General features: G+C 52.2%; 1 protein-coding gene across 3 annotated transcripts; it reads left to right on the forward strand.

Moving 5' to 3' along the window:
- The first annotated feature begins 11,471 nt into the window (after positions 1 to 11,471).
- On the forward strand, positions 11,472 to 47,987 carry KCNK5 (potassium two pore domain channel subfamily K member 5). 3 transcript variants are annotated; one of them, XM_032862294.1, is made up of 5 exons: positions 11,472 to 12,011; positions 42,588 to 42,699; positions 44,098 to 44,264; positions 44,588 to 44,756; positions 46,811 to 47,987. In XM_032862294.1, the coding sequence occupies exons 1-5, from the start codon at positions 11,826 to 11,828 to the stop codon at positions 47,674 to 47,676; spliced, it is 1,500 nt and encodes a 499-aa protein (XP_032718185.1). In that variant the 5' UTR covers positions 11,472 to 11,825; the 3' UTR covers positions 47,677 to 47,987. The 3 variants fall into 3 exon arrangements, with proteins under 3 accessions (XP_032718185.1, XP_032718188.1, XP_032718186.1); XM_032862297.1 differs by lacking the exon at positions 11,472 to 12,011 and adding an exon at positions 27,188 to 27,217; XM_032862295.1 differs by lacking the exon at positions 11,472 to 12,011 and adding an exon at positions 27,686 to 27,777.
- Positions 47,988 to 70,206: the final 22,219 nt, after the last annotated feature.

Here is a 70,206-nt window from a genome sequence, read left to right on the forward strand (position 1 = left end):
AAGATAGACAAGGGATGCCACTGAGAACAAGATAGACACAGCCATATCTCAAGGAGCTTGCAGTCAATAGGGTCTTTCTTTTTGTCTGGAAAGAATGCTTCTTTGCTGTTTCATTTAATATTTTCAATACACAAGGAACAGATGTTCATGGAGAAATAACTAGAAAATGAACTCAAGCATAACCAAGGGGGGGGAATCACTTTTTTATTGAGGTGTAATTGACATAAAACAGTGAATAAGTTTAAGGTGTACTACCTATCAACTTGATACATTTATGTATTGCAACGTGATTACCACTGTAGGGTAGGGAACACTTCTATCACATGACAAAGTTATTGTTTCTTTTTTGAAATGAGAACATTCAAGAGCTAGTCTCTTAGAAATTTTGTAAAAATTCTTAAACCTCTTAAACCTACCACTCTTTTGAACTTCTACTACCTACCTCCTCCAAATACATTGTTACCCTTTGGCTTTATTTCTTTCCAGACGTTTTTCTCTTTCCTATTCCAACTTTTTTTTAAAGAGTCTATCCACCCACCTGAGAGAGAGAGAATGAGTGATGAAGAGGGATAGAGGGAGAGAATGAGAGAAGCAGACTCCCCACGGAGCAGGGAGCTGGATGTGGGGCTTGATCCCAGTACCCTGAGATCCTTACCTGAGCCAAAGGCAGATGCTCAACCAACTGAAACACCCAGACTCCCCTATTCCAATGTTTTTAAACACAACTGATGTTTCTTTATACTTCGGATGCATTTCTTTATTCAGCAAATATTTATCATGAAATGCCACCATATGCCGGGCACTGTGTTAGGGGCCCGGGATACGGAGATGTACAATCTAGTGGAGAAGACAGACACGGAGCAAGGAATCACACAAGTTAATATATGATTCTCAACTGTGATGCTTCTCATGAAGCCAGGGTACAGGAAGCCTGAGTGCCTATGATGGGGGCCACTAGCTCTCCTGGGGACTTGGGGCAGTCAAGGAAGCCTTCTCCAAGGAAGAGTAGCTTGTCAGGATGAAGGGATAGAGAGGAGAGTGTTTGGGGAGGTAGAGACGGAGGATTCTGGAACAGGGCTGACTTACCCATTAGCTATAGCTGGGAGAGTGTCCCAGGCCCACCAGATTACAAAGAGCCCATGAAAACATTTTTATTTTAAAATCAGAAGAAAAAAGACAAACTTTTCAGTTGAAGAAAATGTTTTAAATATGATATTCATGTATTGGTCTTTATATTAATAACTTTGTAAGATATCACTTATAGAGAAAGGGACCCACGCAGGCTAAACCTCGCACGAAAGTCACAAGGTTATACTGGCACGGAGGGTGGCTGGGTCCCATGTGGGTAGGCTGGGAAGATGGTGGGAGATGTGACCAGAGAGGAAGGTGAAGACTGGATTTATTGAGGCCTCGGTAAGAACACGGGACTTCATCTCAAGCCTCAGGGAAACGGAGAAGCGACAAGATTCTTTCGGCATTTTAATCCTTAAAAAGAAAATGTTTCTTTTTAAGCCACAATATCCTATTACACCTAAAAAATGTTAACACCTGGTAACGAATAACAGTGATGGTTGCACGACATTGTGAATGTATTTAATGTCACTGAATTATACATTTAAAAACAGGTTAGGGGAGCCTGGGTGGCTCAGTCGGTCAAGCATCCACCTCTTGATTTCAACTTGGGTCATGATCTTAGTGTTGTGTGACCAAGCCCCGAGCCCCGTGTGGATGGACTCTGTGCTCATCGGGGAACATGCTTGAGATTCTCTCTCTCCCTCTACCTCGGCCCCTCTCCGCCACTCTCTCTCTCTCTCTCAAGTAAAGAGATCCTTAAAAAAAAATAAATAAATAAAAATGGTTAAAGCAATCAATTTTATATTATGTATATTTACCATAATAAAAAAAAATAGAGGTACCAGATGGCTATTGGGGTGGGGGAGGATGAGCAGATTAAGACCGCCCACCCCCCAGGTAAAAGCCTGGCTCTGGAGGGATTGGGACAGGTTCTGGAGGAGAGAAGCTCCCTCAGGCCCTGCCCTGTCTAAGAGCTCCAAGGCCTCTGCCAGCAGACCAGCCTGGGTTCCTATCCTGGCTTCCTCACACACCAGATCGGACAAGTCACTGTCCTCCTTGAGCCTCAGTTCCCTCACAGGTAAAATGGGGAGACTGGCCAGGCTCACCTTAGAGGGTCACTGTGAAGTACACACCGCCATGTGTATTGAGTGCTGAGAGCCGCGCCTGGCATATGGCTGGGGGCGGGGGGGGGGGCGTCCACAGGAAGGGTGACTTCCATCATGGCCTCACTTCTGACTAGTCCCCTCCTTGCCCTGAGAGTAAGATGGAGATAGGGCAGGGGCTAGACCTTTCACCCCAATATGGTCACCTGCAGGAAGGTCTGGGAGCAGGACCCCAATCAAGGGTTATTCCAGACCCGGTCAGTTTGGGTCCCTGACACAAGGTTAAGAGGATTGGGGTGGCTGGTTTGAGGAGGGGAGTGCTTTGTGACTGGGATTCCAGTCCCTCAGGATAGTCAATGAGTTGTAACTTCCGTGTGATGAGTTCTGTCACAAGGTATGGGGCTCCAAGCCCTTGGAGCCCGGAGCCCCAGAGCCCGGTGAGCCGTCACTCAGAAACACACGTCTCAGGGCTCTGAGACCAAAGTCCTATGTGTGCACAAGTTCTGTTTATTGCTCAGCTCACTCATGACACTAGCTCAGAAGGCAGAAATTTCAGGAATCCCAGTTCCTCCTGCCCCTTGGCATCCTCCTCATCCTCCCCTCCCCCACTCACCCCCCTCTCATCCAACCCTCAGGCCCCTCTTTCATCTGGTGGACAAGGAGCCAATTGTCTCTGGGGTCTTTACATCCCTTGGGAACGGCCACACTGGGGCCCGAAGGGGCTGTCATAGGCATTGAACAGTGGGTCTGAATGAGGCTTTCTGGGGTTGCTTGGAGCAGCCAACGGCTGAGGGAGGCTAGAGGAGGCAGGCTGGGGGAAAGGCTGTGTTCAGGCAATATGAGAGGGAAGGAAGATTATCATGGATGCTCCAGAATGTTTGCTCCGCAAACAGCAGCAGGAAGTAGGGGAGTTCCAAAAATATTGACAGGCCCCCAAATCACAAAGCTCCCAACGCCTTCACATCTCCTGAGTCCTCTCCGCCTCTCTCTGCCACTGTTCTTACCTTTCTTCTGGTCTCCACTGTCTCCCCTCCCAGGACTGCTGCTGTCCCCACCTTCGAAAGGACACAGCTGCCTGGGTGAACTCTTGAAAAGGCTGCAGTGATAAGCACCCCTGCCTGCTTAAAACCCTCCCAGGTGGAATGCTTAACCTTATTCTTGTTTCACACACCCCTCTGACTATCCCATGAAGCCTGTGGACTTCTTCCTAGTAAAATGTCTTTAAATGCATAAAATGCAACGTGCTGTATTACGAAGGCAACCAATAGTCCTTAAAGATAAAAATTGTGTATAGGAATATATATGCTTTTTCATTAAGGCATTGTAAGTTACAGCAATGGGGCTAAGAAGAACATAATTTTGAAAAAATGTTTTGAGATATCTACTGCCATTTCATGGGATATGAAAACGTGATGTTGGTGATTATCTGCTGTTGACCAAAAGTCTTAAGCGCTGCTAATGCTATGTTTATAGCCTGCAGTTGTTACTGAACGGGACAGTAAGTTTCAGATGGAGACAAGCGACTGGGTGGCTTTTGGTTAAGCGGCTGGTTTTTGATTGCAGCTCAGGTCATGATCGCAGGGTCCGGGGATCAAGCCCCTCCACAGGCTTCCCGCTCAGTGGGGAGTCTGTCTGAGGATTCTCTCTCTCCCTCTCCCTCTGCCCCTTCCCCTGCTCATTCTCTCTCTCTCTTTGTCTCTCTGTCTCTCTCTCAAATGAATAAATCTTTAAAAAAGAATTTCAGATGGAGATTAGTGCAAAATAAGTTGTAAAATGTTTCTACATCCAAGTTCACGGAGCCTCTCAATTTTATCCATGGACCTCATGACTACAGTTAGAACCCTTTGCCATAGCACCCCCTTCCCCTCCCCAGTGCTCCTGAGCATATGTGCGCATCCATGCACACACACACACACACACACACACACCCTCTCTTTGTAGTTCGGGGACTTGGTCTCCGGCTCCCCCTCCCCTGAGCACTAGGCTTGGTGAGTCTCTTGCAGCTGCTAGCCCACCTCCTTGCTTTCTGCCTTCACGACATTTCTCACTGATCCCCCCACCCAGTCCACCTGGTGAACTCTTACCTAGCTTCTAAAATGACTATCAAGATCAGCTCCTCTTTGAAGTTGCTCTTGACTCTATCCAGATGGAACTGATTCCCACCCCCACTTCTGTAATTCCTGGCTTCCCAACCCAAGGTGGACTTTTACTGCCCTTTTGTCTCCTGGTCATTCAAAGGCCCTTTGGGATAAAGACAGGGCCCCATTATGCTGAATCCATAGTGCTCCGTGCAGAGCCTGGCACATAGTATTTGCTCAAAAGCACATGGAAGAGGGACACCTGGGTGGCTCAGTCCCTTAAGCATCCGCCTTCGGCTCAGGTCATGATTCCGGGGTCCTGGGATCGAGTCCCGCATCAGGCTCCTGCTCAGTAAGGATTCTGCTTCTCCCTCTACCTGTTGCTCTTCCTGCTTGTGCTCTCTCTCTCTCTCTGACAAATAAATCAATATAATCTTTAGAAAAAAAAATGAAAGAATGGATGAATGAATAAATAAATGCATGAATATGAGACATTATAAACAGATGCCCAAAGACACTGGCAGGGTCAATACAGGAGTATCATCTCTACGTGCAGAGAACAATTGACCCCACTGACAATTTCTTCTTCTTTCCAAAGCTCCTCTCTGTGTTCAGGGTGACCAGCAAAGGGAGCAGGCTGTAAGAGATCAGCAGGGACAGCCCACAACATCCAAAAGAAATACTGCAGGCTATGTAGGAAGCTGCTCCCTGCAGGACAGAGAGACAAGAGAGGTAGCCCCAAAGGACCGGAAGGTGCACCCAGTCACTCCCTCAAGAAGCTGGGGAGGATACACAGACAGGATAGGCCAGCAGGGTGAAGATACACAGTACAGAAAGAACCCAGGAGGCTTCAGGGGGAGCCAGAGGTGGCCGTGGAGAGGTGGGTAGTGACAGCATGTGCTCGGGTCAATGGGGACCGGCAGCCATGGACTGCAGATTCAGGTCACCCTGTACAAGGTACCTAAAGCAAGTTACTCAACCTCTTTCAGCCTCAGGTTCCTCATATGTAAAATGGGCTAATAACCCCTTGTGGTGTTATTGCAACCATTAAATAAGATAGTAATAATAATAATAATATGCTTTATTTATCTGCATTACTTCATTTCGTGTTCATTAAATATCTAGCACATAGTGAACACACAAAAAGAGCCTTACTGGGGTGCCTGGGTGGCTCAGTGTGTTAAGCCTCTGCCTTCGGCTCAGGTAGTGGTCTTGGGGTCCTGGGATTGAGCCCCGCATCGGGCTCTCTTCGCAGCGGGGAGCCTGCTTCCCCCTCCCCCTCTGCCTGCTTCTCTGCCTACTTGTGATCTCTCTCTCTCTCTCTCTGTCAAATAAATAAAATCTTAAAAATAAAAGAGTCTTACTATTATTGTTATAGGTAAATTTGTAAAGATAGTCAAATTTTGGTGGCACCTAGATGGCCCAGTCGGTTATGTGGCTGCCTTCAGTTCGGGTCACGATCCTGGGGTCTTGGAATCGAGCCCCACATCAGGCACTCTGCTCAGCGGATGCCTGCTTCTCCCTCTCCCTCTGCCTGCTGCTTCCTCTACTTGTGCTCTCTCTCAAATAAGGAAATAAAATATTAAAATAAAAGAGATAGTCAAATTTGCCTGGTGCCCTGCCCCTCTTTCCACTTACCTTTTTCTTTCCCTTTCTTCTCTTTTTTTAAAAGATTGTATTTATTTATTTGTCAGAAAGAGAGAGCACAAGCAGGGAAAGCAGAGCAAGCTGAGGAAGAAGCAGACCCCTTGCTGAGCAGGGAGCCTGATGAGGGGCTCGATCCCAGGACTCTGGGATCAAGACCTGAGCCGAAGGCAGACGCTTCACCGACTGAGCCACCCAGGTGCACCTCCATTCACCTTTTCTTCTACTCTCCTCATCAAACAGCTCTGTTCAATCACCCCAAACCTCCTTGTCCAAGGAGTCGAAGGAGCTGGCTAGTCAGGGGCAGCCTTGGTGGGAGGTGAGGATGGGGTGTCCCTCCCAGAACTTGTGTAAACACTTTGGGGGTTTAGTGCATGGGCACATTTTTCAGAGGAAATCAGATACTCAAAGTCATGAAAACAAAACAATAAAAGGGAAAGATCCACAGAAGTAAAGTGTTAGAGTCTTAATGCCACACCCTTTTCATGGAATTAAAAAGAGGTCTTAGGGAGAAGATAACGTGTAACACAAAGGCATGAGTGTTGAATATGGGGTTTCAGACATCGATGCCAGTCAGATAGAAAGATTTGGGGGTAAATCCCAGAACTCATGCCCTGCTATGTCAACTCTAAAAATGATAAAGAACATTTCTGGGTGACCCCTGAACTGGCCAGACAGGGGCGGGGGGCTTCTTACCGAATTATTTTTCCTGACCACACAAGTTTCAGACATTGTCCAACAACAATGAAATTCTCATACTGCCCTGCTCCCTTTTTAAGGAAAAGACTTTGAAATGGCAACAGAGATATCTGAAATCTTCCCAGACCAAAAATCCGGCATTGGTGTTTGAGCTCTGTTCTTAACCTACGAGGTCATGTTTTTCCACAGCTTTACAAGCTCTCAGAATGAAGGACATGGAGCTTCAGTATTAAGAGTAACTGAAACCCTGCTGAAGGTTAATTACTGACTAATTCCCGGCCACTTAGGCACGTCTCTCTCCTCGACGGCTAATCCTTGTAACTTCAAATATCTCACCTTGAATTTCCAAGTTCGATTTTCACTGATTTTCATTGTGTGTGTCTGTGTTTACCTTAAATTTTACAGATAACATAAAATCTACCATCTTGACCATTTTCAAATGGAGAGCACAGTAGTGTTAATTACATGCACCTTGCTCTGCAGCAAATTCTCTAGAACTTTTTCATCTTATGAAACTGAAACTCTATATCCATTGAGCAGCTCTTCCTGTCCCTCCCCCACCCCCCACTCCCTGGCAACTTCTATTCTATTATCTGTTTCTAAGAGTTTGGCCACTTTCGATGCCTCAAATAAACGGAATCTTACAGTGTTTGTCTTCTTTGTGACTGGCTTATTTCCCTTAGCATTACGTCCTCATGGTCCATCCATGTTGAAGCATGTGTCAGCAGTTCCTTCTTCTTCTTTTTTTTTTTTTTTTTATAAAGAGAACTTTAGGTCACTTTTTTTTTTTTTTTAAGATTTTATTTGTTTGTCAGAGAGAGAGAAAGAGAGCACATGCACAAGCAGGGGTATCGACAGGCAGAGGGAGAAGCAGTCTCTTTGCTGAACAAGAAGCTGGATGTGAGACTCAATACCAGGACCCTGGGATTATGATATGAGCCAAAGGTAGATGCTTAACCGATTGAGCCAGGTGTCCCAGAAGTTCTTTCTTTTTAAAGGCTAGATAATATTCCACTGTATGTATACACCATTTTCATTACAACTTTATTGCTCTGTGATTTTATTTTGCTTTTCCTAGGATAAAATACAAATGTTGTCTTAATGGGTATATTGAATTTACCTTTCTAACTTTCTAATTTACCTTTCTCAGAACCTTTCTAACTGACGAACCGGAGGATTAGTAGACATGAAAATTTAATAGATATTTTCCCCAGATTTCTAAATGAGCCATTAGAAATAGAGCAAGTTTATAAAGTAATTGACAATCTTTCATAATACAAGCTATTTTATAAGACATTTAAAACTGTCTATCCTTCAAGCAATATGACAGGAACAAAAATGAAAGCAAACCTTTTGAACTTTTGAATTGACAGCTACCAAGCTTTTTCTAAGGAAACAAGGTTTTCAAGTGATTGTGATGTTGAACCACTTGATGTTCTTAATGGCTTTTTATATGTCTCCTTAGATCATATGTGCATTTCAGAGGGGAATTATTCCTCTTGAAATCCCAAAACAGAATATCAACAGAAATATTCCTAAACAGAAATAAAGTGGTAAGTGTTATGAAAGGGACGCCTGGATGGCTCAGTTGGTTAAGCTATCTGTCATCAGCTCAGGTCATGATCCAAGGTCCTGAGATGGAATCCTGCATCGGGCTCCCTGCTTGGTGGGAAACCTGTTTCTCCCACTGCCTGCCTCTCCCCCTGCTTGTGCTCTCTCTAACAAATAAATAAATAAAATCTTAAAAAAAAAAAAAAAAAGAAAGGATTATCAAACATTCATTCACCAAGAGGATAACCTCTTCCCCTAATTGAACCAAGGAAGAAACAAAAAATAAGCGTGGATCCTTTTGTGGCCAGAGCATGACTTGGGGGGAAAAAGCTGATCTGCTCTTCCAGAGGGCACTAGTGATCTATTGCTATCAATGTGAAATTCAACTCCATTCTCAAAGCTGATGAACTTTCAAAAGATGGCACTCTGAAATGATTATCAGCCATAAACATAGCCTCAGTGTAGGGGCCAAGGGCAGGCCACCCCAAGATGGGCCACTTGATGCCAACATAAAGATTATTTTGAGTTAAAAAGCAATCAAAACCCAGCAGATTCAGGAAAGGTTCTTTACCTTCGCCCTCAACCGCCTAAAAAGAATTCAGATAGAGGATCTGTTCCAGGAAGAGAGCTATCACCACAGATATCTACATTACACTATGAACTAGCTATGGTGGACAGAGGAATCTGGCAAGGCCTGTTTGATCAAAGTCCTCTATGTCTCATTGTTTTCTGAGTGACCTAGCAAACATTTGTTTACCAAACATTTACTCTTTTTCATCTTCCTGTGAATTGCAATCCTTCCCTTTGAAGTCCAAGACCCCTACCCCTGTCTTCTTAGTCCAAAATGACAGGTATACCTCATTTTGCCAGACTGTCTTTGGAATTTCCATGTCTGCGTGGATTCCCTGCACATATGAAATTAAATTGGATTTTCTCTTGTTCATCTGTCTCATGTCAATTTGATTTTCTTAGTCCAGCTAGAAGGACCCAGAAGGGAACAGGAAATTCTTGCTTCCCAACATCAGCTTGTGGAAGAAAATACCCCTCCCCTACCTTTTACCTACTTTTACTTTTCCATCCTCAAGGCTCAAGTAGTCTAAACATTCATTGGTTCCAGGACAGTTTATATATCCAAAAGCTCCCACTGGCTGCTTTTAGACAATGGCCATAGCTCCCGATCTCCATCAGAAATTGTTGACCCAAATGTATGGATGGGGTCTGGGAGGGTGGAGGAAGTGAGGGGAGAGGAGGAGAAGCACAATCACTCTGGAAGGAGCCCGGGGAAGGGGAGAGAGGCGCGTGAATGGAGAGCTAAGTCAAGAGGTTCAGGGAGACACAGAAAGGTAAGGAATGGGACCACAGAAGGAGAGATGAGGAGACAGTGAGCACCACACTGAGGGCAAGAGAAAAGTTGGGAAATGGAGAAATAGGTAAGGTGGAAAGATAGAGAAACTAGAAATTATAAAAACTTTGAATAAGAGAAACTAGAAATTTCAAAAACTTTGAATAAAACCTGATTCATTCCAAAGCATTCTGCAGTGTTTTTGTGAGACAGTGAAACCGAAATAAGAAGAGGCCCTTTATTTTCTTAGGAAAAGAACGCAGACTGGAGGTGGGAGAGGAACGGTGGAGAATTTTCCAAACACAGAGAGAGCCTGTGGCCTCCCAAACTGCCCCCACCCCCTCTGGATGAACGGTTCACACCATAGTCCCTGACTTTCTCTTGAGACACCGGGGATCCGGGACAGAAGACTGGGCGCTCTGTGGGCTGACGGCTGGACAGTGGGACTGCAGAGCTTGACTGTAGCCTCAGTAGGAGGCAGACAGGAATTACAGAACAGTGGTCTGCCTAGGGTAGGGCCCAGGCCTGGTTGGGGAGTGGCTGGGCTCCAGAGCAAGCAACTGAAAGGCCTTGTTGAGGGGACCTGACTCCCTAAATCCCAGAGATACCAAATCAGGAAACATGGGACTTCCTGCCCTGCCTCCTGGAGACACACACATGGTGCCATAAAGGAGGGATAGAAACATCCACTAAATCAGATCAACCCTTCACACCTGTTTCCCTAGACCTTCTGCTCCTGCCCAATTTGGACACGTCACAGATACCTCCCCTGCCCCCCAAGAAAAAAACGTCCTAACTCTCAACACCTAAAAAAAGTCCCTCACCTTACCCATGGGGGAAAAATGGCCTTGGCTAAAGGCAGTGCACCAATTTGGCTCACTGCCACACTTGCCCCCAAAGAGGCCACCAGAGGGTCAAGGCCAGCCTCTTGGTACCAAGTACTGGAATGTGCCATTCCAATTTCTGGCTGTTGTTGGTTGGAAATTTTTAATATACTAACCCAACACGACTTCAGTTTCCTCACTGCAAGGTTGGTATAATTAGAGGCCCGGATAGTGATGCATGCAAAGGATGTGGTACTCCCTGGAGTTTTTAGCCCCTAGATGAGTGAGAGATGTCCTCAGCGTCTGTTCTTGACAAATTCATTCACTCCTTCATTGCACAAATGCTTATTGAGTGTCTCCTACGTAACAGTCTGGGGACATGTCCTTGAACAATCCAGATTCCCTCCCCCAGCAGTCACTTTACTGTTATAGGGTGCATTAGAGTTATATCGTCTCTCAGAAGGAATTAGGAAGAAAATATCTCCCAACAGTGGGGATGAGTGCGCATGTGTGGGTGTCGATGAGGGTTGCAGAATAGGCACCTACAACAGTGAAGCCTCAACAGCGCCTTCTCAATGTGGGGGGGTCTCTCCAAGGCAGGTCAGAATGGGTCAGGAGGGGGGAGTCTCGCCTTTGTGGCTGGATGAGCTAGGGCTATCCTGATTCTCTACAGCCTCTCCAGTCCCTTTCTAGTCTTACCGCCCAGCCCCGGCCGCCGCCCGCCAACCCGGCTTACAGGGGGCTGTAAGAGAAAGAGACCGAGAGAATCAAACTTTCTTGGCAGAAACGTCAGAGGATGGAAACTGAATTACAATGAAAATAAGAATAGTACTAACTTCCTGATCCTAGTCATTAGGTACACACTCCTCTCAGTTAATACCATCAGCACAAAAAACCAACGCGAGTCCCGGAGACCCCAACCCCTGTGGCACCGCGGGCGCGCGGCTTCCCCTGGCGGCCGCACCGGGAGCGCACGAAGCACGGAATTGCTCAGCGCGCACCTCGTTGGGGGCCTGCGCAGGGCGGGGCCTGCGGGGGGGCGGTGCAGGCGAGGAGGCGGGGCCTGCGCGGGCCCCTCCCCCACGGGAATCAGGCGCGGTGCGCTGGTTAAAGAGGCGCGCGGAGGCGGGCGCGGCGCACACTGCTGTGGCTCGCGGAGGACGGCCCACGTGTCTCCCCAGAGTCTGGCCTTGATTCCACCCCCTCCCAGCTCCTTTTAGCCCCGCGAGGCAGGGCGCCTCCTTGCCCCCACCTTGGTGTCCGCCCGTCTCCCACACCCCCACGCTATCCCGCCTGCGGGAGGAAAGCTTCGTACAGTTACCCGCGCTCGGTGGGCCAATTTGACGGAGCAACTTTGTCCGGGGAGCGGCGCCGGGGGGGTGGAGGAATAGGGCACTGCGCATGCGGAGCTCCAAATTCAAACAGCTGTTTGCAGAGGCTGGAGGGCGCGTGGACCGGGAGCCGCTGGGGCTAGGGGAGGCTTTCTCCAGGAGGCAGCCGCTCAGGAGCCATGGTGGACCGGGGCCCATTGCTCACCTCGGCCATCATCTTCTATCTGGCCATCGGGGCAGCGATCTTCGAGGTGCTCGAGGAGCCGCACTGGAAAGAGGCCAAGAAAAACTACTATACACAGAAACTGCATCTGCTCAAGGAATTCCCGTGTCTGGGCCAGGAGGGCCTGGATAAGATCTTGCAGGTGAGCCGCCGTCCGTACCCCTACACACTTGAAGCCGGAGTCAGGAGTGCTGAAGGGCTGCCCTTCACAGCTTTGGATAACCCACAGTCCCCGTGGGTAGTCCTGGGGGTGGCAGGAAAGGATGTCTCGCATGGGTCTGGCTGCTGGGATCTGTCGTTCACCGGAAGACGCCGGAGTGACCCATGCGCCGAGATTCTTTGGGAACCCGGTTTGTCCCGAGAGAAGTTGAAGTTCACCCCCTAGTGAACCAGGCTTCGTGGTGGCCCGGTGTGAGTGTGCGGGTACCTCGCTGCTTGGAAGGGGACTGGAGGGCGGATAAAGGGCATTTATCTTCACTTGGAGACGCTCCCGGAGTTCGGGAGGCGAGCCGGGTGCCACTCCTTCGCATCTCCACCTCCCAGCTCCAGGCCGGTGCCGCGCCCGCGCGGTTTTTCTTCGCGAATGCGAGCACCGCGGGGTCGGTGGAGGGTCCGCCCCAGCCCCAGCCTGAGCAAAGCCTACCCCCTCAGGAAGTGGGTAGGGGGCTCTGTCCTGCCGGAGCACCCTGGATGGGGGGTGGGGGGCGATGGCTGGAATGCTGGAGACGCGCTCACGCTTCCGGCAGGGCTTATCTCTCGGAGACAGTCCCCCTCCTCCCCATAGGCTTGGAGTTAAAGTTTGTGAAAGTAGCAGGTTGAACAAAGGAACAAAATGCTGGGGATCTTTTTTAGGGGAAAGGAGAGGTTGAGCAGAATGGGAGGTGGTTTCTCCTCCGTGTTGGGATTGAAAGCCTCTTATCTTCTCCTTGTGTTCTATGGATGGCTTTGACCTCACTGGGATAAACTGGAGCTGACCATGCTGGTTGGGTCCTTGAGTCTGTTTGGGGACCAGGGCCCTTTGCTCCAGTTTCTCAGAGGTCCTTGGCCTTAACCACCCATCCTCTTGGCCTGCATTAATGGCCTCCCACCAGTGGAAGGACCAGAACCTGGATATAAGAGCTGGTGAAGGTTTTAGATTGTGGGGTGGACTAGAGGGAGATTGTCCAAGGTGTTACATTTCTCTTGGGGCGAAAGATGCCAGAAAGAAGGTTTGATGGAATGAACACTTAATCTGTAGCAGGCCCCCAACATTTTATGGTTGTCTAGTTGTGTCTCATTTGACCCGGTCTCAAATCTCCCCATATGTGAAATGAGAACGAACCGGTCATCTGTCTTCCCTGCCCTGGACTGCTGGGAAGTTAAAAGCTGTGGAGCACATGAGCAGGTCTTGCCTTGGCCACTTCCTTTTTGTGAAATCAATGGACATTCACACACATGAGCATATAAGTACTTAACCAGCATTTGGGCAAGTAAAGACTTGACCTCCCAGAGGCCAGCAAGAGGGGAGGTTGGGCAGGTTTGGTGTTGGATTTTAGTGGGGAGAGTCTCTGGACCTGTAGCCATCCCCAGAGTGGAGGCCCAGGAGAGGTGAGGTTTGGTGGGGAGCATGGGCTCAGAGGGTAATTGTGTGGTTTCGCCCCCCATAGCAGGAGCGCCTTCCAATGAGTGCCCTGTGTGTGGCGTTGGGGAGGGGTCACTTTATAATTTCCCTTGAGGAAACAATTCCCCCGGAGAACTAGTTGTTGTTTAGTTTCTTCCAGGGCTTTGTTTAGAGGGGGAAGAGGGCAGGCGGGGTGATGAAGAATTAAGCTGCCCTCGAAGTGTTTCCCTCTTCGCCACAGCAGGGGAAGGAAGGAAAGAATTCAAGGCTGAATGTGGGAAAATAAACTTCAAAACCCAAGGAGAGGGGAAAGGGGGGCGGTCAGGGTAAGGCAGCCGTGTGCAGCTGGTGGTAGTAGCTTTGGAAGTTAAACAGCTTTCCTAAGGTGTTCGAGCAAACAAAATGCTTCTTGTTTGGAGGTCCTCTTAAACCCGCCTATGATGGCCCTGAAGAAGTGCGCAGGTAATTTTTAGATTTGAGCATCAGGCCAGTCTGATTTGGAGACGATTATGGACAGCCCTGTTCCTCATCCCTGGCCAGAAAACTCTCAAACCTTCTCCAACTGGGCGAGTCTCCTCCCATCATAGGAAAAACCCAAGAAATGAAAACTGACCAGGGGAAGCATTTTGCTAGCGTCACTTTTTAGTCTGCAGAAATCTGCCTGGCTCTGCTTTCTGTTCTGACTTAAGCATTGCCTTCAGCCCTAGGAAATTGGCTTAAGGAATAAAAAAAAAAAAGAAGACTCAGTCTCTGAAAACTTCAACTTCTTTCCCATCTGGCCCACCTGAGGTTCTGTGTTTTGTCAGGTTCTGAATCCCTTTTGTAATCCTAAAGAAGTCCCAGGCTAGGAATTCCTGGGGTTGGGGTGGGCTCTTGGGAGGGGTTGTTAGAAGGGAGGCGGGGGTGCAGTCTGGGCTGGGGTTTTTCTTACCCTGGAAACGGCCTGTGCTTTCAGAAGCATGCGAAGGGAGTTAACGCAACACACGCCTCACCTTTCGTTAGATCTTTGGAAATAGACCCCGAGTTTCATGTGCTTCCTCCCTGTACAAGCTGTGGTTGAACTGAGGTGGAGGCCAACTTTCAAACCTGAAACCTCCCCACCCCCACTGGCCTCAGACCACGTGGTCGCCCTCCTTCCTGCCTTCAGAACCACTTTGGGAACTTTGCTCCCAAGCCTTGTTCCACCAGCCTCTTCCTAAGTTGCAGCGGTTTCCATAAGGGCAGTTAGCATTGACTGAATGCCTCGTACACTGGGCATTGTGGGTAGCATGTGCATTTTATGAGAGGGCACAGGCTGGTATTGCCATCTGGCTTGGCCATTTACCCATCAAGCCATTTAACTTTGCCTCTTTCCCCACCTGCAAAATGAGGGTCCAGTGAGGATCAGGTTAAGCAGAAGCGTTAGGCAAGATGCGGGCAGGTGTGACTTGGGAGAAACGACACGCCTCCCGCTGTTGTTAGCATTTGTTGGTCACATAGTGACCAGGCGTTTTACCTGCCTTAGTTACTCCTTACAGCAATCTTACGTATTAAGATAAGGAAACCGAAGCTCCGGGAGGTTGGAATGGCCTTGGCAACACCGCAGGAGCACTCTGGAGCCCATTCCTTGTGCACCTTTGCCCTCCTTGGGCATGTGAAACTGTTGACTGGTTAGTCTGAGAGTGAGCTCTGGGGATTGGTTCAGGTGGACTCTGGCCGGCTGGGGAATTCTATTTTCTCTTTCCGCTAGAACAGGCATTGGCACACAGGCCTCCTGTGTGGGGCCTGGCCAAGCCAGCACCTCCTCTGTGCCTGCGGTAAGCCTCAGTCTGCCCCTCCCTTGGCTGCACAAGAAAGCAAAGGGCTGGGATGAAGGGGAGCAGTGAACCTTCTCCAGCCTTCACCTCCGGTGTGTGGTGATCATAAACAGGAAGGATCTGTGCACCAGAGCTTCCAATAAGTACTTTATAGATGTTCTTATTTTAATCTTGGTGACCACCCCCTTTTATAGAGGGGAACAGTGATATATAACTTGCCCAGGATTATATGGCACAGAGTCGGATTTCACACTGTGCTGTATTCCGAAGTACATGAGAATTAGTCAGCAAGCGTCTACTAAGGGCCCACTGTGTGCCAGGCACCAGGCAAGGCTCTGGGAGTGCAAAGATGGATTAAGACACCCGCCAGGCTGAAACTGGCTTCTGGGAAGAAGGATGAGTAAACTCCCTAGGATGGGGTGGCTCTAGAGGGCCCCCAGGACCAGCCTGAGGGGTCAGGGAAGGCTCTCTGGAGGCGATAACCTCAAGTAGGGTCTTGAAATTGGAGGGTTTGAGAGGAAGAAGAAGGGAGGAGAGAGTGGGTGCTCCTGCTGTGGCTTTCCAGATTCCCCCATGTCTCCTAGGGGTGTGGTAGGGGTGGCTCCAGGCCCTGCCTTCTACTGGACGCCCCATCCCTACCTCTGGGTTTGGCTAGACTTCTCATGTATCTGACCAGTTCCCAGAAGCCTTTTCGATCCTGCTGGCCTCCTTGCCAGCTTCAAACTGCATTATCCTAGTTGGAAGTTTTCCATGTGTGCCAGACCCCTCTCCTTTTATTTCCTAGAACCTTCTTAACATGCCTGTTCCCATCTATACCAGTCAAGCTGATTCCAGTTTTAAAGGTCTGACCTCAAGTCAGTAACACCAGTCCTCCCAAAATTTGAAAATATAACCAGGAATTACGTGCTAAAATTACATCTGCCCAAAATGCTGAGAATGGGGCACCTTAATTGAATTTTTTTGAGAATTGAGGGTTAACATGAAAACCTCTTTTGTTTCAAGCCTTGTTGGAAGTGGTAAAGCACACTGGTCTGCTTAATGCCTTTGTAAGTAAAGGGAACACAATAGATCTTTTGATTATCCAAGATCACGGAGGCCTCCACGTCAGTAGTGTGAACTTGGGTCCTCCCTGTCTAGAGCTGGAGAAGTGGAAAGTAGAGAAGTCGGGTTTTTGAGAGGAATTGGAAGAAGGAGGTCCCCTCCTCATGGCTTGTCTGTTGATCTTCCTCTCAAAGTTGAGGGCCGCCAAAAAAAAACAAGAATTCTTAAATCGATAAATCTGCCTCCGTTAACTGCTCTAGAGTTTCAACAGTTAAAGTGAATTTTTATTGCATCGTTTGGAGAGTTTTACTAGAACCCTTAGGATGATTACAGATGGCATGGTATTAGAGACTTCTCAGACGGTGGGAATTAGCAAGTGTTGAAAGATTCTAGTGGAGGTGGGGGGAGTCCTATAGGAGGGGGTGCAAGGGAGGTGAGAACTGTTGCGTCTAAGTATTTTCCTGGGATTTTGCCCTATTTATAGTTTGGCGTTTAAAAGAAACAATCCTCCAGTTTTGGATGCTGTGCTTGGCTGGCTCTGACCTCAGGCCAAGGGCTTTCATCTTGAACTTGGCTGTTTGCTGTCAGATTGGGCTCAGCCTCTGAACTCTATGTGTGGTGGGGGTGGGGATCAGGGAAGTATAAGGCTTTGGGGAACAGAGGAGCCGTACTCCCAAGACAGAATGCCCAAGAGAGTCTTTCTACAAATTGGATTGCTAGATCCGACCGGTGCTGAAGAACTACGTGGCCAGAACTGGGTGATACAGAGAGGCCAAGCGTGCTGGGTACTAGAAGAAACCAAGTGAAATAGGTTTGCCTGTTGGAGAGTGGAGCAAGTCAAGGCGAGGGTCCTTGGAGATTTCAGTGAGAGTTCTCTGGGACTCTCTGAATAGGGCAAAGGAGGCCTGACCTGTCCACCCTCCCCAGGGATGGGTTGACACGCTGCCCTCCAAGTACCACTCGCCCCACCAACCGCGGGGCCCTTGCTTTTGCTGAAAGAGTCTCATCCATGCCGTGTGTCATGGTTATGGGCTGGCCTCTGAAGGCAGGCCACAATAGCACCTTCATTGCTTGCCTCGACCAGTGCTGGGCACATAGTACTCATTAAATGTTAGCTCCACTGCCCCTGCTACTATTCCTAGACACCCCTGCTCTGGGAGGGGGCTGCCCACACAAGTCTGGCTCATACAGGATCAGGAGGACCTTCCTGAAGCAGAAGAAATGTCAACCAATTTTTTTTTAATTGCAGTAAAAAACACATAACAGAGTTTACCATCATATCCATTTTTTCCCCATCTTAAGCACTTTTAAGAGTACGTTTCCTTCATGTTAGGTATATTCACGCTGTGGTGAGACAGATCTCCAGAACTTTTTCATCTTGCAAAACAGATTCTACCTCCATTAAACAGCTCCCCTTTCCTCTCTCCCCCAGTCTCTGGTAATGAGCAATTTATGTTCTGTTCCTGTGAGTCTGACTACTTTAAATACCTTTCAAGTGGAATCATAAAGTATTTGTCTCTTTGAGAAAAATGGTGCAGCCATTAAGGAAAACAGTGTTGAGGTTCCTCAGGAAATTAGAAGTGGAACCGTATGATCCAGAGTCCCTCTTCTGGGTGTGCATCAGTGAGATTTTTAAGTTGCTGAACAAATAAGGTAGGGGGTGGTATAGATCTTTCTTGCCCACAGCCCTCAGGGAGGAGGAAAACTGCCTGATGATCCTGGGCAGCAGCCACAGGGCTGGAGGGTGAGGGTCAGATGATGAAGCCCTCTGGGTTTAGCCAAGGAATTTGAACTGACCAAATTTTTGTAATTTTCAAGTAAGGGAGTGAACAGCATTTCGGAAAGTTCCCTCTTCCTTCACCGGCTTTGCAACTTAAAAGAAGTGGAGTCTTTGACTCGAAATTAACAGCATTTCTGTGGGCTGATCCCTTCACCCCATGGGTGTTCTGATAAGGATGCTTCCTCCCTTCCTCCTTCTGATGTGATGGAGTGTGGGTTTTTCCGCCAAAGCCCACAGAACCCACAGCAACCCCCGCCAAACCCAACTTTCAGTTAGGGCACCTTCTCCTCTCATCATGAGCCCCTTGGACAATCAGGTCTGGGTCCCTGCCACAGCCCCCCGCCCCCCCCCCCCCCCCCCCCCCCCCCGCCATTTGACCAGATTATGCCTTAGTTGTCCCTTTATGCAAAAGTGGGTTTGGTGTAGTCCAGCTCTGTACAGCTGCCTGGGGCCTCTGGGTTTTTGGTGAGGGGTTCATCTGGTCCCTAAATTTCAGAGATCGGGGCAAAAGAAAGGGTGGGCTCATGGAAGGGCCTCCCTGCTAGCCAGCATTTTAGTGTGTACTGAAGCCTCAGAAACCAGGCAGGGGCCTTAGCCCTCGGGAGCTCAGCCTCACTGGGGAGAGACGCGGTCACAGTGGTGGAATGAAGGGAAATGCGGTCCTGGTGCTGAGTGATGGGTTGCAGATGGTAGAGGCCAGAGAGATGGACGAGGGTCACAGGGCCTCAGAGGATTCGGTTCCTGTTTCCTGAGGCCTGTAGGACCCCTTGGCTGGCAGGGGATCTGGGTCTGACCCACACATAACCCCTGCCCTCAGGGAGCCCCCAGTCTAGAGGAAGAAAAGTAAAAGGACCTATCACCGTGTTGATATTGGGAAGTGTACCTGGAGGTTCTGAGTGTCAGTCATTGAGAGATGAACCTCCACTCTCGAATTTAAAGAAGCAGGAGTATAAGGCACGCTGGAAAGATGAGTGGTGTAGCTAGCAGCGCCTGGGAGCATCCTGCCAAATTCTTACTGCATGCCAGCCTTGGGCTGGTTCTCTGACTGTCTCCTTAAGAGTCCAGTGGGGTAAATGTTACTGCTGTGCCCATTTTCTAGGGAAATGGAGGCCAGGGGATTTGCCTGGGTCTACATGGCTAACTAGAGGCTGAGATTCACCCTGCCCTGCTGACTTCAGAGCCAGGAGTGGAGAAACAGTCCAGAGGTTGGAGTACAGGGGTTGGGGTAGGGGTGGTGTGAGCCGAGCGCTTGCTTAGGCACAAGCTGTGGGAACTCTTCGGTGCCTCACTTCTTGAATCCATGCACAGCCCTCTGCTGGAAGGGCTCTTACCAGCACTGCATCCTGGTAAGAGCCACAGAATGGGCCACACAGGTTCAACCTAGAGGCTGTGCATCTAGGAAGTAGAAGAATGAGAATTTGAACCTGGAGTCCACAATGTGGACCTTTCTGTTCTGTGTAGGGTGGAAAAGTAGAAAAAAAACAAGGAGCAGAGGTTTGGAGGCAGGAAAGGGTCAGGCTTGCTCTGTGTCTTTAGTGCCTTAGCTATCAGGATGTTTACCAAGCTGCGTGACCTTGAGCAGGTCAGTCTCCTCATCTGCGGAATGGGACAGTAGTACAGTATCTCCCTCATGTCCGCAGAGTCCATGAAAACGTACTAGGCAGAGTGCCTGGCGCGTGCAGCTGGTGACTTGCTGCCTGTTAGCTGCTGATCCTGTGCCCCGTCTCTCTGGGCGGGGGGCCCTGTTTTTGATGGCTGTTTCAAGGCCCCACTGCGGACTGAGCTCCGGATCTGGAGATGGAGATAAAGATGATAAAGCCCACCAGATTTCTCCTAGTGGAGTCCCCCACCATTTCCTATTTCTTTCAAGTTCACCCACAGCCCTCCCCTCAGAAGAATTAATGGTCCACATCTAAACATATGGCAGGTTGGCCCCCTCTTCCTGTCCAGCAGGGCCCTGGCTCATCCCAGGTCCCCATCAAACTTTTCTTATTCTGGAGGATTCCAGGTGCAGATGGCCTCACGTATGTCCTCCCTGGGTGGTAATCACAAAGGATCCCGGGTCAGAATTATACCCTCGTAGGGGGCAGTCACCCCCACCCACTTCCCCTTTCAGAGGGCCCTTGGTAGACAGGTCCCTTTGATTGCCTTTGAAATGCACATTCTATTTTTCTATTTTTCCTCTCTTCCATCTAAATATTTGGGTTTCCTGCCGAAATATTTAGGCAGGATTGTGTACTGTGGCTGTTGTCACCTCCCATGGCCCAGTGTAATCTGGCTGCAGCTGCTTAGCTAGGCTCTTCCTGGAAGGGAGAAGCTTTCTCTCCCCTCCCCCCAGGGGGCCCCAGGAGAAAAGTCCAGCAGGGTGCTTGATGGCCAGGCCAGTACCATGTTCAAAGTCCCTCCCTTTGTCTGTGCTTGCTGTTGGGGCTGACAGACTCGGACCTGAACCACTGTGTAGGAAATAGTGGATTCCACCCTGATTCCAGTTCTGCCCGTGGTGCTGGCTTGTGCCGAGCTCTGGACTCCATTTCCCTCAAGTAAATTCATCCATGCACTCAAGAAGGCTCATAGTGCCTATTAAATTTAGGCCCAGCTAGACCGTAGGAGCCCTGCCTGGGCAGGGATATGTCTCCCCACCCTCGGCCCAGGTCTACAGACACGTGCAGGAAGCCTGTGGATTTAATTGCCCACTGCTGTGCTCACAATGTCTGTTGGGCCCCAGGTGCCCAGTGGTGTGCCTGGCTCCAAGGGGGATGCTGAGAGCCTTGTGGGCCTTCCATTTCCATGTCCAGTCAGGAGTGGCTGGGCCTCTTGAAGATCAAGGCTCTTGTCTAGGTGCATTGAGCCAGGCCCAGACTCTGGCCAGTGGCCTCATAGGCTGGGAATTGTGGAAAGGAGGAGGGGAGGGGAATGCCATTATCAAATGTGCTCCCAATTTCCCCTTCAAGCCTCACGAGCCAGGGCCACGTTTCCTAGTGGTTAAGGACAGGCTTTTCAAGTCACAGCACCTTTGCAAGCTGTGCGACCCTGAGCACACTGTTCCATTGGAAAGTGGGAACAGTGTTACCCATCTTGGTGGGTGGAGATCACAGGAGATCGTAGGAGAAAACGTGCGTGGAGGTCACTTGCTGTGGCCCTGCTGTCAGCTCCAAGTTAGCCTTTAAATTCAGTTTATTGCTGTCTCTTCCCTCTTCGAGGAACTTGTAACAGCTCTCCCTCTCTGGGTCTTTATCTCTGGGAACTCCCTTCCTTGCTTCCTCTCCCCATCCCATATTTCATAAACTTCTGCTAAACTTGTTTCTCCTGGGATTAACAAGGCCAATCTGTCCAGCCCCTGCTCCCCTAACCAAGTTCCCCGCCCCCCACTTGGGGCCAGCCAGCCAGGCTCACCGTGGTTGCTGCTTTCAAGGAACTTGAGGCAGAGCAAATAGCCATCCAGTCCTTTCTTCAGCAGATATTTACTAAGCACATACTATGTGCCCAAACCTGTTTGAAACCTACTGCAAAGAGAATGAGCCCCATCCCTGCCTTTTGGGGAATGCCTTCAGACCATGGACTGCAGAAACCCAAGAGGGCAAGTGGACCTGCTGGGGGAGGCAAGCAACACCCCTGCCCCTCCCTCGTGGAGACAGGTGGAGGCCTTCAGAGCCTGCTGAGGAATAGGAGCAAAGGCCGGGCTGTTCTCTGGGGAGAGGGGCATGTCCTGACCTGATCGCTCTGGCCTGGCTGGAGCCTGCTGCGTTAGGCTTTTTCTCCCCCAGGGTCTAGTCACAGGGAGCCTTGCACAGTGGACTGAGGGTGTCGGCCCCAGGGAATAGAGCAGGAGTGTTGCACATTGTTGCCTGGAGTACCTGGAGGACCCCAAGAGGACCCCAAGAAGCTCGCGGATCACAGGCTTCCTGCCCTTCCCAGATTCCCACCCTGGGCCTTGCCATGGGTCTGTGCAGACCTGTTCATCCAAGGTGCCTTCCTGTGACCTCTCTGGGCCTGAAATAGGTATGGCAGTGAAACACCATCCCATTTGCTAGGTAGGAAAACTGAGGCCTGGTGAGGAGCTGGGTGGGGACAGACGGTAGAACGAAGTTCAGGTAAACCGGCTCTGCTTGCCCAGGTCCAGAGTGTTTTTTCCACCAAGCCATTTGTCATCCTGTCTCAAATCCCTTTTAAATGGCCTTTAAACCAAAACCATGGTGGTGTTTTGGGGTCCCGAGCACTGATTTTACGTACAGTAACCAGGCCTGCCTGATTTCCTACCCTAACTAGTGAGTTTTTCTGGGACAAGAGGCAGGAGTTGAGATGGAAGCAACTGTAAGCTCCGAAAGGAGGATGGTTTTTTAGGGCTGTCCAGAGCCTGGAGCAGAAAAGATCTGAGACCTCCCAGGGAGTCGCCCTATCACAGGACCCTGTACCCCAAGTGTTTACACCCTAGGAGCTGTTGTTAGCTGGTTTCTCCAGAGCCCAGAGCACCCCGCTTGGAGGCTGGCAGAGGTGGCTGATGGGGAGGAGGGTCTAGCTCTGGGCACCTCTCCTGGCAGTGAATCATAAATTGTGAGGCTGAGGGAAGTTTGGTGGTTACCTAACCGGCCTCCCGGTACAGCCCTGGAGCCAAGGCCCAGTCCTTAGGAGGTTATGTAACTTTCCCCAGGTTACTGTGCTCACCAGGGGTGGGGAAGGACAGTGAAGCAGTAATTAGAGCTAAGTGGGGCAATTAGGGAAGTCATCTTGGAAGCAGGGTCCCCAAGAGGTAGGTTGAAAGGTGACCCCCACACCTCCTAATAGCTGTACTGGCCAGTGTCACAGCTGTCAGGGGTCTTCATGGACTCAGATCATGACCCCCCAACCCAGAAAACCCTCAGTGGCTTCTCGGTCAGACCAAGCTAACATTCTTGCTGTGGCCTCTGTCATTTGGACTCTACTACCGGCGTGGTCTTGGCCTCTTTCTGGACCCGTCCCTTTGATCCCAATTGGCCTCCATATAGACAGAAGGCCATCTCATGAGGGAGGAGAGGCGTTTTAAGACATTGTAGATGCATCGCAAGTTTTCAGTTCTTACCAAGAACTCGAGGTCTGTATCTGCTAGTAACCTAAGTCACTGCAGGGAAGGTGGCTGCGGGGGCAGGACCATGGTCATGGTGTAACCGTAACCAGAAGTAACGGTGGCTGGCACTTGGTGATGGAAAGGGAGCCACAGGCTGGGTGAGGGCCATCACCACTCACATCAACCCCCCCCCCCACAGCAATGACAAGATAAGTGCTGTGGGGAACCTCATTTTGCAGATAAGGCATCTGAAGCAGAGAGATTAAATGACATAACCAAGGTCACACAGCTAGTTAGTGGCCTGAACCCAGGCCTTTGTGTCCAGAGCCAGAGCTCTGCAGAGGCGCCCCTCATTTAGACTGTGGAGTCCTAAATTGGCTCCAGTCCTACCCATCTTCCTAGGCTACCAGCCACTCCTTGGGGCTGCACTTTCTCCTTGGGACCCATTGGCTCCTAGTACCCCAAAAGCACTCCAGGCCTGCTTGCTGGCCTTTGCTGAGCACTGTGTTCTGCAGCCTTGTGGGTTCTGACACCACTGTTTTCCCGACCACATTGACCGTACATAGGTTTATTTGCCATTTTCAGCGTGAAAGGTTTAAAGCAGGAAATCTTGGGTCCTGTAAGTAGAGGCCAGGGTTCAGGGTCAGGGCTATCAACTCCTTTCCTGCTCTCAGCCCCTTTCCTCCAGCATCCTTACAGAGCCAACAGGCACTGACCCTTCACTTAGAATTTGTGGGTCAGGGGACCCAGCAACCGAGCCTTCAGAAAAGCATCAAGGAGCTGGAGGGGGGCATGTAACTGCTTGTCAGTGGTGGGGTTTCCATCTGAGTCCCCATATTACCTGCTCCCTCCGCAGCAGCTAAACCTGTACTTGTGACCTGTGCCTGCATTTGGCTTCCCCAGGGCAAAGCCCCAGCAGGACTCCAGTCCCCACCTTGGGAGGGAATAGTTTTAGTCTTGCCATTCTCCTGGAGTAGAAGTGACACCTGCCTGTGTGGCTGATGACAGGGATCAGTGATCCTGCAGTAGGCTGAGGACCCCAGGGTACAGCTTGGAATGTTTATTTGGGCCTGGGTGTCCGTGGTGACTAGTGCAAGTTCCTTGATCCTCCCACATCCCGAGTGCAGGATGGCACCTGTTCAGACCCTCCAGAGGAGAAATATCAGCAGCCCCAGGCCTGGCCCGTCTCTGCTGTTCAAATAAAGCTCCTGCCTCCCGGATCGTGGAATGCATGCTGACACTGTTAGCTTTGGAAGGATGCCCTTCCCTTCTCAGCATCCCGGCCCCCTGGAGCAGTGGGTGGAAGGGCCGCCTCTCACTGAGGGATAAGTGCTGAGTGGGCTAAGTGGGGCAGGCTGATGCAGTAGTGTCTCGTCAGCACCCCCCTGGGGAGCAGGAAAAGGGAGGATGTCCTGATTATCAGCTTTTCAACACCCCGTCTCTCCCATCCCCCAGATGCTAGCCGCAGCCCAGAGATCTACTTAGGAACAGCCCCGTGAGCTGGGGACTGGCAGGTCCTGGGGCTTGCTCAGCTGACTTACTGTGCAACTAGACCAGGTCACTGCCCCTTCTGAACCCAGGACCTGGTCACTAAGGCTAGTTAGATACCTCCCGAGCACCTGCTGTATGCCCAGTGCTGGTTTAAGGGTTGTGGAAATCATGGGAAGACTTGGACATCATCCCTGCTTTTTGAGGTTGGGGTGGGACCTTAGATCAAGGATTATTAATTAGTAATGGGGCATGTGGCAGGGGTTTCAGGGGCCCCAAGGGAGAAAAGTCACTGTAGGCTGTGGCTGCCAGGGCAGGCTCCCCATCCTTCTCAGGGCACCACCTCCGCACTCTGGGGCATCAGAACATGTTGCCTTGGGGGGTTCTGCCTTATCTGCACTCCTCCCCCGCTCTGCAAGGCCCTAACGCTGTGCCCCATTGCATCACAAACGTAGCACCCTGTGAGGGATAATTAGTAAAAAAAAAAAAAACACTGTGAACCGGGAGGCTGTGTTTCTGTGTCCTTTAGCTTGTCTTCTCCAGCCCCCAAAGCCCAGAGGCAGGACCCTCACAGCCCTCCATTGCTTCCATTTAGGCCCACCTTCAATCTGGACACTTGTCCCTCGCCCTCCCAGCGGGGGTCTTGCCTGGCCAGATGCTGCATCCCCCCATTAGGTGCCGTGGGCCCACCCACAGCCCTGCCATCCTCCTGTGCACGTGCCCTCTTGGGACAGCTCAGCTGGTTGCCCAGCAAAGTGTTATCTCCCTGGGCATGGAGCCACGTCTCGACCTGGGGCAGGCTCCACAGTGCTGGGGCAGGGAGACGTCAGAGTTGTGGGGGGCACTGTCGGGTCCTGCTCTAGAAGGTTCCTCTCTGCACCCAGCCAGCTGAGGCCTCCCGAGTTCACAGATCTCCGTTTCGGCATGCCCTGTCTTGTTGCAATCTTCCAGGGCTGAGAGCGGCGTATGGTCAAATCCTCTGGCTCCCGGGCCTGCTCGTTGTTGGGGTCACCGCGTATAGGTCTTAGAAAACTCTCCCCTTCCCTGACGCTGGTCTTGTGTGTGTGCGCACCGCCCTCCACACCTCTCCCCTGCCGCTCTGCATACACAGTGCAGTCCTTCCTTCTGGCCAGGCTGGGGCTGTGTGGCCTGCAGATGGGACCCCCTCAGATAAACTGGCGCAGAGGACTCCCAGGTCCTGAGGGCGGGGGTGGTCTCCCAGTCCTTCCACTGGTATTCCCAAAGTGGGCCTGAGCTGGAACCCAGACTTCAAGTTTGGCAAAAACCAGCCTGGGGGTGAGGGCGGCCAGGGTGCCCAAGTTCACGTGTGGTTCTGTTCGCACTGAGTCACAGAAACACGGTGCAGAAACAGAAGGCAGTCAGTGCTGAGTTGGAGGCAGGATGATTGCTTCCTTTCTCTTTCTCTGACTCCCCAGTTTTCTGAAATGCTGTTGAATTGCCTTTAAAACAAAGAAACTGAATTTATATCATTAGCCACTTCTAGGCTCGCTATTTTTAAACGTGTGAGGAACACCAAGCCCAAAGCCAAACCGGGTCTTAAACAGAGCACACTCTGAAACCCGGTGTCAGTCCTGGGATTGCTAACAGCGTCCTGTCATTATTTTTAAATTTAGCTGCCAGAGTGGTGGCTTCCCAAGCAGCAGTGCTGTTGGACACTTGGAGGGGAAGGGTCTCAGAGACCAGGGACACCAGCAGACCAAGCTGTTGGAGACTGGACGCCTGTGAGTTGGCAGTCTCCAAGTGGGGCTCCCTGAGAGGTGCCTGGCAGAGCCTGGGGAGCCCCAACGGCTGAGCCCAGTGCTGGGGTCCGCATCCCCTGCAAGGGACTGTGTCTTCTGGAGGCCCACGGCCCCATGTTCCATTGCGTCCAGCTCCAGCAAGCCCCACAGGGCCACAAGGAGACCTTGCCCTGCCTTTCCGATGAACAAAAGCACAAGGCGGCAGGATTTGGGTCAGCGTGCACGTAATTCAGAGTCAGGAGCGTGCTGCAGATGACAGCCCGAGGTCTGGGGTGAACCTGAGGGTCCAGGGGAAGGCACACCCCACCTAGGAGAGGATTTGGGTAGGATGTCTCGTGTTTGATTCTGTATCAGTAATCACCCACATGTAGCTAATTAATTTTATTTTAACGTGCCATCACTAAATATCATGGCTCTTTAATTTTAAATTAAAATTTAGTTCCTCCGTCACCCTGGCCACATTTCAAAGGCTTGGTAGCCACGTGGGACTGCTCAGATGTAGAACATTCCATCAGCACAGAGAGTTCTCTTGGACAGCACTGGCGTGTTGATAGGAATCTGTGGAGGTTTCTAATGGCACAGTGGCTTCTCTCGGTGTCTAGTCAAATTCCATTCCTGCTCTGGGGTGGGAGAGGGGACAGCCGGCCTGGCCTGGCTGCCTCAGAGCAGCGCCGGGCGTGACGTGCCGGGAACCCGCCGGACGTGGTTTCCTTGTGCCACCCACCGGAAACCTGCAAGCCCTTCTGAGGTGAGCATGCACCGCCACCCTCCACCCCAGAAAGCGCGAGATTGCAGAGAGCCGTGAACCGCCTTGCCCTCTGAGCCGCATCAGACTCAGATGAGTGGGTATTTGGTGGGAGGGTCATTCCTGGTGTCATCGGTCAGGCTCGGTTCGGTGAAGGTGGGACCAGACTGTGGGAAGTCAGTCTTTTTTTGTTTTGTTTTGTTTTGTTTTAAGATTTTATTTATTGATTTAACAGAGACAGAGAACGCACAAGCAGGGGGAGGGGCAGAGGGAGAAGCAGTCTTCCCACTGAGTGGAGAGCCAGATGCGGGACTTGATCCCAGGACCCTGGGATCACAAACTGAGCAGAAGGCAGACAACTTAACCGACTAAGCTACCCAGGCGCCCCAAGTTAGTCATTTTTCATGGGTCTCCAGTTGTTGCTTCAGGGTCTCAATTCCTTCTGATCGCCCGCTCCACCCCCTTCCAGCAGCCTGACCATCTCCAGTGAAGCATCAACTTTCTTCTCCGGTCCTTGGGAGGGAAGCCTGTACTTAAGGTTCAGGTTCACCGCTTGGGTGAATCTGTTGGCACATCTTCCCCTTGGGATGAGAACCGTGAACGTGTTTTCCATCACAAATCTGGAAAGAATGGAAGAAGGGGTGACTGATGGAACTGGTATGGGCTTTCCAGCTTCTTTCTGGGGTCCCGCTCCAGGAAAGGTGCAAGACCCAAGGGTGGGGCGGAGGAGGAGGGACAGGCGGTTCTCAGAGCTGGGGAAAGCGACTCACTGGGAGATGGCTCTGCTCGAGTCATTTGTGTCTTTCGAGCCTCCATTTCCCCATCTGTGTTTGAGCTCCTTGTCCAGCTTTGTGCTCATTTGCTGGGACTTTTGACAAGGGCATGGCTCGAACCCCGGGGCTTGTCCTGGCCTCCATGTTTGTCCACTGCTTTGTCGTGGTATCTTCCACCATCCAGAAACTTTCTGTCTGCCTGCCTGTCTCTGGTGAGGATGGCGAGTCCTCCTAGGCAGGGCCTGTGTCTTGCACTTGGCTTGTTTGGCTCACAGCATCAGGGCATGTGGCTGGTGCTCAGCAAATACTTAACCAGTAGACCCGACTTTGAACTGCACAGTGCAAGGTCATTCGTGCTTCTGGCCCCATCTTTCCTTGGGTTAGATGAAGTTGGGTGGGTTCTGTATGGGGCTTGGGGCTGGTACCTGGCCAGATGCGGTCTTCATAGCAGTCAGGCATAGCTGCCCTCTTGCCCCTCCAAAGAGGGGGATACCCCAGGGCCCCTTGCAGGGATTGAGGGTGAACGGAACCCCTTCCCATCCTGCCATCTTGTCTCGCCTCTTCCTAGGAGGTGACAGGCTATGTCCTGCAAGCCCACTGTTGGGTCCCTTGTTTGGCCCTCAGTGGCCCAGGACCAGCAGCCATCTCCAGCAGACTTGAGGGTAAACGGACCTCCCTGGACAAGCCTCCCATGCGGAGTGTTTCGTGGGAGACTGAGTTCTGCGGCTGCGTGAGGAGCAGGTTTCGCTCTCCCACCGGACCCCTGGGTGACTTGGAAATCTGGTGCCACTTACCTTCCTGTCTTTGAGCCTTCCCTGCCCACACACAATGCCCCAGGAGCCTGAGCCCCAACAACACGAGGCGTTTAGAAACCAGAAGTTTCTAGGTCAGGAGCGTCTCTAGCTTTGCCTGTGCAACCTCCTCATGTCCACGTCCACTGAGCCTTTGGATCCAGAACCCTGAGAGTTGGCAGGCAGGCAGTAGTATTCCCATTTTACAAGGAAAGAAATGGAGGTTGTGACCTCAAGGGCAGGGGTCTAGCTAGCCCCCTGCAGGCCTGAGCACTCACAGTTAAGGCACTCCACTAAGAAGACTGAGGGCTACCAGAGCCTGGGGGGTGGGGTGGGGCGGAGGGGTTAAGCAGACTTGAGAAAGGCCTTTTGCTTAACATCACAGCCCTGGTGAAGGAGAGACCGAGTGAGCTGTGGTCTTGATCCATTTCGCCTCGTGGGGTTCACAGTGGGGGGGTCCCACAGGCATGATTCTGCGGCTGTGCCATTGGAGAGTTTCCTGTCACCCGGCCTTTCACTGGTCCTGGGCCCCAGGTCTGGGCACAGGAGGTTTTCCAGCCGCTACACCAGCCCTCACCTCACCCAGCCTCTGTGTGCTGGGAGCGCCTGGCTGTACTTTTCCGTACCTTCAGCACAAAACGGCTCTCTGTTTCTTCTCCTGGTCACGTCCACGCCCCACTCGGCTGGGGATGGGAGGTGGGCCGGGGGCGCCGTCCATCCCCGCCAGGCAGAGAAGGCTGAAGCCACTGTGCCTGGTCTGGCCCTGTGCCTTCACAACCTGCGTGGGTAGGATTGGCCCGGGGCAAGTGGGGTGTGGGGTGCTGGTTGCCTATATCTGGCTCCCTTGCCTGTCCCACACCTTTTGGGGATCCTGTTCGTATCTCATCTCTGTGATTTCCAAACAGGGGGCCTTGGCAGCCAGGGTGTGTGAAGTCTGTGGCCGTTTGGGGAGTGGGCAGTCTGTCTTTTAGGACATTGCTCCCCATGTGTCTGGCCCAGGGATCCTCATGGTAGCTGGGCTTGGCGGTCTTGACCTTGTCTCTGATCGGGACTCCATCTTCTCATGGGGTTTGATCTGGCCTCTGGGGGCCATGGAGGCAGAAGCTGCCGTCCACCCCCCCACCTCCCTGCAGTGGGGAGGTGTACCATCCACCCCAAAATGCCTGTGCCACTTCGCCGGTAGTTTCTGGTACAATTTATTCCAGGGAGGATGGAAGCCAGCTGTTGTTCGTCTCCAGCTGGAGACTGAACCAGAGGAAATGGGCTTGGAGTGCAGCCGGAGGGATTTAGGTTAGAGTCTGACAATAAGGAAGGATTTTGTGACAGGTGGTTGGCCCTCAGGAAGATCCCACGGGGGGCTTTGTGGAGAGTGGTGGGCTGGGATTGTGTTGGGAGGTGGTAGGGCCGGATCGGGTGCTGGGGGGTGGGTGGGTGCTGGGTAAGAAGCAGGCAGGGGGGTTCCTACATAGTAGAGAAGCTCAAGGTGCCCGCCGCTCATGCAGAATTCCTGCCACCCACCCCCTAAGACCCCCTGGGCGGTTTTTTGTTTTTTTTTTTTTTTAATTAGTGAAGGGGTTTACAGTTTAACCATCTAGTCATCTTAAATTACAATAAATGGGTAAGCTTAATAATTCCTTATCAGAACCCCAGGCTTCAAGGGTGGGTGGTTACTTATTACCCAGAGCTACCAGTCCAGGGTGAAGTGAGAGGGAAAGGAGGAAGGAGCAGGTGGAGGGGCTGCTCTCGAGGCCCCTGGGTGTGGAGGAGTGTGCCGGTGGGCTGGTGTGCTCTGCGAGACAAGACAGGAGGGGGCCTTGTCAGCCACAGCCCTTCTTTCAAGGGTGCTGGTGAAACCAGGAGGCAGGAATGTGGCAGGTGTCATTAGAATGGGTTTTGTATCGTGAAAGCAAGAGTTGGGGGGTGCCAGAGGTAGGGAACCTTGTCCTCAGGATCCCAGCAGGGGAGCCTAGGGCAGCAGGCAGCTGTGTCCAGAGGAACAGGGCTGACAGCCACCAGGGCTCAAGAGAGCTTCGTGGAACAGAGCGTCCCGTCCCACTGCTGAGGTGTGGGAAAATGGGATTGTGCATGGGAAGACCTGTGGCCCTCACCCTGACATGCCTCCTGGGCTCCCACCCTTCCCCACCCATCTGCCTCCTTCCTCTAAAATCCTGATGGTTCCAAAGTCTGCAAAGTCGGATGACTCACCAGGGCTAGGACCACTGCGGGCTTTGCCCTTGAAGATGGGTGGGATGGGGTGATGCAGGGGAAAGGCAGTGGGGTAGAGAAACACCGAGTCATCATCCCAGGCTGCCTGCACCTACCAGAACTGCCCACCTTATCCTCTGGAGCCCGAACCCACCCTGAACACACTGGCACCCCTCCTTGTGCCCTGGAAGGGCTGGTTGTAAAAGATTTACATCTCAGAGACTCAGTTACTCATTAATATTGAGTGCTTACTAGTGCCAGGTACTGCTTTAGGGGTAAGGGATGAGTGAGGTCTGCCTTCCAAACCCACAGTCTTTTGGGGGGAGATTAAACAGTGGGCCAGATAACATATCTACTAGAATGTCTGGTAGCCATAAGTACTGTGCCAAGCCCTGGTCTTCCAGGTGGTGGTAGCTGGGAAGGAGGGCATTGCTGTTGACAGCCCATCTCTCATGTCTATAGCTCCAGAGGCCCTGTCTAGCAGGTGCACTCCCCAAGAGTGGAGGTGGCCTCCCCATCCCCCCTGTTCTTTTACATCCACTTTTCTACCTAATACCTGTTTCGGGAGCAGCCCTTGAACGGCCACACCAAGCCGTGCATTGTTTCACAAAACCTGCACCCCAACCCCACGAAGTCTTGGTACCCCCACTTGACAAATATGAAAACTGAAGCTCAGAGACGGGGAGGACATACCCCCAGGTGACCTGATGGTGAATGGGAGAGTGCGGATTTGAATCCAGGCATGTCTGCTTCAAAGCCCAGGCCTTTCCTGCTTTGTCCCTGTGCTGCTCGTGGAGTCCTGAACATGATCTTTGTGATTTTGAAGTGGATGGCTACCACAGTTTATGGTGTCCAGGCCAGCATGCAGACCTGAGCTCTGCAGGATGGGAAGCAAGCTGGCAGGGTGGGGGGAGGGTGGGGGCCGGCCAGGCTGATGGTGAACTAGATCTCCCTCAGGTCATCAGCCCTGGATGGGGAGATGGCAAGTCAGCAGTTCCTGTGACCTCCTTTGTGGCCTGTTCGAGGGCTGTTTTTAGAAGCCTCAAATGGATGGTGACTTCCCGTGTTTGCTCCTTCCACCCCGCTGCAAGGTCGGGGTAAATCCAAGAGGCATCCCGGGAGCTAGGACAGAGAGTGTCCGCATACACTCATCCCAAATATCAAAAGTAGATCTGCGCAACCCTTTCATAGCTCTTTGCCACCTGTTAGCTGTGCTTACCTGTCTATCGTCTCCTTCCCAGCTCCACTTTGGGTGGCATTTCTCAGCCCAGTCCTGGGGTGGGTGGTGGGTGGTCTGGTTGTTGGGTGGAAAGGGCCCTCAACTGAGAGTCAGGGGATTCTTCTGGCTGATTCTACTCAGTGCTTTGTCATCACCTTGCTGTGTGACTTCTCCCATGTCACTAGCCCTCTCTGGTTGATTTCCTCAGCTACAAAATGGGAATAGGAGCATCCATTTTGCCTCCCTTGCCTCCAGGGTCTTGGTCTGAAACAGAATTAGGGCTAGAGGAATTCTAGGTGGGAGAGGTGCCCGATGATTGTGGGTTTGGGCGAGGAGGAGGGAGATGCCATCTCAGCGTCCTTCCTGGCTTCCTTGTTAGAGCCATCGAGTGGGGCTCAACAGTGAGGTCTGCTAGCTTGCTTGGGAAGGACAAGGCAGAAGCTGAGCACGGTGCAGGGGCCTCTCACTCCTTAGTCCCTACATCCCTGTGGGAGAGGAAGGGGACTGCTTTGCCCATCTGGCATGCTGGAGGGAGACACTCCCAGGATTTGGATTCTGGGGGAGGGGAGGAACCAAGTCATGATGCCAGGCCCCGGGTCATGGCATCCCAGGTAGGGAGCCGTTAGTGGTGCGGGACCACAGTCACCCCAGGAGGGACAGTAGGTGTGAACTCGTGGGTAGAGAAGCTGAGGTGGCTAAAGGATGTCCCTCTTGTCATTAGGTGTCTCGGGATATCCCGCCTGCCCTGAGTCCTTAGGAAGATGAAGTGGGAGGTGGATTTTGAGAACATGGCTGTGGAGCATAATCTTTGTGTGCTTGGGTAGGTGGGTGGGAGGAAATGCTTTCCTACTCCCACAGCCAACTCCGAGGTGGCCATGCTGTGGGACCCGAGCCACACCAGAGAGGTCCCCTGTGCCTGTACACACAGACATTTCCAGTCTTACGCATCTGCCGAGCCCTCCAGGTGCCTGAGAATGCTTGCTGACGTCCCATCCTGAGCTTAGCCCCACCAGCCCTTCACTGTTTGCTTTAGCCAAACCTGCTGCCCTCCCAGGTCAGCCCGTCCCTGGGCTCAGCTCTCACGGGAGGGGCTCCCAGCTGCTGGGGAGGGTTACCATCCCAGGCAGAGAACAATGGGGGCAGGGTCACCTGCCTTGTTTTTGTTGTCCCTCCTGAGTACAGACAGGGCTCCCGGGCCTGAGAAAGACGGAAATCCAGAGATTTCTGCTGAAAACGTGCTCACCTCTGGCACGGGCTTGCCCCTGTGAGCGTGAGATCTAGGAGTGCCCCTGCACTCCGCAAAGGCTGCTGAGAGATGGTTCAGGAGGGTGTGCAAGGGGAACGCCAGCGGTGGCCTGGAGGACAGCCATGCTTCCAGGCCTGCTGCCCTGGGGCCGGGCTGGACTCTGGCCTCCTAACTGAAAGGATGATTTGGGTCTAGTGCAGTGGCTTTGAAATTGGCTGTACGTATTAGAGTCACCTGGGGCAGCTTGAAGGATCCTGGTTCCATGCCCCAGACCATATCTGGCTGGTTCCCTGAGGATAGGACCCAGGCAGGAGGACTTGCCCAAACTCCACCAGATGATATCTACATGCAGTCCAGGGGAAACAGTATAGTGATGCCTAAAGTGTGCATCGAGGATGGGGCCGTAGGCCACTTGCTCCCTTGCCTTATGAAGTCACGTGGGTGTCTGTAGGTGTGACCAGCACCGCAGGGGACTTGTTTTGTACACACACCCCCGTCCCCCAGAAGACACCTGGGCTGCGGGAGGGCAGCCTGGACCAGCACTGGCATGTTACTTTAAGGACCAGAGAGGAGGGGATGCAGTGAGGCGTCTTCTCCATCCTGCAGTAGGGTCCAGGGACATGAGGAAGGAAGTGTGATTGAGGAGCAGGGCTACTCCTGGTGTAGGCGGCCTGACTTGCTGGGGCTCAGGAGGAGCTGGAGCTGGTGGCCAGTGAACTTGAGTCTTGTGAATGAAAATGTATTTTCTTGAACGTGCTGTGGACAGGGGAACTTGGGAAGGGCTGAACTGGCCTCCAAAGTCATGGTTGTGGGCAGAAGAAGATATGACTGTAAACACAGGGGCAGCCCAGCAACCTAAGCCAGCCACCTCATTTTACAGCGAAGAAAGCAGGCAGAGGTCCAAGGGTTCCTGGAGAATCTCAGCAAGTGACTGGCAGAGCAGAGCTGAGCCTGTCCTTCAGCCCTGCGTGGCCATCCTAGCATTCATCTTAAGAGTTTGTCTTTCCTTCTTCTAAAAACATTATAATTACTCCTGGTAGGCACTGGAGCAAAGCTGAAAGTTGCAGAAAAGCAAAAAAGTTAACAAAATCCACACCGCAATAGCTGAAGTCTGGTCTCAACAGAGACACGGTGTGGCCCTGCCTGCTTGGGTTCCAGCACCTGCCGCAGACACCTGCTCCTTCCAGGGAGTGACGGGCCTGGGGAGCTGGGCCTGCAGCTGGCATGGGTATCAGGGTGGCACCACCTGGCCCTTGTCAGTGCCCTGCCCCTAAGGTACGCCTGCCCTCCCAGCCATACCCCAGTCACCTGGGCTGAGGCTAGAGGTCGGTGAGAATGCTGGGGATGGGGCAGCTTGGAGCCCCGCACACCCTCCCCGCCATCGTCACCCTGCAAGAGGCAGTGAGGGACAGCCCCTCAGAATGCCCAGTAGAGCTTGTTCACTGCCCAGATCAGCCATGCACACCTGCCGGGGGGCCCATCACTATAGTCCTTTAAGCTCCCTAGTGGTTCTGCCAGGCAGCCTGGACGGAGAGCCACTACCTTGAGACCTGTGTGGTGGCTCAGGTCCCTGAGCCTCAGTTTCCATATCTGATAACAAGCCCAGCAGCCCCTCCCCCATCCCCTGTGAGAGAAAGCTGAGCAGTGCAGAGGGAGGGAGGATGGAGATCATGGAGGGTTTGACTAACGGTCTTCAACTCTCTCATTGGTCTTAGGAATAAGAGGGTTAACAGGTGTTCACCTTCTGGCCAAGATACTTTTGATCTGCCAGTAGACCCAGAAAGGACTGTCTGATGGGGGACTGGCCTGGCGGCTGGACAGACTAGCCCCCAGCATGCCCACTCTCACTTCTCAGACTGCTCTAGGGAGTCCCCACACTCAGGGGCTCTGGGGTCCTCCTCCCTTCCTTTTCTATTTGTTCATTTGTTCAGGTGTGAAAGGATTCGAAAAACTTTAAACAAGCCCAAACTGCAAATACTTGCTTGGAAAGCCCCTGAGATAGGTTTACTGAGGACAGAACACCTTCTTACAGAGCCTCAACCCCACCCATGGCCCCCCGTTCTGAGGGGTTCTTTGTCAGGCCGACGGGTGTGTGGACGACACGGACGTGCGGGGAGAGTGCGGGTTGCGGGGGGGGGGATAGGTGGGGGCAGCGGGGCGGCAAGCTGGGACTGGGGTTCAGACAGGCTCAGCCCCTCCTGGCAGGCACAGTGTCGGGACATAGTGTGTGGCATTGTTTCCTTCCCAGCCTGCCTGCCCTGCTTGGCTGTTCGGGAAACCGGCCAGGGTGCCTGGGAGCCTCCAGGTGGGCAGAGACCAGGAGAGATGGGCCTTCCAAGGGATGAAACAGGACATCTTGGGGCGTGCCTCTGATTCCTCCAGGGAGAGCTTTAACACACCTGTGCCCCCAGCCCCTTCAACTCCAGCCAACCCCCTGACCCCATCTTGAGTTGTTTTGGTCCCCATGGATGTGGGAGAAGCCATCCTGTGCCCTTAAGGAGCAGACTGATCAGACTCAGGAAGGGTAGCTTTCAGTCTTTGAACAGAAAGGGGTGGGAAAAGGTGGCAAGTGTGAGAAAACTTGGGGACAGTGCCCTGTTCACAGCAAGGCCTGCCCTCCAGGTGCAGGGAAGTTAACCCCACGCCCTTTGATGTAGCCTTGGGGACACGTGGTCCTTCTGCCCCGGCCTCAAATCCGTGCAGGGTCTGGTTTCCTGACAGACACACGGAGCGAGTCCTGGCACTGACTGTGGATCCATTTATTCAGTGCGGACGATGACGGCCTGCCTGCATGTCCTGCATACTTTTCGTATGCTCAGGGTAGGTGTTATTCTTGGCAGACGGAGAAACTGAGGCTGATAGGTTACATTATTTACCCAGAGACTTAGTATGAGCCATTGGGAGCCTCCCTAGACTCACCGCCAGGTCAGTGCCCTGGAGAGGGCCCGAGAGCCGTCCGTCTCCCTAGATGCAGGGCTTAGGGGTGTAAGCATTCCCCGAGGAAGGTGCCGGGCTTCTTACTAAAGTGTTGCTACCTGGGGTGACTTAGATTCCTTTTCCTGCTCTCTGCTCACCCGCTGCCTTCAGGACAGTTTGCGCAGGGGACTGCTTCCTCTTCCTGCAGAAAAGTCCTTCAAGTCTCCCCAGGGACTCTCCCAGCCCCACTGCCAATCTATCATCTTGGCCTTGGCTGAGGGGGCTTTCATCTTCCTCCTTCAGCCCACCCCCTTCCCCAGCCCTCTGCCCCCTCTCAAAGTCTAGCAACTGCTCCCCTCCCCTACCCTCAATTCCCCTTCGATGCAGGTGGTTTCTGTGGCTCCCACCCTCAACCCCACCAGCCCCCACCCTTGCTGGGGTCTGCCTCTGCTTCCCACTCTCCTGCTTCACCTCGGCACTAGTGAATTTAGTTAAAACCCAACTGCAGAACGATGCTGGGAAAGCACTGAAGGAAGGACACATCAGTCTAGACCAGAGAATGTACAATCATTTCAGTTAATTTCCTCACCCACGCTCAAGTACTTGTTGAGCACCTACTATGTGCCAGGCGGTATTCTAGATGCTGGGAATACAGCCGCAGAAAAGCAAGCAGATTGAAAAGGCCTGTCCTCGTTTCACTTATGTTCTTGGGGAGCCTGCGTTTCTACAGACGGTTCTCTCGCCGTTGCTTGGAAAGTTGTGTTCTCCAGAGGCCTGGCTCCACTCCTTGTAGCTAAGAAGCACCCACCCCAGCATCCATCCTCCCCTTTGCCTATAGGTGGGGGGGGGGGTTGGGAGTGGGGGCTGAGAGCCAGAGCTCCCCAGTTTCCTCCCCAGCTCCACCACTGACTCGCCGTGTGACCTTGGGCACACTCCTTCATTAGCCTCTGTGCCTTGCTGTCCTCGTCCGGCTGACGGCCCCCACGTTTTAGGGTTATAAAGATTCAGCGAACTAAGTGATTTGAGGTGCTTGGTTGGTATCTCTCGCTTCCGTGCTCAAAATTAGAGACTATTCAGATATCAACTCTGCTCATCTATGATGCAAGGATTGATCAGCGGTTGCCCTTCCCCCCTCAAAAGGGGGAGCTGGGAGGACCAGGCCAGAAGAATGATAAAAGTCCTGTTCTCTCTTGCCAAGCCCCTTGTCAGTATGTGGCCAGTGGCCTTATTTCACCTTCCAGGCCAGAGGTACCAAGTGATTTAGATGGAACAAACTCAGGGTGAAATGCAGCCAGGGTAGGTAAGGGCCCCCCACAGCCTGTGTGTCCAGGCGGCCAGTATGCAGGAGGCTGCTTACAGCTGCATCCGCATAGCAGGAAAGTGCTCTGTGGTCCAGACCTCATGTCTCCCTGGGAGCTGGAGGCCAGGGGGCGTACTGGGTGCCTCCTAGCTGCCTTCGCCAGCCCACCTGTCCCCTGGACTGCAGTGCCCCGTCACTGCCCACCCAGGGTAGATGAGAGGAGAGGCCCCACCTCAGCCCCACCACCCCAGGGCTGAAGGTGGGCCTCGTGTCCCAAGCCCCGGGACGATCCACTCTCCAGGAACGGGAGGCCTGGTAGCTGCCTCTGCCCGGGAAACCCTGGATCCCCTGGGCATGCGGAGATGTCCGGGAACCCGTATTCCGCGGACAGAGGGTGGGGTCAGGGCAGCTGGTTGCCTGAAGCCAAGGCAAGGGCATGCGGCCTCCCTGGAGGCCTGGCTGGAAATGCTGAGCTCGGGTCAGAGTGGATGGACTGGTTTTAGGGCACTGTTTTTTCAGCTGGTGCGAAGGGGTGGAAGTATGCACTGGCCTCCTTCCTGCAGCCTTTGTGGGCAGGAGAGGGGGGGCAGGATAACCGTGTCTAGTCAGGGCTCTCCAGGCTTCGCTTGGAGCACTCTGACCTTAGGCTACTTACTTAACCTCTCCAAGCCTTAAATTTTCATTTGCAAAATGGAAAAAATTGCGGTATCTTCCCAGCAGGATTCTGTCCTCATTAAATGAGCTAAAGGCAGTAAAGTGTTAGCACAACACTTGGTGCATAGAAAGCCCTCAATAAATCACAGCTACTTGGTCAGGAGGGCGACTCAGGCAGGAGCTCTGTTCCTTCCCCAAACAAGAGCTGAGCCCAGGCTGTGTGCAGTATCCCCTTCTCCCATCACTCTCCTCGGTTCTGTGGAAAATGAAAATATTGTCTTGTGTGAATCTGGGAGCCAAGTTAAAGAACCCTGTGAGTGAACAGGGGCCACCTCCTCCTGCGAGAGCTATTTCCCTAACCCTGGGGACAGGACGCCGTGTCTAACGGGGTGTCGGCCTGGCTCCCCCATGCCACTCTCTGTAACCTACGAATGACCTCAGTCCTGGGCCAGGCCCTTTGTTCTGGGAGGCCTCCCCTTTGTATCCTCTGTGACCGTGAGCCTAACCATTGAGTTGTCCCTGCCAGAGCTGCAGCCACACACAGTGGGAACAGGGAACAGGCCCCCAAGTCCACATTGGGACTTCCACCCCCATCCCCCAGGCCTCCCTTTCCTCCCCTATCGAATGACACCTGGCAGGATAGGTGATGTGTGTATATACGCCCAGCAAGGGGTGTCCGCCATTCAGCAGCACAGAAATCCTACTTCACACCCAGCACTGGGATGGAGCCAAGCTGATTCCTAGGCCAGCTGCTTGGTGCCCATGGGCAGAGAGGAGGCAACAGCAGGGTGGTGCTGGTGTGCCCAGGAGGCAGTTAGAGCCGTGAAGGGAGGTGGGGGGAGCCCCACTGGCCGACAGCCAGATAGCCCAGAAACTAGCCCAGTTCTGCCACTTAACCTCTCTCAGCCTGTTTTGTGACCTGACCAGTGGGACTGTTCTAAGGGCTGGTGGTGCTTCTAGCCCTGCAGACACAGGGACCCATCCGGGTGCCCCTCTCTAGATGACCATGGAGAGATAACGGGGGTCGTGGGGAGAGTGCCTGGGACCGTGGCCCCCTGAGAACCCAGGGCCGGAGGCTGAGGTGGCAGGCTGTGCCCCAAAGGGCATAGCATTGGTGGGGGAAAGGCAGGAAACCCAGCCTGTCTGCCTCAGAACTCCCAACCGTAGTGCCATCTTGGGTTACCCTGTTTTGCCCCTCTTCTGTCCGGTGTCTCCTGAGCACTTACTGATTCCCAAGTCATGGACGGCCTTTGAGCAGCATGGGTTGGGCTGTCCCTCTGTGTCGTGGGGCTTCACGCCCCATGACCTGGCATAGACAGGTGGGAGGACAGGGATTTCGCCTCCTCACAGTACCTCCCTGGGACCTGCGGCAGCGTCTCACACAGCCACCGCTCCCCACTCAGCACCTGCTGACACTCCCGGAGGGCGCTGTCCCCCAGCTGGGCTCCCCAGGGTTCCTGTCACCCCTTCAGCAGCCCTGTGGTGCCCTGGTTGGCCTTGCTGTAAACACGTTCTGTTCCCGGGAGTGATGTGCTGCCAGGAGCCCTGGGTTCTCAGGTAGCTCCTTATCCAGAATGCCACCCCGGTTCCCTCTCGGTTAGCAGACGGTGGGAGGTCCGACACCCAGGGTGAGGCAGAGCTCCCCGAGTGTGGCCCAGCCCTGAAGACGTGAGGTGTTGACACTGCCGGCAATTTTATTGACTTTCCTAGTGTTTGCTAGTTTGTGGTCTCCTGAAACCCAAGGCCTTCTCCCCTCGATCCTGGTCTGGTCCTTTCGGAACCCAAAGTGGATGACATGAAAATAGTCAAAGATAATCCTGTCTCATTAGTGTGGGTCCGTCTTCCCCCCGGGGAAGGGATTTTGAGTTCACACTGCCCTTGCCCGGCAATGATGAGATGAGCATGGCCCTCTCCCCATCCCGGCCTTGCCCACCGCTTTGCCTCCTCTGCCGATGGGACCGGGCAGCCCTCTCCGTACGTCTTTGCTGTGTCGTTGACTAAAATACAGAAGGGGCCAGGCCTTTCGCGTGATGGCGGAGACCTCCGGTCAGATTGATAACGATCAATACTTCTTGGTTGTTTATCTGCCTGTAAAGGGGCCCAAATTAATCCCAGCTCCGCCCTGCATTTCTCTGTCTTGTCCACATGAAATCTCTGCCAGCCCATCTGTTGCTGAAATCGAGATTTACCGCATTCCACCCAACTTCAAGGGCTCGCAGCCCCTGTGGAGCGGGATATGCACTTAGTTGAGCATGACTGGTTCTTGAGAGACCTGTGCTCGCTCCTAGTGCCCGCCAGTTCCTCCTCCGAATGCGCCAAACATTCTCATGTTCCCATTTAGACATCGGTGAGGACTTTGGTTTGAGTTTCTGGAATCCACCCCTCTCGTCTGTGTGGGAAGAGGGACAGCACTCATGTTCCTGAGACTCCATGGGGATGACCAGCCTTGGTGCCCTAAATGCATTGCCCTCTGCTTAGTGGGGCGGCTTCCTCTTCAATGTCTCTTCGTCCATCCGGCTGAGCTTCCCGGCTTTGCCTTCTACCCTCTCTCTGCATAACAGGCCTCCTAGAGGACAAAGGGCCAGAGGGAGCCGCTGCCTGTTTAATGCTAAGACACAGGACCCCACTCCTCCTTCTCCTGCTTCGGACATGGGTTTAATCTTTTGGAAAACCTTTCCGATGGACCAGGAGGCCCCTTGGGATCTAGATGTGCTGGTGCTCTCTCATGGAAGTGGCCCAGCCAGCTAGACGGCCAGCTCTCTGAGGGGAGGGCAGCCCTCCGCCCCTCCTGACCTGCAGAGAGATGTTCTGGAAAGGCGGTGAGGAGGCAGGGCAGCGGGTGGTGTGGTTTGATGGCCTGTCAGATGAGCATGTCATCATGGAAAATTCTTTATGGAGTCTGCAGAGCCATTAACACGGGGCCTGCTGTCGCAGCTGCAAACTGCTGGTTCCTTCAGAACCAGCCTAGCCCCTCCCTTGTTTCCCACCAGACTTCATTCAGGCCACAGAGGGTTAGAACTGTGGGCTCTCCGTCTCCCTCTGGCTTCCATCCCTTGCCCTTCTGTCTTCCCTCAGACCCAGGCTCTAGTTGTACAGAGAATTCGGCTGAGTTTCCTGGTCTCTGGATTGGGGTCCCCCTCCTCAGGGCCACCCTGGAACTCCCTTAAACCCTGGACCCTGCTTGTGCGCCTTCTGCTGGGGTCCATGCCCCGCCATCTGCAGGTTGGGGTGAAGGATGTGGAGGGTAGAACCAGTTCTCAACAGGTTGAAGCAGGTTTGGCAACTATTTAAGTTCCTGGAATAGATCAGTCTTCTTCTAGGGCTACCAGTGTCCTCCTCAGGTGGCCTGTGTCACCTGCTGCCCACAGTTGCTGGGAGCCCCGTGGGGACTGATCACTTGATTTTGAGTCACCCTGAAATGTACACATCTCTGGTGATTTGTCCTGGCCTAGACGTTGAAGTTGCCTGGCCCAGTGCAGAGAGATGGACCCAGAGAAGAGACGGAAGGGGGGCTTGTAGGGGAGGAGGATAGAGTCCCAAGTATGGGGAGAAGGAAGCCAGCGGATGCGATGTGTACCCCTTCAGACAACAGATCCAGGAGGTGCTGAGCTGGGACGAGGAGTGGATGCGGGTCCCTCCCAGGTCTGTCCCGCAGTAGGAGACTCCTCTGTGGAGGACTGGGTAGGGCATAGGTGTCCTGTGTTTCTGAATCACATATGCCTTCCTTGAGTCAGAATAGTCTAACACAGTGTGGGGCTCTGGCCCAGTAGCAGCAGCATCACCGGGAAACTTCTTAAACATGCAGATTCTCTGGCCCCTTCCCAGACCTGCTGAATTAAACTCTGGAGGTGGGCCCCACAGTCTATTTAACAAGCTCACCAGGTGATGCTGGTACATGCTAGTAAGTTCCAGAAGTACTGGGTCAGTAAGAGAACGGACTTCAGAGACAGAGTGCCTGAGTTTGCATTCTTACACGCTCTGTGGCCCTAGGCAAATCACTTAACCTCTCTGATCCTCTATAAACTATTTCATCATATATAAATTGGAGACAGTAACTCCTACCTTGTTATTGTGATGATTCAATAAGAATGCTCATATGGAGGGGTGCCTGGGTGGCTCAGTGGGTTAAGCCACTGCCTTCAGCTCAGGTCATGATCTCAGAGTCCTGGGATTGAGCCCCGCATCGGGCTCTCTGCTCAGCAGGGAGCCTGCTTCCTCCTCTCTCTCTGCCTGCTTGTGATCTCTCTCTGTCAAATAAATAAATAAAATCTTAAAAAAAAAAAAAAAAGAATGTTCATATGGAGTTGCACCCGCTGCTGTCACTTCAAAGAAATCATCTTCATCACTTTGTGTCTCGTTCTAGGTAGTATCTGATGCTGCAGGACAGGGTGTGGCCATTACAGGGAATCAGACCTTCAACAACTGGAACTGGCCCAACGCAATGATTTTTGCAGCCACAGTCATCACTACCATTGGTAAGTCTTTTGGGACCTTCAAGATACCCACGTCCATGTCCCCCATCCGTGGAACTTTATAAGAATCCAGCTCTGGTCCCATGCCCTTCTGTTGCATTGCATTCTTTGAGCATTTTCCTGGGGATTTAGTAAGTCCTTGGTGATTGGCTATGCTTGGGAGATTTCTCTAGGAGTCCTCACCTGGGCTCTTGGAGCAGAAACGACTAAGCCTGATAGCCCGAGCCATGCAGGATGTTGAACAGGTTGTGCTCTGCACCAACCCAGCCCATGCTTGCTCACCAGGCTGGGTGTCTCTTCTGGTTATCTATGGCTGCATGACCAACCACCCCAAAACTCAGTGGCTTAAAACACAACTTACTATTACCTTTTGCTATTCTGAGGGTTGACTGGGTTCAGCCGGTTGGTTCTTGCTGGAGATCAGTAATGGCGGTGGCAGTCCTGTGTCTGAGGCTGGAGTCAGCCAAAAGCACTACTGGCTAGGCATCTAGGACGGCCTCTGCCATCACACATTGGATAGTGAACTGTGGCTGTCGGCTGAGAACATGGCTGGGGGTGAAAACGCCATGACTCGGGTAGCTCGCAGCGCGGCAACTGGATTCCAAGGGGGAGAATCCCCTAAGTGAGCACTTCCAGCCAGCTGGGGGAGAAGCAACAGGGCTTCTCAGGCTTAGCCTATCTGGTACTACTTGTGCTGCATCCGCTGGCCAAGCCGGTCCCTGAAGCCCAGCTTCCAAGGTTGGGGATTAGACACCAGCCTGATGCGAGCAGCGGCATGCTTGCACAGGAGGGGAAGGGATTAAGAATGGCTGTCTATAGGGGCGCCTGGGTAGCTCAGTGGGTTAAAGCCTCTGCCTTCGGCTCAGGTCATGATCCCAGGGTTCTGGCATCAAGCTCTGCATCAGGCTCTCTGCTCAGCGGGAGCCTGCTTCCTCCTCTCTCTGCCTGCTTCTCTGCCTGCTTGTGATCTTTGTCTATCAAATAAATAAATAAAATCTTAAAAAAAAAAAAAAAAAGAATGGCTGTCTTTAGAGACCACCTCCCGTGGTGTCTCCCCAGAGAAGGCTGTTTATAATTTGCACCGTGGTGCTATATGGACTAGTGGAAGGCTTGCTGATGATGAAGTCTTTGTCCAGCAGGGAGCTCCCAGTCTGATGGAGGAGACATGGCCCATGCCACCCTACTTGCTTTATAAACAATCATGACCATTGTGTAATAAAGTAAAATTTCATTTCTGAAGGACTGATATTAGATCAGTATCAAGTGATCTTAAATTTAAGGATGGGGCTGTGTGGATGTGGGTATAGGTTTGGCCGTGTAGCCGAGCCCAGGGCCGTGCTGAGTCTGGGTCTGTCATCCCCGCTGCAGCTCTCCATGCCTCACTCTCTTTTTCTTCCTCAGGCTATGGCAATGTGGCCCCCAAGACCCCTGCCGGGCGCCTCTTCTGTGTCTTCTATGGTCTCTTTGGAGTGCCACTCTGCCTGACGTGGATCAGTGCCCTGGGAAAATTCTTCGGGGGACGTGCCAAGAGGCTGGGCCAGTTCCTCACGAAGAGAGGCGTGAGCCTGGTATGTCCCCAAACCTTGGGTGCTACGCAGCACCGGGGGGACCCTGGCAGGGGGTGGGAGGAGGGGAAAGATCTAAGAATGGACAGAGGTGCTAGAGCAGGAGACAAGAGGGCAGTTTTGGGGACCCCCAGCCCCTGGTTGAGGCTGGGAACTGTGCTCCTCGCCCTTTCCTGGGTGCCAAGCCTCCTCCCAGGCATGGTACCAGCTGGCCTCCTGCCTGGCTGCCTCGCCGGCCTTCTGGGTGCCCTTGCTGATTTCCCCCAGTCTCTGCCATGGGTCTGACTCGGTCTCCCTACCCCCACCCCCCGCCCCCACCCCATCAGCGACAGGCACAGATCACGTGCACAGCCATCTTCATTGTATGGGGCGTCCTGGTCCACCTGGTGATCCCGCCCTTCGTGTTCATGGTGACGGAGGAGTGGGACTACATCGAGGGCCTCTACTACTCCTTCATCACCATCTCTACCATCGGCTTCGGTGACTTTGTGGCAGGTGAGTCCTGCCCTTCCCCCCAGACCTCTGCTTCTTCCATGTGCAATTCAGGGGACCATTTTTGGGGCCCCAGCAGGTGCTCAGCGTCCTGGGCAGCAACCCCTATCCCAAAAGGGGTCCTCTTCTGTTTTCCTTTCTTTCTTGGGCCATAGCTTTTCCTGCTTCCTCTCCCTCTGTTTCCCCTGCTCTTAGGCCTAGGTTCACTCGGGGCAGGAGGTAGGTTCTTCCCCCTCTGCAAGTTGGAGCCTGTTACCCACAAAGCCCCGGAGCCAAGCCGGGGGTGTCCCCTTCCTGTCCCAGAGCTGCCTGCCTTGTTTCCCATCACAGGAGCGGAGGGAGCTGGTGTAGAGGCTTGGCCGACAGGCCCGAAACTTTGCTCTTGCCACAGGCAGTTTAGAAACAAGAGAGGCCTTCTCCTAAACTGCCCCACCCTCTGGGGCCGGGACAGTCCCTCCCACTCCTCCCCTACTTAATCCAGGCAGGTGATAAAATTCTTTGGCCACAGCCTCTAAGACGTGTGCCTCTGGCCAGCACTGCGTTTTGGCCCTTCATCTTCTCGACCCCTGTTTGGCTGCACTGACCCCGTGTTTGTTCCCTCAATGCCTGCTGCCCTGCTCAGCCGACCCCAGCCTTTGCTCCAGGGGCCTCTAGTCTCCGCCCTCCCCCTTCCTAGGGAGCAGGAGCAGGTCACTACCCCTCTGCCTCATTGTAAGGGGAGACTCCAAACGCTGGGAGAGATGGTTGGGTGGTGGCGGTGAGGGGGGACAGGAAAGAGGCCCAGACTCTCTCCTGAGCTCAGCAGCTCAGGGCCTGCTGTCTTGGGAGATAAATTTAGACGGAAGCACAGCCCCGCCATTGTCTAAGAGACCCCGAGTGGGCAGGGAGAAGCCTTTGTCCTAGGGAAGTGTATTTACCCATACTTTCTCAGCTCCAGCAAAACCTTAGGCCCTTTCTTCAGTTTCCTTATCTTTAAGATTGGTTTAAAAAGAACAGCACCTACCTAACAGGGTGGTCAAAGATCAAATGAGTGCTGAGGATAAGACCCAGCTGTGTTAGCCTGCGCCCTCCTTGTCATCTCAGCCTACTTGTGACCAAGAGCCCAGAACGTCCCTCAGAGACACCGCTTGTCTCCAGGGGCAAATACAGCCCCTGTCCTCAGTGACCTCTAATTTGATGAGAGTTGTATAGTCCCTGCCCTGCGGGAGCCCCACTCTGCAGGAAGCCCCCTTCCCCTCATCCCTTTTACAGACTGCTCCCAGTTGGAAGGTGGCGGGGGCAGGTCATATACTGCATATACTAATGCAGGTCAGTGGTTCCAGAAACATGAAGTTAAGCTGGAAACCTCATAATGCCGGAGTGTAGGAGATCAGTCAGAGCTGTACAGGCTGACCCCGGAGGACGCCCTGGAGCAGGTGTCAGGAGCCTGGGCTCAGAGGAGGAGGATGTGGGGTGGCAGAGCCCTCTAGAGCACAGGAAGGGCCAGTCTGAAGAAGGCAGAGACAGGAAGTGACCCCACTGAAGGAGAATCATGTCTTTCCAGAACAGTTTGTGCTGAGACGGGTGCACACAGCCCTCTTGGTCCACCCACCAGCCCCATTCATGTTAAACCAGGGAGTCCATCCCCCGCTGTGAATATGCTGGCCACGTGCTCACTTAGTTTCCATCCTGGTTTTAACTGAACTATAACATATACGTCCCCAAAAGTGCACAAAACACCTAGAGGTGGTACAGTGGATAATCGAAAGGCAAACATTCATGAACTATTTCCTGACACGTATGGTGGCTACATTAACCGGTTCCCCCTCACCTGGGACCTGGAGCCTACCTTATCCTGGAGAACCACTCTCTTGACTTCTGACAGTTGAGGACATGGAGGCTCAGGCAGGTTGGAGACTAAGATAGGGACACAAATCATCAGGATGGTAGAACAGTCTGGTTTCTGACACTGTGTTCTGACACTGCCTGCTCTCAGAGAACACAGCTGTGGTCTTGACGTGTGTTCAGGTCCCTGCTGACCCACTTCTGACCCTCGGGGCTTCCTGTCCCGTCTGCAGGTGTGAACCCCAGCGCCAACTACCACGCCCTGTACCGCTACTTTGTGGAGCTCTGGATCTACCTGGGGCTGGCCTGGCTGTCCCTTTTTGTCAACTGGAAGGTGAGCATGTTCGTGGAGGTCCACAAGGCCATCAAGAAGCGGCGGCGGCGACGGAAGGAGTCTTTTGAGAGCTCCCCACACTCCAGAAAGGCTCTGCAAGTGACTGGGAGTACAGCATCCAAGGACATCAACATCTTCGGTTTTCTGTCCAAGAAGGAGGAGACCTACAATGACCTCATCAAGCAGATCGGGAAGAAGGCAATGAAGACGAGCGGGGCTGGGGAGAGGGTCCCAGCGCCGGGGCTGGGGCCTCAGGGGGGTGGGCTTCCAGCCCTCCCCACTTCCCTGTCCCCCCTGGTGGTTTACTCCAAGAACCGGGTGCCCAGCTTGGAAGAGGTGTCTCAGACGCTAAGGAGTAAAGGCCATGTGTCACGGCCCCCCAGCGAGGAGGCCGGGGCAGGGCCCCCCAAGGAGGGCTCCCCGACCTCCGAGGTCTTCATTAACCAGCTGGACCGCATCAGTGAGGAGGGTGAGCCGTGGGACGCCCAGGACTACCACCCACTCATCTTCCAGAACGTCAGCGTCACCTTTGCAAACGAGGAGGCCGGCCTCTCGGACGAGGAGACATCCAAGTCCTCCATAGAGGACAACCTGGCTGGGGAGGAGAGGCCCCAGGAGGGGACCGAAGCCGAGGTGCCCCTGAACCTGGGCGAGTTCCCATCGTCCGATGAGTCCACCTTCACCAGCACTGAGTCGGAGCTCTCTGTGCCTTACGAACAGCTTATGAACGAGTACAGTCAGTCAGACTGCCCCAGGGGCACGTGAGGCAGGCCCGGCTCCCCACCCCACCTCCGATGGCTTCTGTTCCCCTCATCCTGGGGCGTCCTACTACGTCTGGGACCTCTGGCCCCTGGTGGGGGGCAGCCCTGGAACTGGGAGTGGGGGGCCAGGGCCCTTCCTCACCTTCCATCCCCTCCGGCGAGATGCTGCGGGTCAGACTCGGCGTGCGCCCAGGGCAGAGCCCCTGCTCCCTGGCTGAATGGGCACGCTGGCAGTGGGAGGCTGGTGTATTTGGTGGTTCAGAGACGGGTGTGGGCTGGCAGGTGACTCTTCAGGAAGCCTGCACCTGCACGGGTCTTCGGACGTTTGGTTCAGCGTGTCACACGGTTCTCTTAGGCTCGGAGCCCTGGCCATTTGAGTTCACCAGTATTAATGAGCTCCTGTGTGCCCAGCACGTAGCTAGTATTTCAGAAGCGGGGGGAGGGCACTAGGAGCCCTGGGTCCTGCCTTTGCAGGAGGTACAGCAGCAGTGGTGTGGGGAGCGTTCCAGCTCCTCAGCAGATAGCAGGGCGCTGCATGGGATGCCCGTATAAGCATCCCCCAACCCCACCCCGTGTGCCCACCAGGCCCTACTGCAAGCTCAGTAGGGAAGAGGCGCCCAGGGGAAGGGAGGGGAAGACCCCAGGCAGATGCTGAAACACTCCGAATGCACAGGACCCCCAGCAAGCTCTGAGTTGGCCCAGGGTCCGAGTCCTGGTTTTGCCCAGACCAAGCCACCCGGAGCCCAGTTCCCTGACTCACTCTTTGGCTGAGAGGTGACAGATGCAGGCCTTCCCTCTCCCTGGGAATGCTGTGGGAAGAGAGGGTAGCGGTGGCTGGGGGGCTGCAGGGCTGGGTTTGGCTCTGGCTCCTTCCATCCCCAGCCTCCCCTGTGCCCAGAACAAGGACCTCATGGCTCCCTGGCCCTCCTGGCCCCCATGGTGGGGGAGGCCAAGTCCCTCTTGGCTTACACACGGGAGGGACCAAAGATGTGAATCCGCTCCCCACCTGCAGCCACGGTCTGTCATTCGTGTGTGCACATGCGTTTGTGTGTTTAAGAAAAGACTGGGGACGCGGGGAGCAGAAGATAATGTGAAGCTGCACACAGACTGCTTCTGGTGTGGGGCAGCAGAGGTCCTCTGCCAGGCACACCCAGGGGCCAGCCCTCTCTGCCTTGTATGGTTTTGTTTTGTTTTGAATAAACTGCTGTTTTGATCTTCCATTGTTGGCTTCAGAGCCCGGGGGTGGGAGGGGGCGGTGCAGGCTCCCAAGGATTGGGATGCCACCTGTTTGCCCTCCTACCCGCAGCTCAGCTGGGCCTTTCTTGGTGGGCTCAGCTGGCACCACGCTGTCGAGAGCCCCCACGCAGAGTGGTGGTGGTAGCGGGGAGGCATCCCTCACGGGTGACTGACGCTGGCCAGGAGGCGAGGGATCACCCTTGACCCAAACTCTCCGCCTCTCAGCCCCCTCCCACATACTGTGGGGCCAGACCCCCTCCCCCCGACATGTGAAGACGGTGATGGGCGTGTGTGACCCCACCTGCGTTCATCCTGTGACACAGGGCTGTGCTGGCTGGGCAGAGCGGCCTTCGGTTTCTCTGTGAATGTTCTAATGAGTTCATCCCAGTTTCCTTGCCCGACCTTGCTGGCGTGTCGCTGGCCATCCTGGACTCACACACTGTATGTACATACTAGCAATGATGTTAAATGTAATTTATTTTAACATTTTTACAATAAAGCCTTGAAGATGGACAGGGCAGCCTGGCATGTGTGTGCTCTGTGCGGGCAGTCTGGGAGGCTTGGGGGTGAGAAGAACGGATGACGGTGTGCGGGTCCTGGTGAGGATTGGGGTGGTCCAGAAGGGAAAGGGGAAAAAAAGAGTTGAGGTATGGGAAGGAGGCAGCTAGTTAAGATGAGGTGGTTAAGGAGGGCTTCTTGGAGGAGGTGGCATTTAACAGGTCTGAAGGTGGATGGGGAAGAGCCTTGCAGAAAGGATCCTAGAACTGGGAAGGAGTCAGGAGCCAGGGGAGAGCTCTGGGGCAGTGATGGGGATCTTGTAAACTGTCCACAGTTTGCTTCATGCTCATGCTCCACAAATTAACTCTGATCTTGCAAAAGATCTTACCATGCAGTGGGTGTACGTGCCCATTTTACAGGCCAGGGGAAAAGGCATGGAGAGGTGACTGGGGCAAGATCTCAGTAGACAGTGAGCCTGAATTCAAACCCACACAGCCATGCTCCTGCATCTGTTGCAGCCACCAGCATGGGAGGAGGGAGCGAGCCTGTGCTTGTGGCCACTGATGTCCCCTGGAAGGGCTCCTGCCTTGGAATCTGGGCCAGAGAATAACAGGACCAGGCTTGAGTTGGGGGGATGGGCCCTGGGGACCAGAAAGAATGTGAAAGGAGAACTGACCAGGCTGAGCCTGTCTGTGTCCATTTAAAGGGTTTGAGACTGGTCTCTTCTATGGTTCCAGAGCCGCCTAAACAGCACCAGACAGGACGTTAGTTAAAAGATGGAGTCTGTTGGGGAAAAATGTAAAGTTCTGTGGTTTCAGGAGTGAGTCACAATTTTCACGAAGGCATGGATGTTTACAAAGGGTCCTATGTGTTTAACATACCAACCTTTTTAGAGCTACTTGATATCATCCCTACCTCTACCAGAACAACTCTCCACCTCCCTCCCTCCCTCGCCTTCCTTCCCCCTCACCCCCACAACCTCCCCCCACAACAGGTCCAAGATTCTCTGGTTTTGCTTTAGCACCTTTCAACCTCAAGGTAACTAAGCGCTACCCTTATTTTGCGCTTGACCGCTTCACCAAGCCCTTTGACAAATACGCCTTGGAGCGTCCCCACGCCACAGGTCACTGGGCCCCATTGTCAGCTAAGGAGATGAAGGCTCAGAGAGCCTGTCTTTACCAGGCACAGCGTCCCACAGACAGAAGCACAAATGCCAGATTGGGGTGGAGGTGTGGTCTGGGGCAACCATGGCTAAGATGAGTCAGGAGATTTCCTAGTAAAAGGTGGGGCCCAGGAGGCCCCAAGTTGTTGAGGGATTGAAGCAGAGGGGGCATGCCACGTGGTGAGTGGAGGTGTGGTGAGACCTCAAGTCACGGTCACAGTCGGTCGTGAGCTGCCAGGCATGGAAGGTAGGCGAGGTGGTTGGGAGTCTGGGGAGAAGACCCCGACGGGAACCCTCTTGTTGACACTGGATTCATAACTCACGTCAGTGACACCCTGTTACAGGATTTCCTCTCCTCTAAGTGCCCGCAGTCATTGGTCATGCTGCTACATAAGAATGAAGAGGTAGACCAGAAGGAGGCCTGGGTAGCGAAGCAAGGTGTATGGGGGGATAGCAAAGTGATCGCACATCTCCCGAGGAGGGAGGGGACCCAAGGGAGCTGTCACGGAGTTTCTGTGTCTAGAGGTTTTGATGGGTTTGCTGGCAGGCTGTTTTTCTCTGATGAACCCTCCCTGTGCCTGTCCCCCAATCAGGTTTTGGTCATCTATCATGTGGGAAAGGGTGGAGGGCTCCTTCCAGGGTGGGGTAAAATCCTTTTAAGGGTGGTTTCCTCCAACCTCAGGTGTCATCCTGGAGGAGTCCTTTAGCTCCTCGCTGGATGAGAGTTTTGACTCCTGACTACAGAGGTGGGTCAAGCTTTTCCCAGGCCCCCTGGTGAGAATGCTTTCCTGAGCCTGGGGCAGAGTAGGGGAAGGAGGGAGGGGAAGGGGGCTGGGCTGGGCTGGGTGGGGTCTCCAGGACTGGCTGCCCTTCTGTGTCACCCCTGAGGTTTGAGCTCAGCCCCAAAATAACAGCTTGTCACCCCTGAAGCAACAGGTCCCCAATTTCCAAATTCATACACACCTGGTTCAGGAAGCCAGCGTGAGAACCTCCAGGATGTGTTTGTGTAATACAGCGAGAACTCCTAAATTCGCCTGCCCCTTCTTTCCATCCAAGCCCCCACAGCCCCTCACATGGAGCTGCGCACCAGCGGCATCAGAGCTTGGCACCTGAAAGGGGCTCTAGAGATGTTTGTTGAATGAGTGAGTGAGGACCCTTAGCTGGCCCTAACACAGACCCTCTCCCACCTGGCCATCACTGCACCCAGCAGGGAGAATCAGAACTCAAACCTATCCCCCTTTTTGTCCTTCTTTGAACTTCTGGGCTCCCATTGCTCTTCCGAACACCCCCTCTCTCCAGCATCCTCTAATGGCCATCCCCACCCCCACCTCCTTCTGGGCTCCAGCCACAGAAAAGTTTCTGCAATGAGCCAGGCCGCCCGCAACTTTGCCCCCATGCAGTTTCCGGGCTATGCCCTTCCTCTCTCCCTGTGGCATCCTAAAGCCTCGTAGGATTAATGGTGGACGCCAGTTTCTCTGGGAGGAGTTCAGCAAGCAGCTGCTTCAGTGCGGTTCAAGGTGCTTGTTGCCTGGTGTCCCACATCTAGTTCCTGCCTGGGAGCCCTGAGAGCGTGGAGAGTGGCTTGTTCACTTTCGGATACTTCCCGCAGGGCCCGCAGAGAAGGGCTCAGTGTTTCAGGGTTTCCTGAGTGGAGGTGAATGAGCCAGAGTCCTGGACCCTCCCAGTGGTAACTCCGTCTTTCTTCCTGGGGCAGAAGCCAAATCAGGAGGCAGATCTTATCCCACAAGGGCGAGTCTCAGCAAAGCTGGGTACACGATCTTGAGGGACCTTGTCCCAGGCGGTGGTGGCCTGCTGAGTCACGTAACTGTGCCAAGTCACCTCCGTCTGGCAGCCAGGACGGGGACACAGCACACCTTATTTGTCCACACCCCTCCCCTCATAGCTCCCCTCACCTCTCTGCCCTCACCGCTCATCACCCCCCCAGCAGCCCCAGTCACCATTCACAGATGACCTGGGGGACTGGACCTCCCACACCAGCAGCCCCCAACTCCCTGCCTTCCCTAGGGAGTAATACCTCCACTCGCAGTGACCCCTCACCTCTGTGGCTGGCCACCCAGTTTACAAAGCTTGTTCACGTCCGTTCTTGTGGGATCATTCAACAGCCCCTGGAGGCAGGTGCAAAATTTTACAGCCCAATTTAAACGGCTTTTTCAAGTGAGGAAAACTGAGTGTCTTGGTTTGTTTTTCCAGGAGAACAAGGCCTAAGAGCACAACTGGGAGATGGTTGGAGGAAGTAGAGAGAGGGAGGGGGGACAAAGATGGGGAAAGAGCAAAAGGAAATAAAGGGGGCATTGTGGAGAGGCTGAAGTGGTTTCACTGTGGGAATCTGGGGCTCAGTCCTGCTGGAATCTCCTGAAAAGCCTGTCCAGTGCACCTCAGAACTGTCCCTCTGGAGGACAAGAGCCCTGCATTTACCCACCAAATGCCACCCTCATTGTTGAGGATGCCCCCAGGGGCATTAGTCCCCACCTTCCTCCCATGCAGGCTGGATGTGGCAGGCGGCACTATCCGAAGACGGCCACGACAATGTCTCCCCTCCAACATACTTGTTGGCAAAGTGACCTCGCTACTCCCCCAGCAAGACGTGGAGTCTCTTCCCTCAGCATGTGGCCCAACTGTTTTGATCAATAGAACACTAGAAATGACCTTCTGTGCTTTTTGAACCTACCTATTAAGGGGGCTGGCGGCCCCCACCTTTGAGCTCTTGGGGAAACAAGCTGAAATGTAAGGAACCCAAGTACCCTGAGCCCCGTGCTGCGGAGAGCCAAACTGGCCACGTCGGGAAGGCACGGGGACAGAGAATCTGCCCAGCCAAGGCACATCCTTGGACATCCCAGGCCATGTGGAAGAGAGCCCAGCCAACCACGAGCAGATAAATGATAGGCGTTGTTTCGAGCCTCTGAGATTTGGGGTGGTTTGTGACACGGCAAGAAATAATGAGGACACAGGGTAGACTTGCTCTGAGCTGAGTGATTTTCTGCCAGCTTTAGAGAGAGCTCTGAGGTGGAAAAGCAGAGTGGCACTGAGGCACACTGGGGAAGCTCTTGGGCAGCACGTGTGGGGCTGTCCACTACAGCGGGGCTGCCACCCTGAGCGGGAGGAGGGACTGGGACATCCGATGCAAATAACATCTGCCTCCCTGAATCCAAAGCTGAAGCAGCGTCCCAGCTGAGACCAAACACACGCACATTCCCTAAGTCCTTACCTAAGTAAGACCAAAGTTTTTACTTGCAAGATATCAAAGCCACTTCTATTGGGGGGTCTCTAAATACGTTGATGCCCTCTCTGCTAGGTTTAAACAGTCCTGAGAGGCCTGGGGGCTGCTGCCATGACCCACATAGCCACATCTGCCATTGTGGGATCCTTACCACACACAGGCACTGACGGGGACACTTTAGGTCCATGGTCTCCTTTAATCCCAACATTAGCTGCATTTGGAGGCTGAGGCTCAGAGCAGTTATGTAACTTGTTCCAAGTCACACAGCTAGACGCTTAGCCTCAGTTCTAAACTAAGAAGTCCCAGCCTGGGCTACCAACTACCACACCAGGCTGCCAGAGCAGGCTCCCCTGCTCAAGGGAGAGGTTCCCAGGGAAGGTGTGCTGGCCACAATTCCCAGCCAATCGTCCTCCACAAGACCCAGGAAGCGACCCGGTCCATAGATCCCAGCCCTTGTAGCGACTGCCCCCCAAAATCAGCAGGGGGTTTCTGGGCTCTGTCTCGGGAGATTATGAATCAGGAGGTCTGGGGTAAAACCTTGGAAATACCCAGGTTCTGGGAACACCTGGCCGGAGATGTTAGAGGGCAGGTCCCTTGGTGTGTCTGGGAGCCCCCAGCAATCCATCCCTGCCGGTGTTTTCATTCTGCGTTGAAATCCGTGTTTACCTCCAGTGATGTGAAACTTCCTTGTCATTCTTTGATTCCTTCACCTGCAGCTCAGCCGCTCTGTTTGGGGTGTTGACATCACACTCCATTCAATTCAAATCATCTCTATTTGTTGTCCCTCTTAGGTTACCTGGAACAGCTAATGTTAGTGACGAAGGAGGAAGGAAAATGAGGAACAGATAATGACCTGCCAGGCAGTTGGGGCCCCCTCTCTGTCTTTCTGTCCGCTCAGATTCCCACCAGGGGAAAGTTTCCGACTCAGTGCTCAGGAGCCTTGTTCAAACTGGCTCAGGGGACCCAGTGGCTCCAGTTTCAGACATCTCACGAGCTGGCTGTACTAGAAGTTAAATTATACAAACACACAAGTCATAGTAAGAACCGATGTGATAAATTGGCAGAGCTCCTCATTTCCTCATCACATGCCACCGTTACCCATGCTTCTGAGGATATTTGCATCTACTGGAGGTAAATGGAAGGACTGTTATATAATGGGAACTATGGTGCTTCTCTCAACTTCACGTTTTGGGACATCGTGTTGGTAGCTGAAAATCGGCCCTAGTGGGAGCAGTGACACCATGCAAATGGGCAGGCACTGCAAATTAGGGCTCTCCCCTCCTCATAGAGCCAGATGTTCTACATGGCCAGATGTGCCACGTGTCCAGCACATCTTTGCACTGAGCCCCTTCTGGACTGGCCATGTGAACTGCTGGGGGGAAGGGGGCTGGGAGAAACAGTGAGGTTTTGCCCACCTTGGAAAGGAGCAAGCATGTCTGGGCTTCAGGGAGATCAGAGCTCATGAAGAGTCCCTTGCTTCCCCTGGGACCTTTCAGACAATTGCTTGTAGCTCCGAACCATGTGTTCCCCCTTAGCAACGCTGATTGGACTGGGAGAGGAAAACTGGAACCGAGATGCACCGGTGGGATGACCTAGCTAGGCATTCGAAGCAAGGATGTTGAGAGACTGAGACAGTGAGCGGGGGCGAGCAGAGCCGTGAGGTCATGGAGGCTTGGGAGTGGTGGCAGACCTCTGCAGTCATGTGTGAGTCAGAGGAAGAAGGTATGCAGACAGAAGCAGAAGGATAGAACAGACACATAGTAAGACAGGCAAAGACAAGGAACTGGACAGGCTGGGTTTCCCTGAGAGCTGAATCTTTCTGTGGAACCTCACCTTTTATAACCAGTGGGCCTTGATTAATATAATGGGACTTGAACAGCCCCTACAAAAGCCTATAAGCACTGAAGACCCCCTATGCACCCCTCCCTTTGCCCCCAAAATCCACATTGTCCCTCTGAGACACTGAGGTCCCTGTCATTCAGCGTAGTTAGGCGAAGGGTCGGTGTCCACTCCTTGGAGATGCTGGCAGTTGAACTCATAGATCCTGCTCAAACACATGATTCTGAGTTTCCACAATGGGAAGGCCTAGGGGTATTTTAAGATTGTTTTTTCTCCTTCTTGGCACCCAGTACCCCCCTGCTTAACACCTGGTCCCTGGCAAGGAAGCCTGTACCCCTGGGGATGGGAGTGGGGCACGCAGTTAAACAAAGAGCACAAGAAAATTTCTTCTGTCTCTGCTCCCCACATCAGCGCACACATCGCCATGGTGGGAGAATGGCAGGGGGGTGGAAACAATGGGAGCCTATGAGTCATGGGGGTGGGCAGGGTAATGTTTCTCCAAAAGAGCTCCTCTGGCCATGTCCGGAGTTGCTGACGTAGGCAGCTGCCAGGCAGTGACACCTGGAATGACCTTCAGTTCTGGGCATTCACTTGCCCTGCCCTGGATGGCCTGAGTTTTCTTTTTATCTTTTCATTCAATTTTTATTTTTAGCAAAGTTATATATATAAAAATACTTCCAAAAAGTTAAAAAAAAAATACTACACAGACGGTAACGGAAAAACAGGCATTGCCTGCCTCACCCTTCCCCATCCCCAGTCCCCAGAGGTAACTTCTTCTAGTCCTTTCAACCATTTCTTATTTTTCTTCCACTTGTTCAAATAACGTGTAGCTATTTTTGTGCCCCATCTCCCTACCAGAAAAGACGGGGATTAACTCCATATGGCTTCCAACACCCAAGCCCTTCTATTATAGTTGGATTTCAATTTATATGTTCACGTTATTATGACTATGTAAATTCTACCTCGTGTACTTGGTTACACTTTCTTGCACTCATTTTGTTTTCCATGTGTTTTGTTTAATTTTGTATGTTTCTGTCACTAATTTCCAAGCCCCCTGTACAATTGTAAAACTCCTCCCAGGATTATCCATCAGACCCATTTGTTTATTTCTTGGTAAATTTCTTTCTGAACCAAACATCTTTCTGCCCCTGGGAGCTCTCTAGGCCTGCTACAGAGCTAACATCCTTAATTGTCCTTTCACTACTCACTGCGGATTCCCTTTGCCTCCTTCCTGCACTGGAGTCCCTGTTTTCTGTATCCACTGTCTTCCATCTTTCTTTGTTTACTTCCTTGTCTGATGGAGCACTTCCTTCAGCTTTCTGAGAAATGGTGTGAGGGAAGTACAATGTTTGAGATCTTGTATGTCTAAAAAGATCTTTATTCTACCTTTAGCTTGATTGATAGCTGGGCTGGGTATCTAACCCTAGGTTGGAAATTGTTTCCTTCAGAATTTCAAGAGTTTTTCCTTCTTGTTTTCTAGCTTCCTTGTTTTCTGTGGTTGCAGAAAAGTTCCGTGAAATTCTAATTCCTGGGCCTTTGTATGTGACCTGTGTTGTTGTCTTTTCACCCTGGAAATATTTTATGGTCTCTTTAGCTACTGGAGCACTTGTCTGTATATTCTGGAGTTCACTTAGCCCTCAGGCTTCCCTTCAATCTAGAAGCTCATGCTGTTCAGCTCCTTTCTGTGCTTATTATGTTCTACATATTTTCAGTTAGGACTCTGGAGTTGGTTCTCTAATTTTCTAATCGTTACTTTGTGTCTTCTTATCCTACTTTCTTTTTTAAAAAATATTTTATTTATTTATTTATTTATTTGTCAGAGAGAAAGAGAGAGAGAGAGAGAGGGTACAAGCAAGGGGAGTGGCAGGCAGTGGAAGAAGCAGACCCCCAGCTGAGCAAGGAGCCCAATGTGGGACTTGATCCCAGGACCCTGGGATCATGACCTGAGCCAAAGGCAGTAAGCCACCCAGGTGTCCCCTTATTCTACTTTCAAGAGGATTTTCCAAACTTTATTGTCAATACTCTTAGTGATTAAAAAGAAAGCCCTCTACTTTATTATTTGTTTTCTTTTTATAACTTTTTATTAAGACAATCACAGATGTGCAGAAAAGTTTAAAAAAAAATAACCGAGTTAACATTCTTTTCCTGACATTTAGGTTAGTGCTGTTTAATAGAAATATAGTGTGATCCACATAGATAACTTTAAACCTTCTAGTAGAGGGCACCTGGGTGGCTCAGTCAGTTAAGCGTCTGCCTTCAGTTCAGGTCATGAATCCAGGGTCCTCGGATTGAGTCCTGCATCAAGCTCCCTGCTCAGTGGGGAGTCTCCTTCTCCCTCTACCCCTCTCTCCTGCTCATGATCTCTCTCACACATGCTCTCTCTCTCTCAAATAAATAAAATCTTAAAAAAAAAACTTCTAGTAGCCACACTAAAAAGGTAAAAAGAAACAGGTGAAATTAATATTTTACTTCAAAATATATTTTAATAAATAATTATTAAAACAATCAAGGTAAATTTACACTCCTTTTATTTGTACTATGTCTTTGAAATCCAGTGTGTACTTTATGATCACAGCATATCACAATTCAGATAGATGATGGCAAGTGCTTAGTAACCACATGTGACTAGTTATTGTACTAGTTATTATACTAGCACAGGACAAGATTGAAGCTTGTTATTATATATCTATCTATGAACTATCTATTTTGGTAGAGCCATTTGAAAGGAATTTGAAGGTCATATTATACTTTATTTTTTAAAAATTTTTAAAGATTTATTTATTTGAGAGAGAGGGAATGAGTGGAGAATGGGAGGAAAGAGGGACAGAGGGAGAGGGAGAGAATCTCAAGCAGACTCCCCACTAAGCACAAAGCCCGACATGGGGTCCATCCCACCACCTCAAGATCACAACCTGAGCTGAAACCAAGAGCAGGATGCTCAACCAACTGAGCCATCCAGGTGCCCCCACACTTGATTTTTAAGTATTTTAGCCTGCAGATCCTAAAATTAAAAATGTTCTGCTACACAATCACACCACTATTATTACCCCTAACAAATTTCATAATAATCCCATAATATCTTCAATATTTTGTCCAGATCCCAATTTCCCCAATTGTGTCCACGTTTTCTTTTATAGCTGGTCTATTTGAATGGAGATCCTATCTATTTTATTTGGCTGTTGAGTCTCCTTAGTCTTTTTAAAATCCACAATAGTTTCTCTTTCTATTTCTCTGACAACATTGACATTTTAAGAGTCTAGGCAAGTTGTCTTACAGAATGTCCTACATTCTGGATTTGTCTGATTATTTCCTCACCATGCCATTTAATTCATCCCTCCAACCCCTATATTGTGGGGTAAGTAAGATCATGGTGAGAATCAGTTTAAGTATTTTTGGCAAGGATGCAAATATGTTGCTATCATATTTTTAATTTTCAAGAGCTATTTTTTATTCTCTGAATGCTCCTTTTTTATTGCATCCTATTCTTGTTTCAAAGGTGACAGCATTTTTATTATCTGAGAATATTATCTCAAAGAAACAATATTTTTGTCTCAAATAGCCAAAAAAAGATTCTGGCTTCTGCATCATCTCTGAGTTATGTTTTTTTTTTTCCTTACTTGCTTATTTTGGTTTTTTTCTTCATAGAATGCCTCTTTTCCATTTCCCAGCGACCCACGGTTGTCTGTTCATCTTTAAGACTGTCTCTGATTGTAGGACCAGGGCTTGTGCCTCAGGGACTTGGTGGCAAACTGACCCTCTCATTGAGAACCACCTAAATGTCAGCCTCTGTAGGCTTTTTCTCTCAGGCCAATTTTCCTCAAGAGATTCCCCAGAATGTGCCAGCACATGAACACGTGTTTCCAATTCTGATGTGGAGTCGGGGAGGGCTTCAGGGAGCTTACTCTTTGTGTTCAGGGTAGTGGCGCTTAAGTCTTTCCTCAGCTGTGTAAACGTCTCTGACGATCAGCAAGCCCATTCTCTGCTAAGGTGGGGAAATCAGTGTCCAGCTACGCAAGATGCGAGAGGCGGCCTGGGGCTCTCTCTCCTTTGCCCACTTCCAACTAGTCTCCTCAGCCCCCACTGCACCTCCTTTCAGAGAGATCTCGTGTTGCCCCATGCTGAGCCGTTCAAGGCACTCGCAGCTCCAAGCAGTCTGCTGCTGCTGCTGTTTTGTTTTTTTTTTTTTAAGATTTTATTCATTTATTTGGCACACAGAGAGAGAGATTGAGGGAGAGAGAGCGTGCACACAAGCAGGGGGAGCAGCAGGAAGAGGGAAAGGTAGAAGCAGGCTCCCCATTGAGCAAGGAGCCCCACATGGGGCTCAATCCCAGGACCCTGGGATTGTGACCTGCGTCAAAGGCAGACACTTAATGGACTGAGCCCCCCTGGTGCACCCCCAGCAGCCTGCTCCCCTGCCCGTTCTTCCATCCCCACTCCCACCCCGCCCACTCCAAGCAGTGAAGCTGCAGCTTCTGTCAGGCTAACTGCCCACCCTTTTCCAGCTTCCAGAATTCTGCTACCTACAGTTGAGCTCCACTCTTTTTGTCCTTGTGGGCCATGCCTTATGGTCATCATCTTTGTGGGGTTCTAGGACAGAGCAGACATAAAAAGCATCCTCCATGCTTTCTCTCCAGCAATCGCGCGTTCTCTATAGGGAAAAATTGAGACTTAGAGAAACTTTGAGGAATTCCCACATTCAAATTCTAACCCCACTAAGAAAGCAGCATGGCCAGAGACCTGGGAGAAGCTTGACCCCAAAAGCTCTGCCCTGCAGCCCAGCCTCCAGAGAGTCGGGTGCCAGGACCTCGGTTTTGCCCAGGACACTAGAGTTGTGAGATGGTCTCTTTGCCCCAAGCCAGCTCCTGCATGGCCCATTACATCCCCAGACTCCTGCACAATCCCCGGGGCCTACTTGCCCTCCCCTGCCTTCTGGGGTCTGGCCCTCCCTCTGGCCCTCTATACCTGCTTCTCTCTTTTGCTCCTTCTATTTTTTTTTTCTCTCTTTTTCTCTCAATTTCTTGCTCTCACTATCCCTTCTTCCTTCTTTTCTCTCTCCCACCTGTTTTTCTCTTTTCCTTTTCCCCTCATTCTCTCTCCCCTCTTTTTCTCCAACCATCCCTGACTTTTTCCTTTAAGAAATCAGGACATTTTCAATCTTTTCTGGTGGCTCTCATCCAGGGTTGATTTCCCCTGCTTCTCAGGGAAACATCTGGCAACTGGAGAAGGACTTGGTGCTACCTATACCTAGTGGGGAGAGACCAGGGAGGTTACCAAACACCATTCAATGCACCAGACAGCCCCCCAGGACAAAGAATTATCCAGCTCAAGAGGTCAACAGTGCCAAGGTTGAGAAACTCTGATCTCCTATAACCCCTACTTCATACACACTCCCCCAGCTCCCCTCGGGGACAACGGGAGGCGAGAGCAGAGGCCCAGAAGGGGAGCCACTGCCAGCAGCCAGCTGTGATGAGTTGCCCAGACAGTGGGAGGGACGCAGCCCCAGGAAACCCTGGTGTGGGTTTTGGCCTTCTCAGGGTCACACAATCTGGTGGGAAAGTGCTCCATGGGAACACCCCTGGTCCTGGCTCAGGAGCAGGTAATGAAACCACAGCCAGCCCACTCCCCACCCCACTGGCCTCTCCCACTACCCTGAGGACAGACAGAGTAGCCTCTGACAAGTGTGAGCAATGGAAACTTCCCTCTTCCAGAGCTGTCCTACCAGCCTGCCACAGACCCTCCTAAAAACCAGTGTGTGGTGTCATGGGGGGGCCCTCAAGAGCTGGGGCCACCTCCCATGACTGTGACCCTACACCATCAAAGCCTCCACAGGCTGAATCTGCTTCCCCAAGTTGGTAGGAAGGCGGGTGGATTGTGGGGCAGGACAGACCCTAGCCCTGACAAGTTCAGTGAAGGGGGGCCAGGGCAGCTCAAGCCAAGAGGAGAATCCTAGAGACACCTGCTTGGGTGCCCTGACTCCAGCTGTACCTTCAGATTCTGTGTCACCCTCTGTGGCCCCTCAATATCCATTCTCCCACTTTCACGTAGTAATACACACACACGTGGCCCAGCTGCAGACTTCATTTCCCAGACTCTCTTGTGGCTAGGTGTGGCCACATGACTAATTTCTAGCCAATGAGATATGAGCAGAAGGCTGGGTGCAACATCTAGATGGTGCCTTTAAAAGGAAGGAGGGTCCAAATGTGATGGCAGGATCTGCAGCCGCCACCTTGGATCCGATGAAGCTATGCGTTGAGGATGGGAGAGCAAAATGGTGGGAAACACCTGACTCTCCATCACCACTTGGCTGCCCTCCTTACCATACCACCTACTCAGACCTTTACACAACAAAGAAAGGAAGTTGTTTCCTGTTTAAGTCATTATATGTGGGGGTCTCTCTCTCTCTTTTTAAGATTTACTTATTTATTTTAGAGGGCGAGAAAGAGCATAAGCATGGGGTGGGGCAGAGGGAGAGGGAGAAACAGGCTCTCTGCTGAGCTCAGAGCCAGACGTGGGGCTCGATCTCTGTATGGGAGATCATTACCTGAGTGGAAACCAAGAGTCAGATGCTTAATGGACTGTACAACCCAGGCACCCAGGGGGTTCTCTTTTTAGTAGCAGCCTAAATGTGTCCTAGCTAAATTAAGTCCTCATTAAGTCTTACACGAGGTACTCCCAGCCCAGGCAAAGTAGGTGCCACTTCTTGCACTTTTCAGACAAAAAATTTGTGACCCAAGGTCATTGCTACCTTTCATTCATGATGGAGCTGAGGTTTGAAGTCAGCGTCAAAGCATGGGCATGGACGAAGCCTGATGTTCTTTCCATTCCTGGCATTCTAGGATTCTCTGAATCAATGAGTGTGGCAGGCACCTGGGAGCTCTGGCTCACTGGAGACTTCCACATTCAGGGTCATCTGATACAGTGGTCCTGCCCCCTTTCTGCCTTCCAGCTGCGGTGATCTTCAGTTCTTCAAACCAGCCACGCCCCATCTTACCACAGGGCCTTTGCTTGTGCTATTCCTTCTGCCTGGAATTGGCTTCTCTCCCCTTTTGACCAAAGTAACCTCTTCAAATGCACCTCAAGTGACACTTCAGGAAAACCTTAGCTGTCAGTCCCACTAGCCCCAGAACTCCGCAAGGGCAGGCACTGCGTCCGGGTTTTGCTTATTCCTGTATCTCCCATGCCTTGCAGGGTATTGTAGTGAACACTTGGGAGATGAATGAATGCATCCACCTGGGAGGCCAGACACGTAGCCACACCCCCGAGGCTGGGAAACGGCGGGGTGCCTTCCAGACTCCAGTGAAGTTTGCTGCGATGACATTGTCCTCTGTGCCTTGCTCACAGGGAAACTCCTCCAGGACCCGAGAAGCTCCCAGAGAAGTGCCTCCCCAACCTGATTATGTAAATGCATAATCTGTGGGCCTGGGTTGGACCCAAGATTTGGCGTTTCCATCATGTTGCTGTCCATGAATTACAGTTTGAGGAGCAAGGCCCAAGGGGGTCTCAGATTCCCTCTGGGGGTCCATCTGTCCATCTGTCCACTCTCCCGGCCCAGGGCCCCAGAGCGTGGATCCTTAGTCTGGGGAGGCAGGGCCTTCCAGGACAGCATCCCAGATCAAACAAGGCCCAGTCTGTTTACTCCAGAGGCGCCACACCACAGACCTGGCAGTGGCCCCCCGCGTGCCCTGTCCCTGCCACCAGCTACTGCCTCCGTCCCTCTCTGGGCCAGTTCTCTTCCATGTTGGCACTGGTAGCTGCTGTGACAGACTTGGACCCGAGCCACTCCTTTAAGACAGAGTGTGTGTGTGTGTGTGTGTGTGTGTGTGTGTGTGTGTGTCTATAATGTCTAGCATAGATCCTTCCGTGTTGATGTCCAAGGGTGCATGCCTGGGCCTAGGCACCAGCAGCTTCATCCCTGGACCTTCCCATTCACCTTCGCTGAATAAACATCTTATTTGTCCACCAGACAGTAGCCCTGGGGCTTACACTCCTCCTTCGGCCCCCCAGGGCTCGGAGTGGCTAGACCTGCGCAGGAAGTCTGGCTTGACCATAATCCGGCGTGGGCCATGCCAAGTCAGGGAGGCGCCAGGCCAGGCCTGGGGAGGGGCCGGGCCAGGGCCAAGGCCCCGTGTACCTCCATCACGCGGTGGATCCCCGTGCAGCCTTCTCGCCTCACCACCCCCGCCTCCCTGGCGCCACCCAAGAGCACAATGGGGCCACTTGAGAGCAAAAGCCCATCTGTGAAAGCTGGCTTCCCAGGACCAGTTCCCAGATGCAGCCAGGAAGGCTCTGGGCCTCCGTGTCACATGGAGGGTGAGCTCCAGTGCCCCGTCCTCTGTGCCGGGCCGAGGGCAGGGGACCCAACAGCCTCACAGTCCATACCCTACCCCCCACCCCCATGAGAGGCATCTAGTGAAAGCAAGGCAGCTTCGAAAGACAGCAAGCTCCCCATCACTGGAGCAGTGACCTGTCTGGGAGATGGGCGGTCTTGCCACGTTGTGCTTCTGCCGGTAAGACGTCAACTCTTCATTCCTCAGCCTCCAGCCTGAACGAACAGCAAGGAAGGCAACCTGCCCTGAGTTTAAAGAGCGCGGGAAAGGCGGACTTCACAGCCTCTCCGCGCCCCTTGTCTTCGTGGGACATCATGGCTTCCTTCCCTCTAGCTCTCACTGGGACAGTGTCTGTTCTGAGGGACAGACTCTAGTTTCCACGTTTATAAATGAATTGGAATGGTCCTTTTCTTGGGACAAAAAGTGACTAGAGTCATGCAAGCTACAGAAGGATGTTTTCTAAACATTATTGGAAATGAATCCATTTGAGGGTCCCCTCCTGGCCACCCCTGGGCCCTCCCCAGCATCGAGTCCCAAGCAAGGGCAATGGAGCACATCCCTGGCCTGGGCTCTCTCCCCTTTGGGCTCTGGAAGTCAAGGTGTGTGTGTGTGTGTGCACTTGTGTGTAGTAGGGGTTCTCTGTTTCTTGGCCAGCTCCACTGCCCCCATCCCCCTCTGCCTCTGAGATGTCTTCAGTCACTGTGCTCCTCACCCACCCCAGCTCGCTTCCTTAGCAGCCAAGGATGCATCGGGACTGCTGAGGCTGGGAGGAAACAGCTCCAAGGTGGGGAGGTTCACACCCCCAACCCAGTGACCACACAGGACACATCTGCTGACAAGGGTAGTCACACTCAGAGCCTCAGAAAGCCCATTGGCTTTAAGGCCCCTGAGTTCAGGTGAGTTCTGGAGCCTCCCCCAGCATCTCGACCTCGAGATCTTCCTTGATGCATCCCTGAGTCTAGGTCTCCATAGTTCTTAGAGTTTGCACTGTGTTGTGGCATTTATTGAAATTTGGTCTTGAGTTTCACACCCCAGCCTTCTTCTAAACGTCTGCATGTGCGTGTGTGTGTGTGTGTATTTCTGTGTGTGTGCACATATGATGAAAAGAAAGAGGCAGAGAGTGAGAAAGAAACAGAGGCAAGACAGGGGCAGGAAGACAGAAGGATAACTTCTCAGAGACACTTAGAGATCAGAAAGTGTGTCTTTCCCCTCAGACTGGATGTTTTCCCTCGACAGGGCTGTGTCTGCCCTCAGACTAGGGCTCCCTCAGGGCAGGGCTATGTCTCTTCCCTCAGACTAGGGTTCCCTGAGGGTTAGGGCTATGTCTCCCCTCAGACTGGAGCACCCTGAGGGCAGGGCTGTGTCTTCCCTCAGACTGGGGTCTCTGAGGGTAAGACTGTGTCTCCTCCCTCAGACTAAGGCTCTGTGAGGGCAGGGCTGTGTTTTCACTCAGACTGGGGCTCCCTGAGGGCAGGGCTGTGTCTCTCCCTCATACTGGAAATTCCTGGAAGGACTGTTCTTTTCCCCTCAGTCTAGGGATCCCTGAGAAGCTGATCTACCAGGGAATAAAGAACCACAAGTACTATGTGTGTTTACCATGATTTATGTGACTGGTACATTTATCTTAATGTCAGAAGCTTCTGTAGAAATACCCAGGAAATGCACTCTGTCTCGGCTGGAGTTCAGGGAGGTTCATCCTGGATATCCTCATTACCAAAGATGACTTTAGACATGGAACTCCCCTGGGGAAACCCTGCCCCTCCCTCATATTCCTGCGCTTTCCCCCTCCCTCTGCTGTGGGGTGTGGATGGTTGAGTCTGAGAGCTAAAACCATGGCCGTCCCTGACAGAGAGGTCCTTCTCGGGGATTGTCCCCACCAATGATGGGTCAAGGGGCAGCCTGCTCCGGGCTTGACACAGCAGGACCTCTGGCTTCCTCCCTTCTGCCTGGCCATCCACATGAATGGCCATATCAATGTTCATCCCTTGGCCCCACATGGATCCAGAAGGGCAGGACCCTTCTTGCCTGTCATGATGCCTCTTTGGAGGATGAAGAGGAGGGATCCAGGAGCAGGAAACATACCAAAGAGATGGGTGCACGGTTCTAAGAAAACAAAGGACAGATCACCACAAGGGTGACATACAGGCACTGCAACTATACCGTTGGATAAGGTGGGGGTGAGTTTTTAATCCTCTGTTTTGACATTTTTGCTTTGTCACAGAACAAACAGACTCCCACTAGAACTTAAGCTTCTTAAAGACTGGGATCTTTGTTTTTATTCACTGTTGTTTTGTTCACTGTGCCTGACACATAGTAGGTGCTCAATTAATACTTGTTGAGTGAGTGACAGATTCTCAACTGGTATGGCTTCATGGACTTCTAGACCCTTCTATCTTGTTCCTGACAGTTATAGGAGTTTCCTCTGCTCCTTACCCTCACCCCACTCACATACCCCGTATGTCCCTGGTAGGCTGTGTGGGGTGGGCCTGGTGGCCAGGAGACTTGGGTTTCAGGGTTGACTCTGTTCCTCTTGAGATGTGTGTTCAGGCAAGTCTCTCTGCCCTTGGGTCTTCGTCAGTGTTTCCAACGAAAAAAGAATCAATTAGTTTAGTGATTTGGAAGGACTTCTCCCCTGCCCCCTCCACGGTGGTGCTCTTTCTTCAAAAGAAATCTTAAGAAAACACTCGAAATACAAAACAGCTGATACTAGAAGTTTTCTCAAGGGAGTTGCTAGACCCCCCCCCCCACCCCACCCCCAGGCCACTCCCTCCTACTCCCCCTTCTCATATTCTTTGGATCCAATAAGCCCTGTTTGAGCCCAGTTTGAGATCTGGGCTGATCTCTCAGAATTTTAAGATCCTGAGGAAAGGGAGAGAAAGGGAGCAGGAAGGGATGGAGCAGAACTTCTCTGCCCACAGCGCCCAGGGAGCAGCTGAGGAGATCAGGAGATCGTGGATGTGGACTTCATCTTAACTCAGTCCCCAGGGAGGCAGAGGAAGGGGTTCTAATGATTCTGGGTTGAGGCTGAATGTGTGTGTTTGGTGGTGGGAAATGGGGGACTTCTCTGGCATCAAAACCAGCCCCAGCTCAGGAAATGCTGGAACGACCAATTTGAGTCAAATGTAACACCCTGAAAGGTGATGAGTCTCTCCGTGGAGGAGGGGAATCTGGGAAGGGTGCTGGCAGCCCAGAGCTCTGAGAACATCTAGGGAAGCAGAGCCCCTCCCCACTTCTGCAGACCTTAAAGCCGCACAGCAAGCAGATCATCACGCGGGCGCTACTGCCCCCTTGTGGTCACTCTGAAAGCAACGCTGAAGGTTCTGTCCCTCTGGTATGCTCAAAGTGCCTGGGGAGGAAGACCTCCCAAGAGCCATATCTTTGCGCCAGGGTCAGCACTGGGAAACTCAGGATAACTCTGCCTCTGGCTTCACTTTCTCTCTCGGGTCAAGCCTCCCAGCATGGCAACCACCAGAAACCAAAGCCATGTGGTGTTGTGAACCCAGCTCTGGGCTGGAGTCTAGATACCAGAAGCTTTAACACCACTGCCTTCAACATGTTGTGTGTCCTGGATAGGTCCGACAATGTCTCTGAGCCTCCACAGCCTCATTTTGAAGATGAGACTTAACAGTTTCTGGCCTTCTAGCCTCAGGACCTGTGGTGAGGGCTGGAGAAACCCCCTTTGCATAAAGCCCTGGGCAGGTGAAAGGGGTCCAAAACAGGAGTCACTGTCAAGATGGGGGCAGAAAGGGACAGGGTTGAGAGAGGCAGCCTAGAGAAAATAGTGGGTGGAGGGGGAGTCTGCGGGAGACAACGTGAAAAGGAAAGCAGAAAGAAGGAACTCAGCCAGGGCGACTCCAGAGACAAGCCCCTAGGATCCCTCACACTTGTCTTTAAGAAACTCATCTTATCGGCAAAGCTTCTTATGCCTCTTTCCCTCCAGTCCTCCCCTGTTGAGCCTCATGCTGACCCCTTGGCAGGACACCGTAATGGGACATCAGAGTCCTCATGTCTGCTGCATACCCGATGCCCAGGGACCACTGCATTTATTCTCCGCAGCTCTGGGGTACATAGAGCAAGGGCTGCCAGCAACAGTCTCCTCCTTTCCATCTGAGACCTCGCCTTGAACACGGGGATATCTAGCAACAGTCTCTTTCGCGGCCACTTAGGCTTCTATCAGTCAAATTCCCCCAGCCTCTACCTATTACCCAATTCCAAAGCCACTTCCATATTTGGGGGTATTATATGCAGGAGCACCCCCAGAACCCCCAGAAGCTAGGAGAGAAGCATGGACAGATAGGTTTTCTCTCTCTGCTCTCCAAAGGAACCAGTCCCACCCACACCTTATCTCGGACTTCTGGTCTCTAGAACTGAGACAGTACATTTCTGTTGTTTTCAGCCACCCAGCTTGTGGTTACTGTGTTACAGAAGCTCTTGCAATCTAATACCAGCACCCCCCACCCTCATCCTCTTCTAGCTGCCTGTTCTGCTTCTGTACCCTCTTCTTCAATCACTCCAGCCAGCCCCATGTACTCCTGTGACATCCATCTGCCCATCTCTGGATGGGCGATGATCCTAAATCAGATCCTTGGTCCCTTCGTCGTTCCATGTGTTAGGTCTCATCACTCTGTCGACAATAATTGTCCTAGCTCACACTTCCTGCCCCTACCATGTGCCAGGCTTAGGGTCAGCTGGTTTCCTTGCTTTCTCTCATTGAGTCCTCACATGAGGTAAATGCCAACATTATCCCAATTTCCCAGACAAAACTGAGGTTCAGAGAGGCTGAGTAACTTGCTAAAGTCACACAGCTGGAATATGCTCTTGGCTGAACGTCCGCTCATTTACAACCACATGGATGGAACTGGAGGGTGTTATGCTGAGTGAAATAAGTCGGTCAGAGAAACACAATTATCAGATGGTTTCACTCAATGTAAAGCATAAAGAATAGTGCAGAGGACAGTTGGGGTTGGGGAGGGGGGTGAAACTCAATGGGAAGAAACCAGAGAGGGAGACAAACCATATGAGACTCTTGACTCCGGGAAACCAATGGAGGTTTGCAGAAAGGGAGGTGGGTGGGGGAATGGGGTAACTGGGGGATGGGCATTAAGGAGGGCATGTGATATGATGAGCACTGGGTGATATACTCAACTAATGAATCACTGAACATTATATCAAAAACTAATGATGTACTATAGCTTGGCTAATTGTATTTAAATTTTTAAAAAGCCTGCTCATAACCACCTATACCCTCTAGCCTCCCACACCATCCTTTCTCGGAGTCACTATTTCTACCGCCTGCTGCACATTTCCGCCTAGATAGCCAGAGGTCTCCTCAAGTTCATAGTGTCTGGAACAAGCCTGATGGCCTTTTCCCCTTCATTCCTCAGCCCCCCTCCCCCACACAGACATAGCAGCTCCTCCTGCTGCTTCCTGTAATGGCCTTGGAATCCCCTGGGCTGGAGACCTGACTTCTTCCCCTTAGCTTTGCTCTGAGTGGAACCACTTTGAGAATCCAGTATTTTTTTTTAATTTAAAAATTTTACTGATCACTTTTTAAAATATTTAAATACAGGGGCGCCAGGCTGGCTCAGTCCGTTAAATACCTCCCTTCGACTGGGGTCCTGATCTCAGGGTCCTGGGATTGACTCCCATTTCCTCAGGCTCCCCGCTCAGTGAGGAGTCTGCTTCTCCCTTTTCCTCTTACCCTTCTCTCTACCACCACTGCCACCCCACTACCCGCCGCGTGTTCTCTCTCTCTCTTTCAAGCAAATACATAAAATCTTTTAAAAAAAAAATAAAATTTAAATACAGTAATATTCACTTTTCTTGGTGTACAGTTTTTTAATTTTTTTAAATTTTTAAATTCTTTTGTTTTAAGATTTTATTTTATTTGTTTGGCAGAGAGAGACACAGCAAGAGAGGGAACACAAAAGGGGAGTGGGAGAGGGAGAAGTGGGCTTCCCACAGAACAGGAAGCCTGATGTGGGACTTCATCCCAGGACATGACCCAAGCCAAAGGCAGATGCTTAATGAATGAGCAACCCAGGCACCCACAGTTTTCTGATTTTTAACACATGCCTAAATTATTGGTTTTTTAATGGAGGTATAATTGACACACAACATTATGTATATTTCAGGTGTATAATCTAATGATTCAATATTTGTATATATTACAAAATGATCTCCATCATAGATCTCGATAATGTCTGTCACCATATAGTCACAGATCTTTTTTCA

The sequence above is a fragment of the Lontra canadensis genome, unplaced genomic scaffold, assembly GCF_010015895.1.
Source record: "Lontra canadensis isolate GAN:19392208 unplaced genomic scaffold, GSC_riverotter_1.0 scaffold23, whole genome shotgun sequence".
In the NCBI taxonomy this organism is placed as follows: domain Eukaryota; kingdom Metazoa; phylum Chordata; class Mammalia; order Carnivora; family Mustelidae; genus Lontra; species Lontra canadensis.

Excerpts from the sequence above, each read along its gene's own strand:
- KCNK5 (XM_032862294.1), top strand. The coding sequence starts at position 11,826 with ATGGTGGACCGGGGCCCATTGCTCACCTCGGCCATCATCTTCTATCTG. Across the intron at positions 12,012-42,587 it reads GCCTGGATAAGATCTTGCAG|GTAGTATCTGATGCTGCAGG; the intron begins GTGAGCCGCCGT and ends GTCTCGTTCTAG. Across the intron at positions 42,700-44,097 it reads CACAGTCATCACTACCATTG|GCTATGGCAATGTGGCCCCC; the intron begins GTAAGTCTTTTG and ends TTTCTTCCTCAG.